Here is a 69,232-nt window from a genome sequence, read left to right as displayed (position 1 = left end):
GTAACATCAACTTGAGACATTTCACTTTTATACCTCTACTCTGCCAGTGATGAGCTAAATTTCGGATATTTTAATAAATTAAATCATCATATTTGGGTATTGGCTTCAAGGTAATCAAGAAAAATGTATGATCATTCTAAGGTACCCTTATATTAATAGATCCTTTGACTTTATAATAGTGGTTGTTTGTTAAGTGTGCATTGTTTGCACATCGAACAGAATTAATTAAACTTTGAATACAATGCACGTCAAATTTGAGTACCAAATATTAAACACATCTTAAAGAGCGCTTAAATGTATGGAATACGAAAGCAAAAGTAATGAATGCAATTTTTTTTACTTTCTTATTCTATACCATACTACCTAATTAATTTACCTGTACAACGCAATAACACTGCAATGAGTACAGGGTGTGACAAGGATTTAATTCTCTGTAACTACTACAAATTTCGCCTACACAAAAAATGTCATGTATTCGATTATTCACATTGTTTGAGATGAACAAAGCCCACATTAGAAATGGTAATATATTACCTGCAAATACAATGCAATAAGATCCTATAACAGACCAAAATCGACAAAGTGATGAATTTTTAGTGTACATAGGTACCTGAGGTACACTTCTTTTATAATTTGTTAGTTGAACTTGAACTTGTATCGGATCTGTGCAAAATTTTGTATAAAAGAGCATGGTTCCAAACCCTCACGAGTTTGCGCAATGGTATTTAATGAATGACAAACTCAAATACATTTAATAAGGAATAAGGCATGCAACTTTTCAAAAAGGGCTCTCCAGGTTTCCAAGCCTGAAGCTGCATGCTTCTTTCAATAGTATAAGAACCCTATATAGATTCTTCCTTAAAAGGAATCAAACCTTCTTTTTCTTAGAGCCTTTAATTCAAAGTGCAAACAAAGAGTCAAGGAGACTAGAAGGTCGGCGCCCTCAATTCAAAGATGGCACTAATGCATAACATGTAACTATTCATATAGATTTTAACGTACAGAGCTCTGCAGTAAATGTTGAACCATGGTTGAACTATCCGCAAAACAGCGAATCAAAGATTTTGATTTTATAATCGCATTTAAAAAAAAGGGCCGATGTCAAATATTGTAGGTATTAACCAACAGAATGATTGTGCGTAATTCGTAAACCATGTTTTGAAGTTTGCCATAATTTTGGAAATAACTAGTACAATTGATAAAGCTTGTCTTAAGATAACGGCGCTTCTATAAAACATACAGCATGGGGTTTGGCAATTTACAACCAGCTAACAAAATTGTATGATTGTACATAGATATATCTTTTTCATCCCTTAGAATAAGAAATGTTTTGATGACATCATGAAGTATTTCACCAATTGAAAGCACAGTTAGGCAACTTAAGAAAATATTATCATGACCGTTTCACTTCCGGTTCTATCGCATGTCGATAGCAACTTCTTATTTTAATATGAGGTTAAAAAACACACAGGAAGTGCAGTCGAGCTAATAGGTTTTTATTTTTCTGTATAGGCTATCGATTTCGGTACGTTAAGCAATACTTCTTATTTTAAATAGAACACCCTGTATTTTATTGCAGTTTCGAAATCTACATGAAAATCTACGCAGTTTGGTACCAATTTCCCTACACCAAGCATCAAAGGTTTCAAGATATTCAAAATTTTTGGTGCTTGATAGCTATTCTTTTGAGCTGTATTTATGAATCCGTTGACTTGAATTTCAAAAAGTATTCCAAAATCGACGGTAAGTACTCACTTGATGCTGCGTGACGATGATTTAAATTTTGATCGCCCTTCTACAGGGTGTTTCAAAACTAATAGTCAACTTTGTAACTTCAAATCTTAAAAAGTTGATTTTTTCAAACGAAACAAGCTTCATTTTTTTGCAGTTTCAAATGTTAAAAAATTCTACATCGATGTAAAATTATATTCCCTATAACCATCTGTTATGCTTCCCGTTTTATTATAGATTTTCTAAAATTGTGACCGTTAGGCGTTATGCATAATTTTCTTAGGAGGCCTTGAAATAAATGCGTTAGTAGATGTTATTTTACCAGCATTTGAGAATTTACATGAAGAAAACAACTGGTTTCAACATCACGGAGCGCCGGCTCATTCTATCCATGATGGTGATATGTCTTTGACGAACACTGCATGAGTTTATTCTTTTAACAACATATGAAAATGACCGAATGCGGTTTTTTACTGACATGCTTGAATAAAAAATTATCATATATAATACCATGAGTAGTCGAAGTATTGTCGAATATTTTTGAGGCGCTGTCACGAATGCTAGTTACGCTTATTAATACCACGAGCGCCTGCGCGAAGATCAGGCAAAACTCCAAAGGGCTTTTTCCAAAAAAACGAGAAAACTTCGGGAAAGTCGGAGCGAAGTGGGCGATAAAAAAGTTCCAAACATTTAAATCTCCGGAACCAAATGGACCTCTCTTGGAGCCTTTGGAAGGAGAGAATTCAATGGGCATTTAGGTATATCAAAACCTGGACACTAGTGTCACGAGTCACGACCAGGCAACATTGTTTAAGCTTGACTTCAATGCTTCTAAAAGTAATCGAAAGGCATATTAGATATATTGCCGAGATGCATCTAAGCATGAATACCCCGCCAAGCGAAAAAATATAACTCATGCTCAACTGCAACAAATTTAACCAATGTGCACATTCCCACATTTCAATTTGCTTCAGTAAATGAAAGGATCCAAGAGGTTGTTAAATTTCGACGTAAGCATATTATAATATCTAGCATAAAACCGTGGACTTTAGATAATTTTACAATTTTAGAATAAATCACATTGACGTATGTATTTAGTCCAGAGATATAACAACCCCAAATTTCCAAAATGTGAGTGGTCTCTTTTGTATAAAAATTACTTATTCAATTAAGTACTTACACTTTTAAATTAAAACTTTAAACAGTTGTTACCAGCCACCAGGGCATTCGCGGTGTTGGAATCACATCTTTATTTTTTAATTTAAAAATTTACATACCTGTACGTTTCGTGTCGCGCCACGATATTTGCAATTTATTACACTTCAAGCATATTAAACGTACCCAAAAAATGCAAATACCAAATTCCATACGCGTTTGCATATGATCTGCTTTATTAATAACGTGAAAGTGATTTTGAAGCGAATTTGTGTCGAAACATTTAATAAATCTTTTTAACTTTACTCCTTTTCCATGTACCAGACGATTGATTTTATATAAATGTATTTGTGGGGATTGATTGATTGCACTACACCAACAGATTTAAGTCGATTGTCACTGATTTCATTATCTAGTTCATTATTGAGTGGTTTAAACTTTACTTCGATACTTTGTTGCATAAGTAATCGTTGTCTCTCGCAAACGGAATGTACAATTTTGCTCAAAGGATATTTGATGAAAAAACGAAGCGATTCAAGCGGAATCTAATTCTGTCAAAGTTTCTATGCTTTTACAATCCCCTACGAAATGAAGCATACCGTTACGTATGCAATAAAACTGATTTCAAATTCTTTAGTGACTATCTAATATGTGTATATCTAAGGTTTCAAAGTTGTATGGAATGTTTAGCGCATTTTTTAAGAATTAAAAAAAATGTACTATTGATGTTCAAATTTTGTTGTCTTAAGGGGGTGTCCCCACGGATTATTATTACAACAACCAATTGGGCTCAAAATGAGGGGTGAGAGGTGGATTGGTTTTATCCTTTATGGTACTCCAATAAATGGTCTCATAAACGGAATTAATTTCTAGCAACCATAGTTCTTCTCCTGGACCTCTTAGCATGATCGGTTATAATTCCATATCTCTCCAGAGCGTATTGTCGTATAGATTAATCGCAAAGAAAGATGAAATATATCCATTGGTGATGTCAAAATATCTCGAAAACAGTTTTTCGAAGGAGAATACTCACAAATGCAAAATGAATCGTCTGGACGAGACATATTTTTTGGTGGAGGTGGAGTCGAAGCGAATATCTTGAAAACGAAGCGTCGGAAGAGGCTCCTCATAAAGGACAAGTGGAACGGCTGGACGAGACACATATACTGGTAATGTTAAAAGTTTAAGTGCAAATATCTGCAGAACTGTGTCGGGGGAGGGTACTCTTCAAGGATAGAAAGCTGATCTAAACGAGAAACGTCTCCAGGCGATGTGAAAACTGAATTGTGAATATCTCGAAAATGTTGGAGGAAAGTACCTACAAATGGAAAAACAATATTTAGGATTATTACGCATTATATGGCATAGATTTTGAGTGTATTCCAACGATCTTTAAACGTTTGTGTCCCCCCTCTATATTCATCATATAGCAAGAAGGTAAACATCGATGCTACTACCTTATACTCCAACTATTTGCTAAGCTATTTAGGTTTAAAAAATGCGCTTTATCTGCACAATATTTGTGCACAATTATACTTGTTTAGGTTCAGTACATACGAAGTGATTGAACTTGCTGCATTCACATTTTGCGGAATTTCATAGGTCGCTGCGTTGACACAGTAAGACTTTTGTACGCTTTGTTGAGTACAAATAAATAGTTGTGATCTCAATAATAATAATTCGGAGTACTTTTTTATAGTTTTTTTCAAAATTAAGTTTTTGAAAGACCAATAACACATTTAACACGAAAATTATAATTTTTACAAAAAAAAGTAGATAGCATAAATTTTTCATATTCTTTATTAAAGAATATGAAAAGTTGTTTCCATGGATGAATAGGAAGTTACTTACGAATAAACTCTTAAATGCATCGATAATGCTGGCATATATGAAGGAAATGTCAAAGGTATTTAAATCTTCTATATTTTGGTGCATTCATTCAAAACTATAAAGCAGTGCTGCGATTAAAAAGTGGAACAGATTTGGAAGCATACCCTAAATTACGCGCGTTTGTGAAAGCTTCAACCAAAGGATAGGTACAAAAGCCAAATGTTCTGCATTTACAGAAAGCGACCTAAGAGGATTTTTTATTTCATCCAGATGACAGTTTCAAAAGTCATACTTGAAGTATCGTTACTTAGCAACTTTAAAGCACGTGTGTTTTAAAGGCCCTTTTTCGCACGCATTTGAGTGTTTAAAACGGAGATTGTGATTCAGGTATAATAAAAAATTCATTTATACCTTTGAGCGAATAAAGTCTCGGGCACAACTATGTTTTCTTAGTTAAACGGAGGTAACTGATCGATAACTTACTCCGTGGATAGTGTCAAATAAATGTAACCGCCCCTAAGTGGCATGTAAACTGCAAGTCCAAAAAGGCGTTAGAATATCTTGACTGACGCGTTTAACTACTCAAAGGTAGCAATTGTCTGACACTTCGTAGCATCACTTCCAGCAGGTGGTTGATTTTGTGCTAAATTCTTGTGGCCTGAAAGCAACATACAATTCATGCGTGAGTTGTTGTAGCATCTGAGAAGGTTTCGCTAAATTTCCCAATCTTCTGATTCAGAAAGTCTCATTAAGAGACGGATATTGATCCTTCCAAGTTGAACTATTATATGTATTTCTGAATTAGGACTAGCACTGTCTTGCCGTAAAAGTGTATGTCCCAGTTCTGAAGGAACGGAAGAATAAAGGTTTCTGCAATATGACCATCATTAACCAACCATGGTTCGACGATTGACCTAGTACTGAAAAATCGATCGCAGATGGTCGGGGTTCTAGGTACTCCATGCCGGATAACAGCACATGACAGTAGATTTGTTCTTGTGAAAACGGTTTGCATTTACAATTTAACGGAACAAAAGGCGACAATTAGCATTAGCAATTTTATTATAGCGACAATTGTCGCGTTACCCGAGTAATTAAAATGCTCATCACACACACTAAAACTCGCAAGAAATACACTTGACAATGGTTTTAGTCAAAACATAAACAATACTGATAACGTGTATGAGTTTTGACCGCATGTTTAATAATAACATGACGTGAACCAGCGAACTACGTCGTTAATTTTACTGGTGTTAACCAGAATGAGCATCTTTTCCAAATAAACCAGAGGTCCAAAATGTATCTTTTGTGAGCTACATACTCAAAAGTGCCAAACTTCCTCTTCAATCCTTTTTGAAGGACTACAACAGACACATGGTAGGTTTTATAGTACAAGCTTCTGCTTTTGTAAAAATACGTCAAAATTCTTCAACAGCATTTGGTATCTGGTGGGTAACATGAAAAGGAGTATTCAACATATAGGTTTTTGAAAACAGTAGGTATTAGGGGAGTGGTGCGTGGGAAAATTCTGGGGACTGTGGGAAAATATTTCGGCAGTTGGCTCGGGTCAAATTTTGGAAATTAGTCCGAGGTGCTAAGTGAAATTTTTTTTAATGGCCCGGTGTTTCCGGTCATGTCTCGGCAATTGCCCCGGGGTGCCCGAGCATATTTTGGGCAGTTGGCCAGGGTCGCAGGATTTAGGCAGTTTGCCTGGAGTCCATATTTCGGCAGTGGGTCCAGGATGCATTGGTATAGTTGACCCGGAGTATCTCGGAGGTTGGCCCGGGGGTTTTGGGAGGTTGGTCCTAGGGGGCACTTGTTATCTTGGACCCATGTAGGATGCTTGACCCGTCACCTTTGTTGATGGACAGATGTTTGATGCTGGACTCAACATATTGGATACTGCACTCGACATCGGTCATCGGTGATTGTTGGATTTTTTTATTGGTGTTGGGATTTGAACCCGCGACACCTGAAAGAAGAAGGCTAGCGCGTAACTACTAACCGAGGCTTGAGGTCAAAGTCAAAGTCAAGTCAAAACCAGAACGGTGTAGTTTGAGCTTTAATCATTTTGCAACTGTGCGGATTACATTAATTATTTGTAGGAATTTTATTTGTTCTAAAAAACAGACTTCCCGTTATATTATGGAATGTGCAAAAACCACAGTTTTTAAAATATGAATAAATAATGAAAGCATACAAAGGTTAAATTACGCGACATGTTACAGTGTAATTGAAAAAAAGGTGAACCCATCTAAGACTTCTGTTTCATTTGCTCATCTGCTCCACAGCCCTCTTCCAGGTTCACAGTTGCATCTTCTTACACAAAAACGTCATTGCACAAGACACATCCATTCAACATATCACTTCACGTGCTCACTCAACACGACTAGGAGAAGATTTTGTCTGTATTATACCATTGTTTAAAAGTATTTAAACAATGATTATTATACCTTTATTATCCCGGCTCTTAGAAAGTTGAACAAGGTATCGGTCAAAGTCCATTTTCCGCTGTTCAAAGTCCAAGGGTTATCGATCAGCAATCATCGAATTGACTTCGACCTCTAACATAAAATTGTTAAATCGTCCTTAGCTCAAATGGCTACGCCTTAGGGCCGGTATTATAAAGCCCGCTTGAACGGAGATTGACGTTCAATCGTAGTTTGAGTGCGATTGCGCGTATTAAAAACAAAAAGTATGGCGCTAGAGTAGACGTGCACGCTTTTAGCTGATCGCTCAAATTTTTCGTTTTAAGTATTACTACGCAGTGTTTTCATAAATTTTAATACTGTTACCAATCATATAATATAAGTGGATATAAAATTTGCAGTTTGTGTCTAAAAACGTAGTGTGCCAGTGATTTAAACTTAATTAATTGGTGAAAGGCTAATCCTAAGTGCATTGCTTATCCTAATGCCACAAACGCGCGCGCGCCAGCAGAGCCAAGACAGGCCTGATTATAATTACGTGGATAATGTAGAACCCAAAAACAGTGATATAATAAAATTATTAATTGAACTTAAAGAATCACACAAATGTAGCGAGGAGTCATTAATTACATCCTTAAATCTATGTCACTCAAAACTTGATGACAACGCAAAGGAACTCGCGAAAATCAATACAAGGATCGATTCTCATGACGACCTTATACAATCGCTCCAACAAGAAAATCACCAATTCCGCAAATCATTATCTGTGCAAAAATTAAAAACCGATGAATTGGAACAATATACTAGGCGTAATAACATAGAGGTGCACGGAATACCGCAAATCCAAGGTGAAGATGTTTATCAACTGATACAGAAAGTCGCAGTCGCATTAGGTGTAATAGTATATTACGCACCGAGTGCGAAAGTAGGTTATTTTTCGAAGAATTTTAATCACCCGAGGCGCGCAGCGCCGAGGGTGATTATATTCTAAGAAAAATAACCTTTCGTCGAGGTTCGTATACGATTTTATTCACGATCATCATTATAATCATTCCATTATCAAAAATAAAATAATTCACTAAATTTATACGTAGTATATTCATCTTATGCGCCATCTGCAATATTATTGCCCTACATAAAATGTTGTCGGTAATACAGATTTGGAAATTTACCTAATTAATATTCATATTAATTTAACATGCATGTTAAAAAATGGCCCATACTAAAGAATTTCAATGTACATCCCCTCAAATAAGGGAAATTGAGTGTAGTAAAAAATTTACTCCCCGAATGAATTTTTGAAGAGAATGAACAATGGTGGGCAGGAAAGGGTATAGGTAAAACTTCATGTTTTACTTGCTTATTTTAATAAGGTAAAGGTAAAGAAATCATCCACATTATGAACGACCAAATAATGTTGTGATCCACATTCAAACCTAATGCCTAATGACCATCTCAGTTTTATTATTCTAAAATGTACCTACAGCGATCTTTTATGATTACAGATTTAGACTGGGTTACAATATTAGTACATATTATAATCTGTGTAGATGTCAATAACGAAAGATTTATTCTCCAGATCCAATCAGGTAATAACTAAACACCTGTTCCAATACGATAGCCCTAAAAAATAGCATTATCTATTTCTAAAATGTGACAAATTACCTACATTTAATTACCGGACATTGTTTTTGGCATCTCATCGCTACAATATTAGCAAGTGCTGGTGGAGTTCTTCAACTTAAAACAGTTCGGTGGCTGTAGATCGGCTGCAGTAGCAGAAGGTTTCGTCGCCCATATTCAGTGGCTCATTCGCTTTACGGGCATGCGAAAATAACAAAGTATGGCAGTATCCTCTTCAGGTAGTGCTACGACGTCTCCGATATGCAACATTATGATGCCATAAATTGCCATCCCTTGCTCTTCTCATGGGTCGCAAGCGCAACCCATGTTTCCATGTCTTATGGACAAGAATTGAACTTTTCCACCCAGAAATTTAAACATTAATGGGCTCTCTAAAGTAACAATCAATTTCATTAAACTCAAGTTCGAGTTTTATACACTTACCGATCCTTCAATAATTAACGGTTTCTTTTTGCTTTTGTTTTTACTTAACCATTAAGCACCGCACTCGTTTAGTTTTAGGTTACGTGAAACAAACCATCATCTCCGTAATCTGGCTAAAGTTAATCACAACTCCTACTTGTGTTTACTTCGGTCCGCATTTACTTATTTCACATTTTCGCGTTTGGTCGTTCATTTGCAATTTACAAAAAAAAAGCACAGAGCTTAAAATAATCCATATTACTCATTATAAGAATAAGAATTGTTTTTAAAATGCGGTTTTGAACAATTTGCATCTAAATCAGCTGTCATCTGTGTCAGACAGTTACGATGAGAGCGCCATCCATTAGGATATTAGCAACTAAATCGAGGTAGGTAATGAAATATTACTAACCTCGAATCGAACATTACTAACCTCGAGAATCTACTTTCCTCCCTCCTGGAAAAATAAGTGTTGTAAAACACAACTTCCTTATCCTTCAAAACGACAATTATGAGACTGATTACAATATGATCGTGAATAAATGTAGATAAAGGTGGAATTGACACATGTCATAGGATATCTAAATCGTCATCGTCGAGTGTAATTATTTGCAAATTTGTCAATCGATACACAAAAGAGGAGATGTTGGCAAAGCGTAAAATTAAGCGTAATCTATCCACCACCGACATTGGGTTTTCGAGAGGCAGTACTATATATATTAATGAAAATCTGACTGTATATCGAAGGCAACTACTCTACAAAGCTCGTGAGCTCAAGAAAACAACCAAGTTCAAATTCCTGTGGACACGAAATGGATGTATTTACGCCCGAAAAGATGAAGAATCCCCTATCAAGGAGATAAGGTCCGATGCCGACATCTTATTTATTCAGTCAGGTGCACTATAGGACGATCTTTGTCACATTTAGTGCAATCATTTCGTACGCATAATGCAGTTTCATTTATTTAGAACTCATAAGTTTATTCGAACCTTCATTTTTTGTGTTGTTGCCTCATATTTTGTTGATGCTTATATGTGTAGAATTATATACAATTATTTCAGTGTGTCTGATTCACTGTTTCTAATTTTTCTTTGAATGGGATGTGTACTATTGTTGTTGGTCATTTAAACGTTCGTTCACTTTTTCCTAAGTTTTCAGATTTCAAAAACCTGATGCTGTCCTCGGGATTTGATGTGCTTGGAATTACAGAAACCTGGCTAACACCTAGAATATTAGACGACCTTATAGCGATTAACGATATAACCCCCTGTTGCAAATGTTTCATAGAAAACAATCCGTTCCAATAAAAATTCTATTGTGTCTTATTGGTTTATATTGGCAGAATTGGAAACGGTCTGGAGAACGATCTTAGTTTTGTTGGCTACTATAGCGTAAATCCAATAGCATTGGCCGTTATTGTAAATGGGTGATTCGAATTGTAAAAAAAAACTATTGTGGTTACACAATAGAAACGTTTGAATTTCTATTGGGACTTTCCAACAAGATGCACAATCGTTTTTGTATCTGTTGGCTTCTAACGTGTTTTTCCAATATTATTGTATTTGAGAGGGAATAAACAAGTTTTCCATTGTGAAAATTAATTGTTGGGAATTCCCAATGTAAATGTTACGATTTATATTGTGAATTTTCAATAGAAACAAGCACCGTTTTGGTATTAGTTGTCTCCTAATGGTGTGTTATTGCTTCTATTACCTTACCTGTTGGATTTGAGTGGTTATGATTTGATGGAGAAATAGCAGCGTTTTTTGTAGTTTTCAATTGGGGAATTTGTGTAGGTATCTACCGCGCATTCGCATTTCGCATACGCAAGACGAGACGTAACCATAACCACGAATTCTTTGCGTGTATTTTTATTTCCAAGTTTCTATTTTAACGATTTCGGTTTACGAAGACAAATACCTAAACTGTAGGTAAGTGATATAATTTTTGTGTTATTTTTAATTACAATGGTCGTATTTGTTGTGTTGATTATGTACAACCTATACCTACAACTTTATAGGTTAGGTATGGCATTTCTTATTATTCCTATTATTTATTTATGAAACAATAATGTATATAATGCCAGTAGGTCATTTTATGTGGCAAAAGATTTTCGAGTAAATACAAGTCTAGTATTTTCTAGGGGGAATGTGACAAACAATTAATAAAACAATATCGATATTGTATCTTGAGCATTCCTCCGATTCCTGCTTAAGAGTTATACGACCCCATTAATGAAACATAATTGTACAGAATAGGGCTCATAGTACTATTTTTTCTGTTTCTGTTTTTCAGTGACGCTTCGAGTTTAAACAATATTAGAAGATGTATGCATATGTCATCTTCGAAGAAGACAATGTGCCACTTGTCGTGTCTATTATTAATTAATGACATAAAATTTAAAAATTCAACTTACGAAAACTATAATTCGGCAAAAACGTACAAAGTAAAATATACCGATGGTCATTTTTATAAGGCTTTTATCATCGCAGTAGCGGGTAAGTTCCATAAAAGCTTGATTGGTTTTGTTGTTAGTATGAAGGTATTTGTTTAGAAACAATGGAAGAGGTCAAAATGAAAGCCGAGGAGAAGCGTATTCGTTTGCCTGCTGCCAAACTGAGGGAGTTAAATGTTGCAAACGATGAGATTAGTTCATCGGACAATGAAAATATTCCTCTTAATACAGTGCGAGCAATAGTATTATTACACAATATAGAAAATAAATATTGAACATTACAAGAAAGCATCAAACAGTCTCTGGAAATATGAACGTAGTCTCAAATTACTAATGTTGTTACACCATGCTTTACTACATTCACATTGCCAAAGAGTCGTTTATGTTTTTTTTTAAATTATATAATATACGATATAATACAATGCGATCAAATATGAGTTGCAGTCGCGTCGCCTTTGGAATTTTTGTTTACATGGGAAATCATACTTAACTTGAACTACCAAAGGCGACTTCAATGTCATTCCTTTTTTGATCACCTGTTACTTTATTCAGATGGAACGAAATTCCACAAAAAAACAAAAGAAGAGTCAGGAGAGAGCATACCAATTAGAAAATTATCACAAAATAATGAAGTCTGTGTCAAATCAAGAAATGCCCATGGATCTGCCAAATACTATGGAAAGTAAAAATTGGAAAGAAAAATATGAAGAATTAAAAAAAGAAAACAAAGCATTAACGGAAGAAGTCCAAAAGTTAAAGGAGCTAAATATTAACTTACAAGAAGAGGTGATAGCAAAATTTAAAAGTATAGGTAAGAATGTGAAACATCTTCACCAAGATAAAGTAATCTGTCATTATATAGACTTCATGCAAAATCCGATTCCACCAATGGTAACTATGGACAGCCAAGAAACTTCCAAACCGATCCCCGATGATGTTCCAGTGGCCGGACTATATGATGGCCAAGTAAAAGTGTTTCTCATATACTTATGACAATTTTATAAAAACTAATTGTTAAAGATTCACATTGGACGAGGAGAATGGTTACCTGTAGCCATTTTTAATATGTGTATGGCAAAAAAAAAAGATTCTATCTTTATCAAAGAGATTGCGTGTTCCTTATTTTCGCCAGACGTATTATCTAAATCATCAGTGACTGGTCAACCTGGTAATAAGACCTCAAATCCTGCCAAGCCTGCATTAGACCCCACCAAACTTCTTGCAATTGAAGGTAATTGGTTAATATGTAGATTAATCATTTGAATACATGTTTAGGAATGTCACTCCGTAGATATACTCCAATTCAGAATGTTTCAAAGAGGCGATACCCCTGATCTAAAAATTATCAGAAACTGTGTCCATAAACACGTTCGTGATAAAATTCAGGACCTCATTAGACCACCAAGGGCGTCAAAATCCAAAAAATTAAATAGTCAGAGCAACCCTCAGCATAGATTGTCACCTGAGGAACCTCAAGTAGTAGAAGAGCATGTGCAGGATGCAAATATGGGTATGTTAAATATGATTTTTTTATCTTTAGTACTAATACACCTTTTTATCATTTCTAGAAATTGTTGTGCCTAATACCTTTATCACTGAAAATGCTGTAGTCCTAGTAGATGAGTTAGGAGTTGAAATTGGCCATATATAGTAACGATCAAATTTATTGAATTTCTACTACATTTGGGAATTCACAAATAACTTTTGTTTTACCAGTATCAATAAAAATACATTTAGATTCGTAGTCAGACATAGATATTAGTAGTAATTCATAGGTACTCTCTTTAACATAAAACATATGATTTAGTGTAACTTGCCCACAAATGTATGGTTGTGTGTGTAATTTTTTAACTAGCATAAATGCTTTTTCCTTGTAAAGGATAAATTCTAAAATCTCAACAAAATCTTGGCATTTTGTTTTTATAACAGCGTTACATTTTTTCGATACATTCATGTAATCATTGCTATGAAGCATAGTGTTATTATACACACATCTCTTGTAAATAAAACCATTTTCAGGTACATCAGTTTTCAGGCTATGAAGATCTTCGAAATTGTTAGTTCTTAAAAATTTTAATTTCGTTATCATTTCACTGGCATTTATAAGAGACGCTTTTCCTAACAAAATGCTTTCACCTGCAACAGTCTTTCTTTTGTAATGCCTTTTGTGGCCCACAATTAGATTATTACAGAATATAACAGAATTTTCATTAATAACGTTATTACTTTGAATACGAGGCACAAATGTATTAAAATTATATAATTTCTTAGCAATTTGCTTTCCAATTCCTTTAGGTCCTTTGATTTGCTTTTTAATATGAAAAATTCCTGACTCAAAAGGGAAAGTGCTGTTACACCAAAGTGGGCCTGTTTTTTTTACACAAACAGGTAAGTGCAACATTGTATGCATGTTAAAAGTCATTGCTTCGGGACCGTAATATTCGTTCGCTTGTTTTACAAATAAGAATAGGAGCTCTTGTGCTATATCTATTTCTGAAGGCAGTATCTTGGTTTTTAATAGAATGAAAACTGCCTGTACTAATAAGGAGAAGTGTTCAAGGTATTTCTGTTTTAAAATGTTGTTTAAACATGGCAGTGAATAATAAAGAAGCCAGTTCTTCCATTCGGAAGCTTTCCACTTACAGCGTTCTGCTATTATAGATCTGGGCGCCCTATGTATCTCATTTGGCGGCCTTATGTTGCACAGATGTTTGTTGATTGCTTGAATATCGTTAGGTCTACCAATATAATATGTGTGTTTGTTTGAGTTGCTAAATGAAATCCAGAGATCCCACAGTTGTTTCACTACACCTGAAAGGAAAAAAGATAATAGATATTTAATTTTCTGCAGTTCTTCAATTTACCTAATAAAACGCCATGCATATAATCTAGCGGAAATGACCACACAATGTCAAAGTACGGTGTTAATAAGATAGATGCTGGCCCCTTTACTCCATTAATATTAGTAACTTCATAGTTCTGAGCGTGTAACTCTCTCAAGTCTCTCATATGCAGATCGTGTGTTCTTAAAGTAGATGGAGTTTCTTCATGCACATACTTTACACGCTTGATTACACTTGTACCTGAATGGTAGCACCAACTACATCCATAATACCCATTAAATTTCAAACGATTTTGAATTACAGGTCTTGCTACTGAATCCACTGAGCAAAAGAGTGGTAGTAATTTATAAGTCTTTTCTTCTTCGTCAAACCGAACTTTTACACCAATTTCGTAAAGTTTCTTTGCCGTTACATTAAACTCATCTATAATCAAGTTCATTAAATGTACATCTGGTTCACATTTGCCAACCCAAACACCTATAAACACCAACTTATGAAACCGATCTTTTGAACAAATCTCATTAATGAAAAGTTGAACAGGCCACATTGACTTTTTGGAGGACGTAAAAATAGCAGCCCCATCTGTACTAAAGTTGTATGTCAAATCAAACTTTACTTTATTTTTTAAGTTTTTATAAACTTCACCATCATAATAGTCACATATTAAATTATTTTCTGAAGGTTTTGGATCTAATAAGACAGATTCTTTTAACAAATATTCAATCCTGGGTGTCGGATCTATCATTATGTAAACATTTTCACTATTTATGGTTAAATGATGTTCTTCCCGGCAATTTTCATTAGGACAAATGGATATATGATTTTTAAATTTTTTTTTTGTAACACTTTCCTCCAATTTTGTTTTACATTTTGTACAATAAAATGTATATTGAACAGCGCTGTCATCAGGATCGAACATTTTAGACATATAATACTTAGAGGTGTCAAATAAGTCATCATCAAGACTATTTGAACATATCTTAAGCATTTCAAATATATCTTGTTGTGCTTCATTTGTAAATCCGTGTTGTAAACTTAAGGCATATACCATACACATGACATCTTTTTGGGTAAGTTTTGCTTCTTTAAAAATATATTCTTCATTATTATTCCATAACTGTTCAAATGAATCTTCATTTGGAATATTCGTGTGGACATCGACATCTGAATTTTTCTCACTTGGGATTATATGATCATCTATAGTATTTTTTAGGTCATGTGGTTGGTTTATTTCCAAATTATCGTCATTTGCTTCATTTATATCATCACTCTGAGAGTTTTCTAAATTTTGAGCTGAGATACTTGCGGTGTCTACGCTTACCGATATGCCTAGAATAATAACTTTGTTGTGTAATGTTACTTATCGCATGTTATGTACAGCAAGATTCACAAGAAGTGGGCGTAGGTGATAAAAATAATATTTACTAACTTATACCTAGTAAACTTTGGCCCAATATACTCAATAGATACTGAGATATTGAAATTATTAGAATGTTATCTGAAACGGAAAGTTCTGTTTGTTGCAGAAATTTGCGAACAATGCTGTACAATTGACAATATTCACAAATTTAATGTGGAGTTTGAACACTTACTATCGGCTATTAATACTAAAGAGCAATAGAGCATATTATAATACCATTAGTCAACACATTTTTTGAATAGAAGTCTAAAGAAAAGCTAATATTTACTATGTATACCATGTTGCAAAGTTGAGAGTGAGAAAGTAATAAGTCTTCAAGGGCTAATGATCAATATTTAGGTACAATCAATATTTATCATCTTACCAACTTGTTTCCAATGTCGTATTGTTCTTTCACTAACTAAGGGATTCACATTTGGTACAAGGTACTGCTTATTAACTCTTTTGCGTTTGCGAAATTCTGACATTTTCTGAAGTTCTCCTAGCCGCAAAAGGAACTTTAAAACAATGAATCACATTTCTATTTATAGAATATTTTCCCTAAACTTTCTATAGGTTTTTATAGAATATGGTTGGGAAGTGGTTGAATTCTATAGGATATAAATAAGTTTCTATTGTGTATTTATCCGTAACGAATGAATCCTATTGGTATCCAGTGGACTTTCCTAATCAAATCTTAATAAGTTTCTATTGGGACAAATTTCATTGGAAATGGTTGGGAAATGAATAATTTGTATGGGAATGCTGATTGGAGCGTATTATATTGTAATGTGTAATGATTGGGTCCTATTGGCACATAACGGAATTCCCAAGTCATATTTTTATAAGTTTTGATGGGGTAATTCTCAATGGCAATATACACATATTGGTGCCAATAGGACCCAATAAAAAAATTTATTGGTTCCTATAAGGCATTTACAACAGGTGCAACCCTTAACAACGACGATTTAATAAACCATGAAGTTGTAACAACAGTCAAGTTTGAGAATAATGGGGCTGTAACTCGCGTTAAGAGTGATTGCAAAGTTAAAAGTGAACTGCAGCAGGAAGACGAGTTCACCTCATATTTCATTAATCAGCCTCTTCTGTTGTACGATGAATGTATGGAAGACAAAAGTAACGTCCTTAACGTACGAGTAAGTGAGTTTCCTGCAGACCATGATACTGATTTCCATTGTTTCCAATGTGACTATGTGTCAAGTATCAAAAGCAATCTCAGAAAGCACATCTTAAGGCACAGAACTCTGAGAAACTTAAAATGTGACCATTGCGATTATGTAACGAATGATAAGGATAATTTGAGACAGCATGTCAGGAGACACAATGATAAAAAGGAGTACAGATGTTCCCTTTGCAGTTATGCCACAAATGCCAAACACTCGTACAATCGACATCTCTTAAAACATAACGCTCTGAAAGACATTAAATGTGACCAGTGCGATTATTGCACACATACAAAGGACAACTTAAAGCAACACTTACTAATTCACTACAACGAGAAGAAATTTAAATGCGACCAGTGCACTTTCGAAACTCACATTAAAAAGTACCTGAAACGACACGCCCTCAATCACAAACCAACCACAGACTTTAATTGCTCCTACTGCCCCTACGCCACAAACGTCAAAAGAAATCTCATAAAGCACATCTTAAGGCACATAACGCCGAGAAATTTAAAATGTGACCATTGCAATTATGTAACGAACGATAAGGACAACTTGAGACACCACGTTAGGACGCACAACGATAAAAAAGATTACACGTGTTCCATATGCGGTTACGCCACAAATGCCAAAAACTCCTACACTCGACATCTCTTAAAACACAGCGCTCTGAAAAACATCAAATGTGACCAGTGCGCCTATGCTACACATTCCATGGCAAACTTAAACCAACACCTACGAACGCACCAAAACGAGAAGAAATTTAAATGTGACCACTGCGCTTTCGAAACTCACGTTGAAATGTACCTGAAACGACACGCTCTCAATCACAAATCGACCACGGACTTTAAATGCTCGTACTGTCCATATGCCACAAACGTAAAAAAAAACTTCAACAAGCACTTCTCGAACCACAGAAAGGAGAGCTCTGTGACTGCACGACGAGCTTCTGCAAAAACCTGAAGGCACACTTGCTGAAACACACCGCATTGAAGTGCTTCAATTGCTAAAGGACGTTTATAACAACATTTTTTAAGTCACCGAATAAACCAATAAATTAAGTGCTTCATTTGTGTTATTTCAATTTTGATATGCATATTAAACCAATAATAAAGGCAATAAAAAAATTACGAATCGTAACTCATTTATCGCACATAGATTCTAAACTGAAGAGCTTTGATTGGCGTAATACCGCTCCTGCAAGATAGGTAACCCGCCCCTGGTGTCGGGATTTCGAGCCTACAGTTGATTGTCGAAGACAATCACGGAATTAGGTGTCGTAACTCAATTTTGACTACATTTCTTACCACCCCCGTGACTGCTTCATTCACGGAGAAAATTGTTAGTAACAAACAACAAGTCAGTACATACATCAAACGAATCGGTAATTTCCACATATTAAAATAAAATGATCAAAACTTACATGAATGTTACTTCAGGGACAAGACCAAGTAATCAACATCAATAAACATAAATTAAGCAAGCATTACACCAAAAACGTAAACAATTACAAACAATAGCATAACGGTATCACATATGTGATTATCCATTGCGGTTAAACCAAGTAAATTTCAAAAAACAAAGATTCAAACACAACAAAAAATAAAATGTGGCATACAAAACACAAATACGATATAAAGAAATGCAAATATTACAACCTGCATTTAAAAAAACACAAAATAACAACAACCATTTATGGAGCGACGCATTCACGATCGCCATTCAAGACAAGTGCCACACGTAACCCCCGTTCGTGTTTTCTAGATGGGGCGGGCCTCAGAGTAAGAAATAAAGATAGAGTACGCGTACGCTATAACAACGTGAACGTTTGTTTTGAACCAACATCTCACCGTTGAGAGGACGAAAATAAACATTAGTCAGTGGCGTAGGGTTTATTTATCAATTTATCTTTATGGGCAACAAAGTTTATGTTTTGTTTACATGTGCAAACGTAATAACGTATCACTAAATATTTATGATCAAAAGCTGTATGTGTTTGAAAGGTCCCTATTGATCTATGATACCACTACGGTAACTATATACTATAAATCGTATAATTTTCGTTAACGTAAGATTTAACGGTTCCGTTCTTACGTTCTTACGGCTACGGAACTATAAATCCGGCTTAAGACAAGGTATGCCTATAACTAAACGCAGATGACGTTTTTATCTCAATGACGTCACAAGAATCACCGCCAAGTTTGAAAATGACATACACTTCATACTTGAATTAGAAGTGCCATTACAATTACTCGATTAATTTGGTTGAGTAATCATACTGAATGCATTTAGATATAAATATAAGGCAACAGAGAAGCTAAACGTACCACTTAATATACTTATTTCAGAAATTGAATTAGCCTTTTAAGTTTTTTTAATTACCGCTAGAGGTCTCGTCCTTTTGAAAACGCTAATGTAATTTTTACTTACATGTTTTATTGTAACCTAATTAATACTTTGTAAGTTTAATGTGAGAAACTTGACGCAGTTGACATGGATTGAACAAAACTTATCACATCCGTAATGGGGATACACTTTTATTAACTGGTAGGACTATACAAACCTCATTACTTTATTGAACGGTAGAGCCAAGTTATCCAAATGACGTCACGTATAGGCATACCAGTCTTAATTGTACCATGGAAGGGAGGATGGGGCTGTCACAAGACACGTGGTCTTGGTTACGCCACTGAGTGCCTTATAGTGAATGTCGGTCAGCCTGAAGTGATACTCGCGTTTTCAATTTTAATTTTTTTTTTGGGGCTTTTACACTTTCTCCTTTACACCTAACTTAAAGGAGCAACACGGGAGATTGCCCTAAACGTAAATGTGGAATAGTGAAAATGTCAACTGTCACAATCAGTGGATTTGTTGAAGTTGAGCCAAAACGAGAGGAAGAAGAAGAAAGTGCAACCGTTAACGGCGACGTTTTAATAAAGCACGAGGTTGCGACTGAGGATAATGGGAGTGCGAGTGGCATCAAGAGTGAGCTCAAAGTTAAAAGGGAAACACAGCAGCAGGAAGGCGAAGTCGCCTCGTATTTTATTAAGCCTCTTTTGTTGTATGATGAATGTATGGAAGACAAAAGTAATGTTCTTAACGTAGGGGTAAATGAGTCTCTGCACACTGATTTCCGGTGTTTTCAATGTGATTATACATCAAGTATGAAAAAAAATCTCAGGAAGCACATCTTAAGGCACATAACGCCGAGAAATTTAAAATGTGACCATTGCAATTATTTAACGAACGACAAGGACAATTTGAGACAGCACGTCAGGACGCACAACGCTAAAAAAGAATACACATGTTCCATTTGTAGTTACGCCACAAATGCCAAGCACTCCTACAGTCGACACCTCTTAAAACACAACGCTCTGAAAGACTTAAAATGTGACCGGTGCGCTTACGCCACGCATTCAAAGGGCAACTTAAAGCAACACCTACTAACTCACCGAAATGAGAAGAGATTTAAATGTGACCAGTGCACTTTCGAAACTCACGTCGAAATGTACCTGAAACGACACGCCCTCAATCACAAACTAACCACTGACTTTAAGTGCTCGTACTGTCCCTACGCCACAAATGTAAAAAAAAACTTCAAGAAGCACTTCTCGAAGCACACAAGAGAAAACTTAAAATGTGAACACTGCGACTACACTACGAGCGTTCGCGAGAATCTGAAGCAACACCTGCTGACTCACAGGGCGCTGAAGGACTTCGAGTGCGTGCACTGCGAGTTTCGAACGAACACCTTGAAGTACTTAAAGCAGCATCTCGCGACGCACAAGAACTCGAAGGAGTTTAAGTGTTTCGGTTGCGAGTACAAGACTAGTGTAAAGGGACGTTTAAAGCGGCATCTTTTAAGTCACCGAATTTCCGCTGTGAATGGGGTAGTTCCCATAAATTAAGTGCTTGAAATTTATAGCTATCTATTTTATTTAAATTTTGATATGTATATTAAAATAAATTTTACATATTAGAGCAAAAAATATGCATGTGATATATAGTCCTGCCGCTATAATCAGTGATACATTATATTGCAATTTTAAAGCAATGTCCCTGTCCCTGGTAGGGCTCTAATCCTACATTTTTCTCAGCTGTGCTATTTTAACTCCTTTCATTACAAAAGAAAGACCACCCCCAATCCCTATCCCCTATGGGGTGTATGAACTTTTTTTGTAGATACTGTAACAGAAAAAAAACTGTACGAGTTTGTTTATTTGAGCAGTTAAATATTGTAAGGTAAATTTAATTACGTGGTTTATTTATTTACAATTAATTAACAATGTTTTCCCGAGACATTTTGGTGTAGTCAATTTTTGGTAAAAATGGAAGGTAATACACTGCCTTTTTTTGAGCCCCCGAAAAAAAAATTGTCTCAGATCGACCCGGAAAAAAATTTTCTTATAGAATGTGGCCTGTAGAATCCATAATTTCAAACAGTTCCAAGATTGGGCTACTAGTTCAAAAGTTACAGCCCTTTGAATTTTTTTTCGAAATTGGTTTCTAGTCTATAACTTTTGATTGAGAAGTCTGATCGAAAAAGTACGAATTGTTTTGGATTCTACGCACCAAAATTAATAAGAAAAAGTGTTTTCCCGAGAAATTTTGGTGTAGTCGATTTTTGGTAAAAAAGGAAGGCCTTTTTTTGAGCCCCGAAAAAAAATTGTCTCAGATCGACCCGGAAAAAAAATTTCTTATAGAATGTGGCCTGTAGAATCCATAATTTCAAACAGTTCCAAGATTGGGCTACTAGTTCAAAAGTTACAGCCCTTTGAATTTTCTTTCGAAATTGGTTTCTAGTCTATAACTTTTGATTGAGAAGTCTGATCGAAAAAGTACGAATTGTTTTGGATTCTACGCACCAAAATTAATAAGAAAAAGTGTTTTCCCGAGAAATTTTGGTGCAGTCGATTTTTGGTAAAAAAGGAAGGTTATACACTGCCTTTTTTTGAGCCCCGAAAAAAAAATTGTCTCAGATCGACCCGGAAAAAAAATTTTCTTATAGAATGTGGCCTGTAGAATCCATAATTTCAAACAGTTCGAAGATTGGGCTACTAGTTCAAAAGTTACAGCCCTTTGAATTTTTTTTCGAAATTGGTTTCAAGTCTATAACTTTTGATTAAGAAGTCTGATCGAAAAAGTACGAACGTCAGGGTTTTAAGTGTTAGATTATTAACGGAGATAAAGGGCTAACGTTCCGTAAAGTAAGGTTTATTATTATTACTGAGCTAGCCTTGGTATTAATTATTTCATTGGAAAATATTAATTATTACACCATAATCGGTATCAGTGCAGTAGAAATTAAATTTCAGGCCCAGGCCTGTTATTTCAATAAATAAATTTTAGGAGCGCAGGGTGTTCAAGTGAAACATATAAAACCTGTGAATGTTTCCAGGCTATGGGCGTTTGTAAATATCAGTTGCTTACATAACTTTTAAAGTACTTAAAATACTGTCTTACTTAAAACTCAATAAATGTCATTATTATTATTAAACACAATATGTAAAAATGAAAATGGAAGTTTTATATCAAATCATCGTCTTACTCTCCGCCTACTACGAGTATTTCGTGGGTTCAATCAAAACAGTATAGGCATCGATCATTTTAAAAATGTAAAATTTAATTTCAATAATCAACAACTTATCTCGTCTACCTACACAACCATATACACGTATAATTAAAAATTAAAAGCCTTCTCAGTGTTTTACACTCTCATTTTGCTTAAAAATGCTGCACTCGGCCACAAAATCGCTGCAAATAAACAGATAAGACGGTTCTAACAAGACAACCCTAAAACAACATACCTAATCTCACCATTCTTATATGTGCTGTCACCGTCATAGTAACCGCCCGAACTCCAATAGACATCTTTCACACTTACAGATCCCTGCGATACCGCATCACGATCGGCCGCCGCCTCAGACACCTTATCTATAAGTTTAGACCAACCCTTATCGTACCCCGCATTTAAAACGAGTATCGGACAATCGACATTCCGAATGTAGCTGCTCGTATTGAAACTTAGCCCGTTCTCGATCAGAGGCTCGGTCACGAACGCGTCGTACCACGGCATCCACGAAAAAATCCTTCCCAACGGCCAGTACCAGTAGCCGATCCAGTCGGAGAGCGACGTGAACGGATTTTCCAAAATTAAACCGGTGGGAACGACGCCTTCGTTTCGCAACCGCGCGACGGCGTGCGTCGCGATTGCGGCGCCGAGTTGATCGCCCCAAACGTAGACGTCTCCCTTGGTCCTGTTAAGCACCCACCTGTAGATGTGGACGGCGTCGTCGACAAGTCCGTCTTCGACTAAATCGAACGTCGACGAATCTCCGTAGCCTGTCACAAAAGTCTAATATGAAACAAATAGGAGTAGTGACAACACTGGCGATATGTCATATACAGAGTGTCTCCTTTTCTGGCTCTGAAAAGAGTCTAGTGGGTAATTCGATTAGATGTCAAAAAAATTTGAGTCAGTAACCGCCATCTTTGAATTTTGTTTTGACATCTTTTAGTTTCATTTGTTAACTTTAAAGATGCCTATTTAATTTAGTGGGGATTACTCGTGCAATCTCACTCGATTTCGGACACCCTGTATACTTAATAAAAGTTGCGCCAATGTGTCAAATAATAAAACAATCGTCATACTTCTGTAGTCGAAAGCAATAACATGAAACTGCATCGCGTAGACGCTGTAGAAATTTTTGTACTTGAACCGATCGCCATTTTGATTGTGAAAGTGGATGAGGGTCGGTTTAGTGCGATAATAATAATCGGCGTATGTTACATTCCACAGTCCGATTCGCAAGTTCTTCTTCACAGTCACATACTGATTGGTAAAATTACGTCCGCTGCTTTTGCCCGAGACATCGTAGTCACTGTGAGGACCAGTGTCTACGAGAAAAATGTGTAAATGACAAGATTGATAGATGTAGAGGGACCATACAGATTTTAGTATGCACACTGAATTCCAGTTTTAATTCTACACCCTTTGAGAGGTTAACCAAAAGGGGTGGAAGACGATACAGTACCTACAGGGTGGCCAACTAAGAATGCGAGGTACTGTATCTGAAAATCTATCCATCGTAGGGGATTGCGGTAAAAAAAGTGAATACTAAAACGGCCACGAGAAAAACCTGTAAAATATTTTCAAGTTTCTGAAATGGCCGCTAGGGGGCGTAACTGCAATCTGGAATCTAAAAAAGTGATGTTTCTGTGAATTCCGCTATATTAACCTAACAAAAAAATGTCCGGTCTTTGAAGTTGACGATAATCTGAACAATTTTTGTTTGACAATTTTTCCTGTATCTCTAAAAATGAAATGGCGGGGGGTATTTAAAGGTTTCCGTAAAGAACACCCTGTATCTTCGAAACGGCTGAGCCGATTTAAACAAACTTGGGTTAGTTCAAAATAGTATTTTACATTATTAGCCAGGTAAGTGAGTTTTTACTGGCGATAGGAGAAGTTGACTGGCGAGCCGTCAGGCGAGCCTGTCATCTCCTAGAGCCAGTAAAACTATTACCTGGCGTATAATGTACAATATTTTATTTGTTACTCATTTGTAAACGTAAATAATTAGTTCTTAAATTGATCTTGAAGAAATGTCTAAAATATCATGTGATCCATGTAACAGAGACTTCGCATTAATTCTGGCCAATGAAATTACTAAATTACTAACTTGTAAAATTTTTACAGGTCTGCTGTCAGTTTTACAAGTCAGTAGCGTTTAAACATGACGTTTACCCGTTTGCGTTTTGTCTTGTTAATCAACGTTTACAAGTGAGTAACAAATAAAAGCTATTAGCTACAAATATTATACTACTTGAAGTTTTGTTAGTTTCACATATCACCGCTTGAGGGCTTTTTTCCACATTCCGACAGAAATGGTTAATTTTCTCAAAAAAATTAAATGCATTGGTTCGATTTTTTTTCATGAAAAAGTAGCTAAATGATGCCTAAACAACCTCGTGAAAACAGCATCTCAATATCATGCGTGATGGCCAGCATTTCGAGCATTTATGGCGGCATTAAAAGCTTCCTTTTTTAAATCGATCCACCTTAGGGCCACAAATTATACAATAAAAATAATTCCGGAAAAATTGGCTTAAAAAAAAAAATTTTGAAGGTATAAAATTTTCTTTGGCCTAAATTTTATGGTTAGGAACAAGATATCGAGATGCGGTTTTCGCGAGCTTGTTTAGGCATCATTTAGCTACTTTTTCATGAAAAAAAAAACAAACCGACGCATTTCATTTTTTTGAGAAAATTAACCATTTCTGTCGGAATGTCGAAAAAAGCCCTCAAGCGGCGATATGTGTAACTAACAAAACTTCAAATACCTATTATTTGTAGCCGAAGAATAACTCTTTTCAATTAAACCAAGTTTGTTTAAATCGGCTCAGCCGTTTCGGAGATACGGGGTGTTCTTTACGGAAACCTTTGGAAACCCCCACCCCTTCATTTTTAGAGATTCTGAAAAAATTGTCAAACAAAAATTGTTCAGATTATCGTCAATTTCAAAGACCGGACACTTTTTTGTTAGGTTAATATAGCGGAATTCACAGAAACGTCACTTTTTTAGATTTCAGATTGCAGTTACGCCCCCTAGCGGCCATTTCAGAAACTTAAAAATATTTTCCAGGTTTTTCTCGTGGCCGTTTTACTAATAACTTTTTTTACAGCGAACCTCTACAATGGACAGGTTCCCAGTTACAGTACCTCGCATTCTTATTTGGCCACCCTGTACATGCTAAAAAACTTCTCCGTGAAATGGCAGCCTCCCTCAATATTTTAAATATTTTTAAAATTAAAAAAAATCAACCCTTTTTGGAATCAACCAAACCTAAAGTGTCTAAAAGACCCTTAAACAGTTCTAGAAAGCACAGGAGAGGACCCTAAATTCTCATTAAGAGGCTTCAAAGTGCTAATGCAAAAAAAAATACATGGCCCCTCTAATGCCTTCATAATAATCAACCTGGATTGAAAATCAAGCTGCGTTGGAATCCAATGGAGTTTTTAAACGGCAATGGTAATAAAACAAACAGCGTGATGAACGTTATCGTCAGCAAAATTAATCTGAAAGCAATCCGGTTTTAAAATCCCCGGTGTGGGTGGGATGTTAAACGAACATGAAAATTGACGTAATCCAACAACACTTGCGGCATCTCCTGCACGTTCCCTTACTGCACATCCAGTAGCGCAGTCGGCGAAGTGACGACAGTATTTTCGCGATGGACAACGTGCACTTGAGCTTGCGGTACTCCACATCGTTCTCGTAGCCGAGTATGGGCTCCTCGGCGCAACGATCTTTGTCCGCGTCGGCTACGGTGGGATAATTAGGGAAAGGGGGAGATTTAATTCGTTTACCTGGGAACACTACGCTGCACTCGAAGAGGCAACACGACATTTTTCTTGTGCCACCGACGTATTTCGCAATATTGTGCAAAACAGATAAAAAAATGGTCTACGGGTGAAAGGCATTTGAACTACTGACGCAACCAATAGATCATATGAACTATTAGGAATTAGGCTGCGTTCGGTATTCGCGATTCGAAACACTAGAGGCGCTGATGTAATTTACAAATGGCGCTTTTTGAATTTTCAAAATATTTTTATGCGAATCGTTTGTTGGTGTTTGTTAGTTACATTTTCACGTTTGTTGGTTGATCGTTATTTAATTACTCAAAATTCAAAAATTTGGGCGTATAGTCCCTCACTTTTGGAATTTTCAGACAGTTTCATGTTTGTTACGCAATTTAGGTTACGCATATACTACTCAAATTTTGTATCACTTCTTAAATATGGAATAATCATTTGGGGAGGCTCCTCACAAATGCAGCGACTATTTAAAATACAAAAAACGGCCATTAGAGTAACCTTTAAGTTAAATAATAGACAAAGCTGCAGAAACATCTTCAAGCACAACAGGCCCTTAACGATATACGGATATTATACATATATATGAATGTATAATCTTTTTAGTTAAAGATTCTCAATACTTTATGACTATTTCCCTAAACCAGTGGTTCCCAACCTTTTACTAACAACAAACCCTACCTTTAGATTTTTTTTCTGGCGTACCCCCAAAACTTATGCCTGTTCAATTTAACAATTGGTGCAAGCCTCGACACCAATCACCATAACGAACCAAATAGCGAAAAAAGTAGAACAATAGCTCTTAAAATAAAGAACTAGTACCGTCTCAACGAATGAGCTTTTATTTTTTATTTTTGTGGAAATGCGCCAAAAATGAACACCCATTAAACAATAGAACCTGTACAAATCTTACACTATCGGGAGCACTCCACCTTCTAATCATTCGGGAATAACGCCGATTTGCTGTTGTATAGTCGCCTCTTACGACACGCAGTGCACTCTGCGGTAGGGGTATTCTGTGCCGCCCCTACACGGCCGAAGTGCTTTCGAACTACACCTTTAACGACTTCAAAGAAACCTATACGTTCTAAATGTCAAGCGGAATAGGAATTTCAGGAAAATCCTAAATGAAAAGCTAAATGTTACTCAAATTTATAACGCGAAATAACTACTCATTAATTCGGCGTCGATATTAGAACGCAATTCGATTTTCTTATATAGCAAACGAAAAGTATCTAGTAAAACAATGGAAATTCTCGAAGGTGGCGTATCACATTTCATAGAAACAATTATGCCGCATTCGTTCGTATAATATTTACCGATGCATAATCTTTTATCGACTTGATGGCGCCTTGATGTCTCTGTGGATTTCTAGAATATTCGCTTTGCTTGTATGACAGAATTATCAGTATGAAGGTTTTGTTTAAGACAGGATTTGTAATGTGTCGCAAAATCGCAATGAGCACATTTAAAATCTTCAGAATCGGTATGTTTTAAAATGTATTGTTTAAAGCAGTATTTGTTATATGTCTTGTAATCACAATTAGCACATTTAAGATCATTAGAATAAGTATGTACCTAAGTCACATTCAAACTCATTAAAAATTTGAGTTTTAATATCCCAACCACAATGGCATTGGGCGCATGCCTGTTGAGGGCCCAAAACAAGAGAGGGATAATAAAAAAAAAATAAAATAAATAAAAAAATGAGTTTGTTGTTTGTCCTTTGGAAGACAAGAGAAAATTAATATTTTGTGATTTCCGTTCCGTTAATTAATTAATAATTATTAGAAAATGTTAGTTTCACAATGCAAATTTAAAATTAGAATAGAAACGGACACGGTCGCCGCAGTACGATCGATAAACATACCTCTCGCTTGAGTGAGCATAATTATCAGTAGCTAATTAGATGTGCTGCGGCAAGCTTCGCCTGATTAGGTTGTGTTTGGTGTCAAATGAAACACGCATAATTTTTAAGATCGGTCTAATTAATGGCTGGGAAAACCACCGGGCCTTCCACAAATTTCCAAATTCATAAGAGCAAGTCTTTTAAAAACCTTTGAGTATCTTTAAAGTACAAAGAAGAACCTTTAAAATGTATTTATGGGTTTAACAGAGCGTCAAAGGGTCGACCAGTTCGGAAGCTTTCAGAAACCTTAAGATCCTCCTCTTTCTGTAATAGTGGAGCCTTTATGACCTTTTGTGTCTGTCAAAGTGCTTTATTTGATTCTTAGTGTGCTTACATGTTTAATCAATTCTGTACGTCCAGGATTACATAAATAACTCCTCGAAATAATTTAATTTAGCCGAATTATCTCTAATCAATACTTATAAGTTACCACATTCACAAACATTTAGCTAACACACACTGCTTAATTAATATTGTAAAAAACGGTTTGTGTGCCTTAAAAGGTGTTGTCTAAGACAGAGTTTTTTATGTGCCTCATAATCGCAATGCGCACATTTCAAACCTTCAGAAACTTTGTGTTTTAAAAAGTGTTGTTTAAAGTAGCGTTCGTTATTTGTCTCGTAATTACAATTGGCACATTTAAAATCTTTAGACACTTTATGTATTAAGAGGTGTTGTTTAAAGTGGCATTTATTACTTGTCGCGTAACTACAATTAGGACATTTGAAATCTTTAGCGTCTGTATGTCTCAAAAGGTGCCGTTTAAAGTGGTACTTGTTACTTGTCTCGTAATTACATTGAGCACATTTAAAATCTTTAGAATCGGTATGTGTTAAAAGATGTCGTTTAAAGTTGTTTTTCTGATTTGTCTGGTAATCACAATTGGAACAGTTAAAATTTTTAGAGTCTGTGTGATTTAAAAGGTGTTGTTTAAGGTTAGTTTTGTAATTTGTCTCGTAATCACAGTTAGCACATTTAAAATTTTTAGAATCGGTATGATTTAAAAGGTGTTGTTTAAAATTGGATTTGTTGTTTGTTTCGTAATCACAATTAGCACATTTAAAATTTTTAGAACCGATATGTTTTAAAAGGTGTTGTTTAAAGTAGTATTTGTTGCTTGTCTCATAATTACATTTAGCACATTTAAAGTCTTTAGAATTGGTATGTTTTAAGAGGTGTTGTTTAAAGTGGTATTTGTTATTTGTCTCGAAATCACAATTATCACATTTAAAATCTTTAGAATCGGCATGTTTTAAAAGGTGTTGTTTAAAGTAGTATTTGTTATATGTCTGGTAGTCACAATTAGCACATTTAAAATCTTTAGAACCGGTATGTCGTAAACTGTGTTGTTTAAAGTATCGTTTGCTATTTGTCTCATAATTGCAATGACCACATTTAAAATCTTTAGAATCAGTATGTTTTAAAAGGTGTCGTTTAAAGACTTTTTTGTTATTTGTCTTGTAATCATAATTAGCACACTGTAGCAGTTGCTCATCATCACAATTACTACTTGTTGTGTTTTGACCAAAGTCACATTTAAAATCGTTGGAAATTTCAGTTTTAATATTCCATTCACAATCAGTTTGATGTTGTACTTCTTCATTATCAAGTGATTTCGAGCACTGTGCAGTGATGGTAAATTCATCCTTTATTGTAACCAAATCATCTTCTTGTTTTGGTTCGATTTTAAAGAGTGTCTCGAAATCATTTCCGTCCATATCTAGCATCAATCACGTTATCAAGGAAGGTGTTACATTTATTACATAAAAGAGATAAAACAATACTGGAAATAATTTTTCCAATAAAGATAAACCACAGTCTAGGCACCCAAAGCTCTGGCTGTGGCTCAAGTAACTAAACATGTCAACTGTCAAGTTCCACTGGAGTCCTATTCCAGTGGTGTATCGATGCGTTCTATTTTATACTATATCTCCAAACTGGTTTCTCTCCAATCTTTCATCGGTAATAGTTTATTATCCGGGGGGTAACACCGATTTCAACCAAATTTCACAGGGGTCAAGAGGGGGGTCCCACGATACTAAAAAACCATACCAAACCCACCGCAATTGTTTATAACAAATAATAGCTAATAACAAATTTTATACAATGTTCCGTTACAAAAATTAAGGTGGCGCTGTGTGTAAATAAATCAATAATCTGATTATTCATGTGCGCAGGTGCAATTCCTACCCAGCGGCCACCGCGTTATACTTATAGACGCCATTTCTGTTTGCACCTGCTGAAGAAAACAGACGCTTTACTTTCGCTTCGTTTATCGTTCGTATTCTGCTATTTTAAAGCAATCATGGCGTGTCAGAGCTGCTATAATACACATCTTTTTCAGATTTATGTCACCTCGAACGGGATCATCTGGTGCTTCCCACCCGAGAAGACACCCGACTTCCGTTTTAGATTCGAGCGTCAGGTGAAAGTATCGAAAACTAGGAAGACTCAAAAGTGTTCGTTCTCTATTACAGCCGAGGGATCCCATCTGGATGTCCCGACCGTGTGTTGGTTCGTTGCGTGCTGGCTCATGGTTCACCATCCGAAGAAGAGGTTTTATCATGGAAGAGCTGCAAGTTTCGTCCAGGACATTCATCGACTGGAGCAGTTTCTGTCGAGAGGTATGTATGGATTATTTAACACGTCGTTCTGTTCTTTTAGGTGGAGAAGGAGTCACCGCTAAGATCGGCAAGAGGAAGTACAACCGTAGGAGAAGAATCGAAGGCCAGTGGATCTTCGGAGGGTATGAGCGAGGCTCGGGTAAGGTTTTTATCATTCCAGTTCCGGATCGAACGACGGATACCTTGCTTGACCTTATACGCGAGCACATACGACCTCGTACGTAGCAGACTGCTGCGATGCTTATTTTTACCTTTATCATGTATTTTTATTTAATAAAATAAGTGTGGTTATATGTATATTTATTACACACTTTACCTAGCCAAATTAGCGGTGTACGGAATAGGTTAAAGAAGTATTCTCAAGAACATTCTCTAGGTTAAAGGTTTTTTTAAAAACCCCTCTTAAAATTTGCATTGAGCAAGTACAAATTCACCTTTAAAATCCACGCTTTATGTGTGTTAAACAGGTGTGCTTAAGAAGTTGCCTACTTGCTTAGGTTAAAAGTTTTATTAAGAAATCACCTATATCGCCATTAATTACAATTAGTCAAACAAAAGAAGCGATATTAAGCTAATATAGTATATTAAAGTACAAGTGTCATTTGATGAAGATTGTCGCACGAGGTAGTTTGCCGCATAAGCCGCGTAGCGGCGAATGCGGCAAAAGCCGAGTGCGACAAGTAGACAAATGACACGTGTGCTTTATACTATTTTTTCTATTTCGACTTTTATTTTAAATAATAAATTATACAAATTATAAATATTGCCTTTAGGCGTTGTTAGGTAATTTTAAACTATCATTCAGTGTATGTTGGTAATAGACACAATTCATTTATTTTCACGTTGGCTAACCCGATTCCTGTATTTTCAAACTTCAAACTTTTAATTAGGTATTTGGTCATAATTCCATTTTGCGGCAGTTACGATGAATACGGATGACAAACACGTCTCTTGTACCCCATCGGAGATCCAAGAGATTGCCAATGAAGCGACGTTAAATTTACTGCCTGTAAAATCGAAAGTAAAGTACGAGGAGTACAAAATTTTTGAAAACTGGCTCACCGAGAAGGGGAGTTCAAAAAGTAAGCAAGAATGTACTGCTGGCATATTTTACTACGCTAAGTAAAAATAAAAAAAAGTTCTACCCTTTGGAGTATATATTCAAAATTAATCGGAATTAATACAATCGGTCAAGTTCCTCGTACGTTATTTACACTTTACAGGTTATGTTTAGTTTTGATTTGACGGATACCGTTGACAGCAAAAAAGCAAGGGGTACCAATCCAACAAAATAAAAAAAATAATGCGTTTCTATTTCTTTCGGCATCATTTCTATCTAGAAACGCACGCAAACTGGGCCAATCAAGTACGGTTTCGGTATTGTTTCCACATCGAAATAGAAAAAAGATATTTCACTTTGATCTGTGCCTAGGTCGGGAAGAGGATTTCGATAATTAAACATCTTGCATTAAAATTTTTGAAAAATGAACGCATCGCGCCACCTATTGCGCAATAGGTAAAGTTTTTTCCTGCTACCATGACATTTCCAATCTTTTTATATTTTTTTTTGAAAAAATGGGTCATTTGCGGAAAAAGATTCTATCATTTTCTTCAAAAACAGCCCATTTCCTACACTTTCTGAACATTTTTTTCGAAAATTACGCTACCCCCCGGATATGAAACCGTTACCCCTCCAACAGTAGTCCTCATGAGGTATCGAACACAAGGTTTCGGATTGGGCTTAATTGTCCTTCAATAAGTCCATTCCGCTAGTTTTTTTAATTTCGCTAACGTTATCGTTCGTATTTATCGTAATAGTCTCTAATTCGTGAGTTATCCCCCCAAATATGAGGCCTCCAAAACCTAGCCAACATTCATGCGTGTCATTTAGATTTTAGACGTACTTAAATTCCGTTACCGTAGGCGCACTACACTAATACTCTCAAAGTGCTACAAATACAGGGGGTGAATTATGTATATCATATCTCGGTAAATATCGAATGTATACAACATTTTTCTATATGAAAATTGTTGCATTTTATTGCCTATAATAAGGCAGCATTCAATTGTTTTTAAGACAGAAAACAAATGACTAACGAAAAACAATTGAATTTTTTTTAAATAGCAGTGCACCTTTTCATTAGGATCATTTGATAGAGATTTGTTTTCTCTTTCCTATGATTAGTATCCTTATTCAAGAAAATTTGAATTTATATAAACGCAACAGTATTTTATTTAGCGTCGCCCGCGAATGTCTCCCTAAAAAACCCTCAGACTCTTAATGCCAACTTTTTTATTCCCAAAATCCGCCTACAAAATGGAGGATAAATATTCCAACGACCAGTGCAGGTGAGAATATAAACGGTAAGTATTCAAGGTAAAGTAGATTATCACAAACAGAACCACACACTAAAGAGAAGAAAATAATTAGAGGACCCCCTTCTCGCATTGCTAGGACGCACGAGCTGCAGTCCGAGCGAGATGAAGGAACGTTACTAAGAGGGCTGCGAATCTAGCGACTGACGCTAACTTTCTGCGAAGTCCGTCGCGTAAAAATCACCTGTTTCCGTGGCATTGCGCAGTACAGTCGACGTATCACGATTGTAGTATACAAACGAACGAACAAAATAGGTAAAAATGAAACACTTGCTAACCCTCGCCCCTATTACGAGTGTTTCGTGGGTTCAAAGTAGGAATCGTTCTTTTTCAAAAAGTAAAATTTTAATTTCAATAATCAACAATTTATAATTTATATTATCTATCTACACAACCGTATACTCGTCTAATTTCTCAGTGTTTTACATTCTCATTCTGCTTAAAAATGCTGCACTCGGCCACAAAATCGCTGCAAATAAACAAATGAGACGGTTCTAACAACACAACCCTCAACACCATACCTGATCTCCTGATCATATCTTCTGTAGGGGTCATAGTAATGACCATCCGAACTCCAATAGACGCGTTTCACACTTACAGATCCCTGCGATACCGCATCACGATCGGCCGCCGCCTCAGACACCTTATCTATAAGTTTAGACCAACCCTTTTCGTACCCCGCATTTAAAACGAGTATCGGACAATCGACATTCCGAATGTAGCTGCTCGTATTGAAACTTAGCCCGTTCTCGATCAGAGGCTCGGTCACGAACGCGTCGTACCACGGCATCCACGAAAAGATCCTTCCCAACGGCCAGTACCAGTAGCCGATCCGGTCGGAGAGCGACGTGTACGGATTTTCCAAAATTAAGCCGGTGGGAACGACGCCTTCGTTTCGCAATCGCGCGACGGCGTGCGTCGCGATCGCGGCGCCGAGTTGATCGCCCCAAACGTAGACGTCTCCCTTGGTACTGTTAAGCACCCAACTGTAGACGTGGACGGCGTCATCGACAAGTCCGTCTTCGACTAAATCGAATGACGACGAATCTCCGTAGCCTGTGACAAAAGTCTAATATGAAACAAATGGCTACAGTCACTAAATATAGAAAGTACTGCAATCCATTGGGCTCGTGTGTTTGAGAGAGAATGCATGATTCTTGCCCAAAAATGGCGGAAGTTACCAGATTCTCGTAACTTTAATGTTAGGAATTGTTCCACCTGTTTGGAGATATCTGTATATATTTTTATAAAAAATGACAGCTGTTCAGATTTTGTCAATGTTGGCAGCAAATTTGCCCAAAAATGGATGATGCGGTACTTTCTATATCTATTGACTTTCCACTTTTTCTAGAAGTATTGGTTGGAACCCAAAATGCTATGAAACAGGCCAACAATGTTCTGAAGAGTGTAATTTGATTAAAGATGTCAAAAAAATTGATAATTCGTGTCAGTAACCGCCATCTTTGATTTTTTGTTAATTTTTATAATGAAAGATGGATGGATTGGAATTACCCATGCAATCGTACTCGATCTAGGACACCCTGTATACTAAAAAAAATTGCTTACTTCTGTAGTCGAAAGCAATAACATTAAACGGTCCCGCGTAGACGCTGTAGAAATTTTCGTATTTCCGCCGATCGCCGTTTTGATTGTGAAAGTGGATTAGGGTCGGTTTACTCCGATGATAATAATCAGAGTATGATACGTTCCATAGTCCGATTTGCAAGTTCCTCTTCACGGTCACATACTGATTGGTAAAATTAAGTCCTCTGCTTTTGCCCGAGACATTGTAGTCACTGTGAGGGCCGGTATCTACATGAAAAATTTGTAAATGACAAGGTCGATGGTAGCTACGAAGATGTAGAAGGACCATACAGATTTTAATATGCACCCTTTAAGAGGTAAACCAAAATTGTACTACTTTTTTGTAAAACAATTGTTAATCAAGTTGACTTTTCACCACTGCACTTCGACCGATTCAAGGCTGAATGGGAGGGTTATTGCTAAAGGGGTATAAGCCGATACAGTACATGCTAAAGAACTTCTCCGTGAAATGGCAGCCTCAATTTTTTAAAACTAAATAAAATAAAAAAGAATTATTGTATTTATTTCTTTTCCAACAAATTTTTATTTATGGCATATATATATATATATATATATATATATATATATATTTGTAAACCATAAATAAAAAATTTGTTGTGAAAGACAAATAATTACAATAATTTGAATAATTAATCCCAAACAACGATGGACCTACCAATACAATATAATAACAATTTTTTTAAATGCTTTCTGGAACGAAGCACACCTTGAAAGTGTCTAAAAGACCCTTAAAGTCCTAGAAAGCACAGGAGAGAACCCTAAATTCTCATTAAGAGACCTCAAAGAGTGCTAATAGAAAAAAAAACATGGCCCCCTCTGACGCCTTCATAATACTCAACCTGGATTGAAAATCAAGCTGCGTTGGAATTCGATCGAGTTTTTAAAAGGCAATGGTAATAAAACGAACAGCGTGATGAACGTTATCGTCAGCAAAATTAATCTGAAAGCAATCCGGTTTTAAAATCCCCCGGAGGGTGGGGTGTCAAACGAACATGAAAATTGACGTAATCCAACAACACTTGCGGCATCTCCGGCGCGTTCCCTTACTGCACAACCAGTAGCGAAGTCGGCGAAGTGACGACAGTATTTTCGCAATGGACAACGTGCACTTGAGCTTGCGGTACTCCACCTCGTTCTCGTAGCCGAGTATGGGCTCCTCGGCGCAACGATCTTTGTCCGCGTCGGCTACGGTAGGATAATTAGGGAAAGGTGGAGATTTAATTGGTTTACCTGGGAACACTACGCTGCACTCGAAGAGGCAACACGACATGTTTCTTGTGGTACTGGTATATTTCCCAATATTGAGCAAAACCAATTAAAAATGTCGAACACTCAAAAACAAAACCCGGGTAGGTCTACTTGTGAAAGGCATTTGATCTACTGGTTATGCTTTGTAGTTGCAGACGATCATATGAACTATTCGGACTTTGGTTGCGTTCGGTTATTACAGTTGTATTTTTAGGATAGTTCTCCAGATAAAAAGATCTTCTGGAAGCTCATATGAAACTATGGATAGGTCAGATAAAATGTGACGTTTTAAACACTACAATCTCTGAGCCAATGGAGATTAACAAAATACCATCAATAGTAATTACAATGTGCTGCCACCAGAGGTCTTACTGCGTGCGTGCGTAGTGAGTGCACTGTATTTAAAGGTTGATGCATTAACAAAAACGGTGTCTCTATTAACACTAATGGTTTGGCCCGAATATTTTTAACTCTCTACAGATGGCATCAAATATTCTCCAAAAATTAGTACTTTTAAAACAAAGCTTAACAAACCCATGAAAGATAATTGTTTTTACGATGTAACCGTATTTTATCAGTTTGCGTGTTCAGTATGGACACTTAAAAATAAATATTACCAGTGCAAGTTTCTGTAATATGTTGAAGTGTGCTTTACAGCATTTTCTTCATTGAGAGTGCAGAATATCAATGCAATAAATTTATTTAATTATTCATATTCCCTCCCACGAAACCACTACAAAGCAAGTACAGAATTAATATTTAATTTAACGAGTGCGTTAAAAGATGTTGTTTAAGGGAGGATTTGTAATGCGTCTCAAAATCGCAATGAGCACATTTAAAATCTTTGGAGACCTTATGTTTCAAAAGGTGTCTTTTAAGACAGTAGTTGAGATGTGTCTCATAATCACAATGAGTACATTTAAAATCTTTAGAAACTTTATGTTTTAAAAGATGTCGTTTAAAGTTCGTTTTGTATTTTGTCTGGTAATTACACTTAGCGCATTTAAAATCGTTAGAATCGGTATGTAGTAAAAGGTGTTGTTTAAGGTGGTACCTGTTGCTCGTCTCGTAACTGCATCTACTACATTTAAAATCTTTAGAATCGGTATGTCTTAAAATGTGACGTTTAAAAGCTTTTTTGTAGTTTGTCTCAAAATTACACTTGGCACACTTAAAATCTTTAGAATCGGAGTGTTTTAAAACGTGTTGTTTAAAGTGGTTTTTGTTATTTGTCTCGTAATTACATTTAGCACATTTAAAATTATTAAAATCGGTATGTTTTAAAAGGTGTCTTTTAAAGTAGGATTTACTACTTGTCTTATAATCACAATTAGCACATTTAAAATCAATAGAATCAATATGTGATAAAAGGTGTCGTTTTAAGTTGTATTTCAAATGCGTCTTGTAATCACAGTTGGCACATAGTAGCACATTACGTTGCAGCAATTGTTTATTCTTTGTTCCATAATCCCCTGTAACATTATGCTCTAAAAGATGTTGTTAAACTTGCAGCTTACTATTTGTTGTGTGTTGACCAAAGTCACACTCAATTTGAGTTTTAATATTCCATCCACAATCAGTTTGTACTTCCTCATTATTGAGCAATTTGGAGCACTGTGCAGTAATGGTAATTTCTTCCTTTACTGTAACCAATGCTGCATTGCTTACCAAAATGTTACTTTGAAGATCAGAATCGATTTCTTCTTCTTGTTTTGGTTCGATTTTAACAAGTGTTACATCACTTACGTCCATATCTAGCATCAATAACGTTATCAAGAAATGTGCTACAATTACATTTTTATTCTTTAAATCTTTCTTCAAATTGTTTACTCATCACAAGTCCATTTAAATTTATAGCTCTCGGTGGGCGTAGATAAAACTCTGGCTCCAGTGGCGTACCGATGTATTTTATTTTTGGTTACGGGACGCTATTAAGCTCCCCAGCTAGGGCCATCAAATTAATAAAAATGGCTAGAGTGCACCTTAGTTGAGCGTTTTCATAAAAAAAAATTTGCGGGAGAAGCGCGAAATTTTCCACAATCTTAATACAAAGTTCACATAATTTCGTAGAAATATGATGTTGTGTTACTCCATATTTCATCGCAACAAAAACATGTACAATCGTGGATATCGTAATGGCGAATTGAATTACATGAGCCAGGTTATCGTTCCGTTTCAAACATAAATAATCGTTCGAAGTTTCGGCTGTCTATGAAAGATGTCCCTTCCCCTTTCGAGTGATAAGGCGGTCGATGCGAAAGAATCGGTCTATGGAAAATTTTTTATTCCCTATGGCATTCAAATTTAGACTGTATGCTCTTCAAAAAGTGGTTTAACTAGCACGTGTGACATTGAAGTGTATAAGTCGAGCTAAACCTAAAGCTGTATTGTATATTATACTACTTTTATTCCATTAACTGTTAATATACACGTTAAACCCAGTAAGGACGAAGAACCTAACCTTTTAAAAAAATTAGTTGTTTTAGCCATGTCTTGTGTAATTTGTTGCAGTGTGCGGAATATCTTTGAAATACATTTATTTATTTACTTATTTACATATTCATATTCTACAAATAATGAAGTTAGGACACATAGACCTCTCCCTCTCTCCCTACACTACAGAATTACATATTAACTTTGTTTGTGTGCGTTGGAAGGTGTTTTATAAGACAGAACTTGTAATGTGTCTCATAATCGCAATGAGCACATTTAAAGTCTTTGGTAACTTTATGTTTCAAAAGATGTTGTTTAAGACCGTATTTGATATGTGTCTCATAATTGCAAAGAGTACATTTAAAATATTTAGAACCTTTATGTTTTAAAAGGTGTTTTTTTAAGTAGTATTTGTCATTTGTCTCAAAATCACAATGAGCACATTTAAAATCTTTAGAATCCAAATGTCTTAAAAGATGTGATTTAAAATTATTTTTGGAATTAGTCTCGTAATTACATTTAGCACATTTAAAGTCTTTAGAATTGGAATGCTTTAAAAGGTGTTGTTTGAAATAGTATTTGTTGTTTGTTTCAAAATCACAATAAGCACATTTAAAATCTTTAGAATCCAAATGTCTTAAAAGGTGTGATTTAAAATTTCTTTTGTAATTCGTCTCGTAATTACACTTAGCACATTTAAAATCTTTGGAATCGATATGTTTTAAAAGGTGTACTTTAAAATCCTTTTTGTAATTCGTCTCGTAATTACATTGAAAACATTTAAAATTTTTAGAATCGATGTGTTTTAAAAGGTGTCGTTTAAAGTACTTTTTGTTATTTGTCTCATAATCACAATTAGCACATTTTAGCACATTACTAGAAAGATTGTGTGTTAAAATGTGCACTTCAAGACATTGTTTATTATTTGTTCCATAATCACAATGAGCACATTTAAAGTCTTTAACGGCGATATGTTTTAAAGCATGTCGTTTAAAGCTGTTTTTGTTATTTGTCTTGTAATCACAATTAGCACATTTAAGATCTTTAGAATCTACATGTTTTGAAAGGTGTTGTTTAAAGCAGTATTTGTTACTTGTCACGTAATCGCAATTAGTACATTTAAAATCTTTAGAAGTGATGTGTTTTAACAGGTGTTGTTTAAAGCAGAATTTATTATTTGTCTCATAATCACAATTAGCACATTTCAAATCTTTAGAATCGATATGTTTTAAAAGGTGCTGTTTAAAGCAGTATTTGTTATTTGTCGCGTAATAACAATGAGCACATTTGAAATCTTTAGAAGTGGTGTGATTTGAAAGGTGTTCTTTAAAGTTCTTTTTGATATTTGTCCCAAAATCACAAATAGCACATTTAAAATGTTTAGAATCGATGTGATTTAAAACGTGTTGTTTAAAGTAGTATTTGTCATTTGTCTCATAATCACAATGAACACATTTAAAATCTTTAGAGTCCTTATGTGTCAAAAGGTGTCGGTTAAAGTGGCTTTTTTTATTTGTCTCGTAATCACAAATAGCACATTTAAAACCTTTAGAATCGATATGCTTTAAAAGGTGTTGTTTAAAGTTCGTTTTGTGATTTGTCTCGTAATCACAATTAGCACATTTAAAATCTTTGGAATCAGTATGATTTAAAAGGTGTCGTTTAAAGTACTTGTTGCAACTTGTCTCGTAATCACAATGAGCACATTTAAAATCTTTAGTATCTCTATGTTTTAACAGGTGTTGTTTAAAGCTGTATTTGTTATTTGTCTCATAATCACAATGAACACATTTAAAATCTTTAGAATCGGCATGTATTAAAAGGTGACGTTTAAAGTGATATTTGTTATTGGTCTTGTATTCACAACTGGCACATTTAAAATCTTTAGAATCGATATGCTTTAACAGGTGTTGTTTAAAGTTCTTCTTGTAATTGGTCTCATAATGACACTCGGCACATTTAAAATCTGTAGAAACTTTATGCTTTAAAAGGTGTCGTTTAAAGTTGGGTTTACTATTTGTCTTATAATCACAATTAGCACATTGTAGCACATTAGGTTTGTTCTCTTGAAGCAACTGTTTATTCTTTGTACGATAATCACAATAACCTGTAACGTGTTGCTTTAAAAAATGTTGTTTAATTTGCACCTTACTATTGGTTGTGTGTAGACCGAAGTCATATTCCAAATCCCTGGAAATTTGTTGTGGTACTTCTCCAGTATCAAGTGATGTGGAGCACTGTACGTAACTGGTAATTTCATACTTTATTTTAACCAATGCTTCGTTGCTCACTAAAATTTTTCCTTGAAGATCCAAATGGATTTCTTCTTCTTGTTTTGGTTCAATTTTAATGAGTGATATGACATCATTTCCGTCCATATCTAGTATGCGTTACAATTACGTTTTTGTTCTCATCAAAAAGTTATTATTATTATTATAAAAAAATTAAGTTTACAATTTTCTTACCAGTCACAACTTATCAATAGGCAGCCTTTCTCTTCTCTAAATGCAAACGAAAACAAAGCTGTCGTTGTGGCTCAAGTAAAGAGGTAGGTCATATCCCGACTCGGTTAATTAGCGTTTCATTCCAGTGGCGTATCAATGGGTTTTATTTTTTATTGTATCCCCAAAATTACAATTAAATCTTTTGTCTTTAGTGAAGAATAAGATTGGAGTTAGTGAATGGGCGCATGTATTTCAATAAATGCTATTTTGTGTTTTTCTAAAATTCATAATTAACGGCCATCAGGCCATCGCCTAAAAATTCAGAAGTGGTAATACCGAAGCGGTTTCCGACAAAGGTGAACCGAAGTGTTTCAACTGCAACAATTATTTCGGGCATTTGTCCAGGAGACTGCCACAGCCGAAAGAGTGACAACGAACTATCGAAGAAATCAGAACCTGTTGCACGTGTGCACTTTAAAACATCGTTTATACATACATTGATTTTATTACAGTTTCCACAAATAATCAAAGTTCTATTTTTAACTCTAGAATATCTCAACAGCTGAAAGTTAAAAAAATCCGAAGAGTCTCCGAGCAAGAAATTTTTTGCGTTTGCTTTGAACCAATGTAAGAGCACAAACTCAGTAGTGTAGGTTTTTTCTATTCATGTTTTGTTTATATAAATATTAAATATATAAATGCCCAAGGCATCTCTATTTTTATGTCTTGCTCGGAAACAATCGATACCTACACTCAAATATTCTAACATTTAGCCAATATTTTAAATGTTGCTAAATGTCATTAAGCCACCACTACAAAATTAATATTTAACTCAAGGAGAAATTTGTTCCTTGTTTTGTGTGGTTTAAAAGGTGACGTTTAAGACAGAATTTGTTATGTGTCTCATAATCGCAATGGGCGCATTTAAAATCTTTAGAAGCTTTATGTTTTAAAAGGTGTCCTTTAAAGCACCGTTTATTATTTGTTTCATAATCACAATGGGCACATTTAAAATCTTTAGAAGCTTTGTGTTTTAAAATGTGTCCCTTAAAGCATTGTTTAAAATTTGTTTCGTACTCACAATGAGCACATTTAAAATCTTTGGAAACTTTATGTTTTAAAAGGTGTACTTTAAAACATTGTTTATTATTTGTTTCATAATCACATTGAGCACATTTCAAATCTTTAAAATCGGCATGTTTTAAAACGTGTTTTTTAAAACAGTATTTGTTACTTGTCTCGTAATCACAATGAGCACATTTAAAATCTTTACAATCAGTATGTTTTAAAAGGTGTTGTCTAAAGTAGAATTTATTATGTGTCTCATAGTCACAATCAGTACACTTAAAATCGTTAGAATCGGTATGTTTTAAAACGTGTCGTTTTAAGTGGTATTTGATATGTGTCTTGAAATCACAATTAGCACATTTAAAATCTTTAAAATCAGTATGTGTTAAAAGGTGTCGGTTAAAGCAGTATTTGTTGTTCGTCTCGTAATCACAATGAGCACATTTAAAATCTTTAGAATCGGTATGTCTTAAAAGGTGTTGTTTAAAGTGGTATTTGTTACTTGTCTCGTAATCGCAATGAACACATTTAAAATCTTTAGAAACTTTATGTTTTAAAAGGTGTCCGTTAAAACATTGTTTATTATTTGTTTCATAATCACAATGGGCACATTTAAAATCTTTGGTAACTTTATGTTTTAAAAGGTGCCGTTTAAAGTGGGATTTGTTACTGGTCTTGTAATCACAACTAGCACATTGTAGCACATTACGTTTGTGTATTAAAATGCGCCGTTTATTCTTTTTTCGATAATCACAATGATCACAAAAGCCTCCTGAATCGTTATGCTGTAAAAGATGTTCACATTCAAAACCGTTGGAAATTTCTGTTTTAATATTCCATCCATAATCAGTTTGTTGTTGTACTTCATTATCAAGAGATTTGGAGCACTGTGCAGTAATGGCAATTTCGTCCTTTATGTTAACCAATGATTCATTGCTTACTAAAATTCTTTTTTGAAGATCTGAATGGATTTCTTCTTCTTGTTTTGGTTCGATTTTAATGAGGGATAACACGTCACTTCCGTCCATGTCTAACGTTATTAAGAAATGTGTTACAAATAACGTTTTTGTTAACAGTCAACGTATTTATAGCTCCTCGTAAAGACGTGGACAAAGCTCTGGCTGTAGCTCAAATACCGACATACGTCAAGTTGGGGTTGATGGAATTCGCGATTGAGATAATAGTCATCAGTTCTGGTCACTGGTGGCAGCACATTTAATTAATAAAGGTGTGTGAAGGCCGCCATTTTGTTTATTTACAATGGCGAAAAGTAATTAATATCGTAGTGCAAAAATTTCATTTGCAATAAATGTCATCCTTCATCTCATTTTATCGACACTTGTTATCTACATTGGATAAAATTTGCTGCTCGGTGTCGTTTCATCTTTCGCTTGAATGTTGGTCATGCTTACATACTCTGCCTATGTGACCTCTCTTGTCGCACTTAAAACAATTACTGCTTTTCAATTAACAATCTTTGGCGTAGTGACCAGGATCTCCGCAGCGATAGCAAATTGTCATTTTATATAATTTACACGTGTTGTTTTGCATATTCGCCGCCATTTTGTCCTGTGATGTGTACTGCTTGAATACCGATTTCAGAGTTCGATTTCAATCAACCTCGCGGTAGATGATCGTAATACTTTTTACATTCGTCGCCAATTGTACTATTTGATAGTATGTTGACCAAGTTCATTAATTGGTACCTAGTACTTTCTATAACATTTATTACCTTCCAATCTTCTACATGAATAAAAGTTGTACTGTATCCTCTATATACTACTAACCTAAACACTACAGATCCCTCTTTCTACAAATTAATTCAAAAGACTCCAATAGGACCACACTGCACTTACCGTTTTGTGTGCGTTAAAAGATGTCGTTTAAGAGAGAATTTGTTATATGTCTCATAATCACAATGAGCACATTTAAAATCTTTCATAACTTTGTGTTAACAGGGTGCTGTTTAAAGGTGGGTTTGTAATTTGTTTCATAATCACAATTGGCACATTTAAACTCTTTAGAATCGTTGTATTTTAAAAGGTGTCGTTTAAAGTAGTATTTGTTATTTGTCTCGTAATCACAATTAGCACATTTTAAGACATTACCAGAAAGTTTGTGTGTTAAAAGGTGTCGTTTAAAGTTGCTTTTCCGATTTGTCTCGTAATCACAGTGAGCACATTTAAAATCTTTAGAATCGGTATGTATCAAAAGGTGTCGTTTAAAGGAGTATTTGTTACTTGTCTCGTAATCACAACTACCACATTTAAAATCTTTAGAATCGCTATGTTTTAAAAGGTGCCGTTCAAAGTTCTTTTTGTAATTTGTCTCGTAATTACATTTGGCACATTTAAAATCTTTAGTTTCTGTATGAATTAAAAGGTGTCGTTTAAAGTTCTTTTTATAGTTTGTCTCATAATCACAACTAGCACATTTAAAATCTTTAGAATCGGTATGAATTAACAGATGGCGTTGAAAGTATTTGTTGTAATTTGTCTCGTAGTTGCATTTAGCACATTTGAAATCTTTAGGATCGGTATGTTTTAAAAGGTGTCGATTAAAGTGGCCTTTGTTATTTGTCTCGTAATCACAATTGGCACATTTAAAATCTTTAGAATTGGTATGTTTTAAAAGATGTTGCTGAAAGCAGTATTTGTTATTTGTCTCGTAATCACAATTAGCACATTTAAATTCTTTAGAATCGGTATGTTTTAAAATGTGTCGTTTAAAGTTGAATTTGTTATTTGTGATGTAATCACAACTAGGACATTGTTGCACATTACGTTTATGTGTTAATATGTGCCGTTGAAGCAGTTGTTTATGCTTTGTCCCATAATCACAATGAGCACAGTTAAAGTCTTCTGAAAGAGTGTGCTTTGTTCCGAAATCGTTGGAAACTTGAGTTTTAATATTCCATCCACAATCAGTTTGTTGTTGTACTTCTTCACTATCAAGAGATTTGGAGCATTGTGCAGTAATGGTAATTTCCTCCTTTATTGTAACCAATGCTTCGTTACTTACTAAAATGTTCCCTTGAAGATTGAAATCAATTTCTTCTTCTTCTTGTCTTGTTTCCATTTTAATGAGTGGTAATAAAATATTGCCGTCCATATCTAGCATCAATGATTTTATCAAGAGTTTTAAAATTTGTTTATCAAAAGTAAAGTTTAGTATTAAACAATACACGTTTCTTACTTGTAGATACAAGTCCCTTTAGTCTCGGCACTGAACGGCTCGCATATCTTAATCAGTCAGGTAAGACGGACACAAGGTTCTACTTGTTTTTACTCTACCTCTCGTAGGGATTGCGAACTTTGGAGCTATGCGTGGATAATCTTCAGCACGATTTTTTGTATGAACACATTCAGCCGGTTCGGGCGGATTTAATGCAGGCACTTTGGCGTACGTTAAGAAATAACGATCAGGTGGCCCAAGTGGCTTTCAAGTAAGTAACCAACCAAAATTCATTCGCAATCTCATCATAAAAATTGTGTTACTCATCAGCTACTGACGTAGCTAAAGCTCTGGCTGTAGTTCAAGTACCGATATTAGTCAAGTTTCAGACCCCAATCCAGTGGCGGATCGAATTATGATCAAAACTAGTGAACAAAAAGATCTGCGTTTTTGGAAATTGTATCAGCTTTAATTAGTTTAAAGTGTTGGTACATTTTTAGAAGCGATAGTGTACTCTCTCCACGGAGAGGTTTTCCCTACTCCCACAAGATGAAAGACGGGCAACGAAGTGCAGGCAGTAGGTCCAGGTGAGAAACGACTGCGCAACTCCAAAAATCTAAACCCCCGCCATTTTGGTCAGAACATAACCTGTCTCATTGTAATAGTGTATAGAGCTATATTGAGGGAGCTCAGGCATTATATAATACAGGGATATAATATTTGCATACAGAGTAGTTTCGAGACCCATCACATAACAGTATTCAAATATTCACGAAATATAGTCATATTGGGCATATACAAAATAAGGTTGACCTTTGCCTTAAATAGCCTTCAAAGGATGCTAACATGATAATATCTTGTTAGCATAATTTGTACTCGAGCATAAAAGAGACAGATACAAAAAATTGCGAGTAGTCGCCTTACGAATTTTATATGTGTACCGCATCATTATGAAAGGGAACAGGAGAAAACAAGCGCGTGTTAAGATAAGGGCGAGTGTTTAACCAGATAAGAGTCGAAACGTGACAGTGTTGCCACGATCTCTCAAACCTTAAAAGTTTCGTTTCGTTTTCCGAAACCCCGAACACGTGAGAAAATGCGAGACTTGTATTGGTTAAGAGGGCACGCTTTCCACAAGTGTTGCGTTGAGGAAAACGGTGTTCGTTTTCAATGAGACTCGGCGAGATATTTAAGTAAAAACGTGGCGAGGGACGGGCATTCTGAATTAATTCTTCGAAATTCAACAGAGCACAGAGCGTGTGTGTTTTGGTTTGTGTTCCGTGCGTCTCGTATTACTGTAAATATATAATGTAAACATTGCTAGGCGTTGCGCGCACGCTACCTGCTAAAATTAACCTGATTACAAACCACTCCCACTTACACCCGCCATTTGTAAATTACACCAGCGCCTCTAGTGTCTGAATTGCGAATTACCAATTCCCTTGTTTGAATAGTACCTTACACCATTAATTAATACCTTCTACTTTGATATAACATTTATTAATTGCAAATATTCCACAAGACTATACTATAAGTTCTACATCTCGTAACTTAACCTCTATATTTTCTCCAGTTTCTAGGGCTCCAATACCACCACACCACACACTACAGAATTAATATTTAACTTACGGAGACATTTGTTCAGGGTACAAACGTTTAGTGTGCGTTAAACGGTGTCGTGTAAGGCAGAATTTGTTATGGGTCTCATAATCGCAATGAGTACATTTCAAATCTTTGGAAGCTGTATGTGTTAAAAGGTGTCTTTTAAAGTTGTTTTTCTGATGTGTTTTGTAATCACAATGAGCACATTTAAAAACTTTGGGCTCTGTATGTATCAAAAGGTGTTGTTTGAAGTAGTTATTTGTTACTTGTTTCATAATTACAATGAGCACATTTAAACTCTTTAGAATTATGATTTAAAAGGTGTCGGTTAATGTTGCTTTTCTTATGTGTTTTGTAATCACAATGAGCACATTTAAAAACTTTGGACTCGGTATGTTTTAAAAGGTGCTGTTTAAAGTAGTAGTTGTCATTTGTCTCATAATCACAATTAGCACATTTAAAAAGTTTAGAATCAGTATGGTTTAAAAGGTGACGTTTAAAGTTCTTTTTGTAATTTGTTTCGTAATTACATTTAGCACATTTAAAATCTTTACGATTTATATGTTGTAGTAGGTGTTGTTTAAAGCGGTATTTGACATTTGTCTCGTAATTACATTTAGCACATTTAAAATCTTTAGAATCGCTATGTTTTTAAAGGTGTCGGTTAAGATATTGTTTATGATTTGTTATATAATCACAATGAGCACATTTAAAACCTTTAGAATCAGTATGATTTAAAAGGTGTCGTTTAAAGTGGTATTTGTTATTTGTCTCATAATCACAATGGGCACATTGAAAATCATTGGAAATATCGAGCGATTTGGAGGTGTGTGCAGTAATGATAATTTCGTCCTTTACTGTAACTAATGATTCATTGCTCACTAAAATGCTATCTTGAAGATTGGAACGAATTTCTTCTTCTTGTTTTGGTTCGATTTTAATTATTGGTACATCATTTCTGTCCATTTCTAGCATTTTGACTCGTGTTTGTTTATCAAAACTAAAACAATAATTTCTACCAGTCACAGTCTATTGGTCTACCACCAATACTGACGTAGATAAAGCACTGGCTGTAGCTCAAGTATCGGTAATCCCTTTCCAGTGGCGGGCCAAAGAGTTATATTTTATACTGCATCTCCAAATTCTGGCTTCTTTTAAACTATTCATTTTGGATGTCTTTATAGGCATCATCGTTGAGTTATATCCTGGGCATCGATTCCCGAAGTTAGTCGTTGTGCTAGTGATGTGCATGTGATGTGACCGGCTGCCATGACGTCATGATCGTATACAAACTTTATGCGCTAACCAATTACAGACAAGAATTGAACTGTCATTTGTCAGTTTTGTATTTTGTTTTGATTTTGCATTATGGATACTGCTATTAATAACCAGAAAATCCTGGAACAATTCCATGTTTTATTTCACAGAAAATATGTGAATTTATAGGTTAGGGCACTGAATAACCTCTATAGCAAAACAGCTGCAAGATCCGTCCTGTAGCTGCAACTGCGCATGACTTTCACGCAACGAGTGGTCTTGACCAGTCGTTGCGTTCGATCAACTTTTCGCTCGATGTGGTAGGTTCGAGAATGCAGTGACATTCACGTTCACATCAAGGTCAGTCGATGTGAACAAAGCACATCTTCGGGAATCGACGCCCTGGTTCGGCACAATCCGAGGAAGTAACTTTTGAATTTGAAGAATTTAAATCTGACGTCGATTAAATACATTTAAGAAGCACAAATAGATTTTACAGCGAATCCACTCCTTTCCCATTAGTGAAAAGTAACAATCCGAAGTCTCTTACATAAAAGACATGAAATAAACATTGTTAATTAGCCGGACCTCCGTCAGTCCAGAAGGTATCTGAAGGTCTTGGATACGGTAACGTTAAGTATCTGATACTTAGGAAAAAAAAAAGATGCATTGACAAAAAGCCATTTAACCTATACTGAATCTCTCACCGATGCGGAGATAACAACAGTGCTCCTCTAGAAATCCCAGGGGGACTACTTAATGGCAAATTTCAACCTTTTACGTCCAGTTGTGGCTGTGCGGTGTCTGTCTTATTACTCAGTCAGTAACTGAAGGGTTTTATTGAAGATCTTTATTACAGTTTTCACAAGAGCGAATGTTTATTTTTAATTCTAAAAACTTAAACTTAATTATCTTGGAGCAAGAGATAACAATGGAGAACATATGTTACTTTTATGCTATGTTAGATCCCATATTATACAGGTAACGCACCTCTTCTCCATTTCAAAGGTATCTTGAAACAATCAAATACGTTGTTAGTTGGAAACCTTTGAAGGTAAAACAAAGGTACACCATTACTGACGTGATAACTATTAATTAAATGTTAATTACCAGCTGAAATGGTTTGGATTTCTGTACTTAAATAACTAGAATTAATTAGCTTGACTGGGAATTTGGTCCCTAACGCATTGTGCGTGCCTTAAAAGGTGTTGTTTAAGGCAGAATTTATTATGTGTCTCATAATTGCAATGAGCACATTTAAAATCTTTAGAAACTTTATGTTTCGAAACGTGTTGTTTAAAGTAGCGTTTGTTATTTGTCTCATAATCACAATTGGCACATTTCAAATCTTTGAAATCGGTGTGTTTTAAAAGGTGTCGATTAAAATAGTACTTGTTACTAGTCTGGTAGTCACAATTAGCACATTTAAAGTCTTTCGACACTTTATGTTTTAAAAGGTGTTGTTCAAAGTAGCGTTTATTACTAGTCTCGTAATCACAACTAACACATTTATATCCTTTAGAAACTGAATGTTTTAAAACGTGTCGTTTTAAGTACAATTTGTTACTTGTCTTGTAATCACAATTAGAACATTTAAAACATTTAGAAGTGGTATGTTTTAAAAGGTGCCGCTTAAAGTTGTTTTTCTTATATGTCTCGTAATTACATTTAGCACATTTGAAATCTATAGAATCGGTATGTTTTAAAAGGTGCCGTTTATAGTGGTTTTTGTTATATGTCTCGTAATTACACATACCACATTTTAAATCTTTAGAATCGGTATGTTTTAAAAGGTGTTGTTTAAAGTAAGTTTTGTTATGTGTCTCAAAATTGCATTTAACACATTTAAAATCTTTAGAATTGGAATGTATGAAGAGGTGTTGTTTAAAGTAGCATTTGATACTTGTCTCGAAATCACAATGATTACATTTAAATACTTTAGGATCGGTATGTTTTAAAAGGTGTTGTGTAAGGCTAGGTTTGTAATTTGTCTTGAAATCACAAATATCACATTTAAAAACTTTAGAGGCGGTATGTCTTAAAAGGTGTTGTTTAAAAATGGGTTTGTAATTTGTGTCGAAATCACAAATAGCACATTTAAAAACTTTAGAATTGATATGTTTTAAAAGGTGTTGTTTCAAGTGGTATTTGTTATTTGTTCCGTAATCACAATTGCCACATTTAAAATCTTTAGAAGCTTTATGTTTTAAAAGGTGTTGTTTGAAATAGTGTTTGTAATTTGTCTCGAAATCACAAGTTGCACATTTAAAAACTTTAGAATGGGTGTGTTTTAAAAGGTGTTGTTTCAAGTGGTATTTGTTATTTGTTTTGTAATCACAATTACCACATTTAAAATCTTTAGAATCGGTATGTTTTAAAAGGTGTCGTTTAAAGCTGGGTTTGTAATTTGTCTCGAAATAGCAAATAGCACATTTAAAATCCTTAAAATCGGTATGTTTTAAAAGGTGTTTTGTCAAGCAGTATTTGTTATTTGTTTCATAATCGCAATTAGCACATTTAAAAGCTTTAGAATCGGTATGTATTAAAAGGTGTCGTTTAATGCTGGGTTTGTAATTTGTCTCGAAATCACAAATAGCACATTTAAAATCTTTAGAATCGGTATGTTTTAAAACATGTTGTTTAAAGCAGTATGTGTTATTCGTTTCGTAATCACAATTGCCACATTTAAAATCTTTAGAAGCTTTATGTTTTAAAAGGTGTTGTTTGAAATAGTATTTGTAATTTGTCTCGAAATCACAAGTTGCACATTTAAAAACTTTAGAATGGGTATGTTTTAAAAGGTGTTGTTTAAAGCAATATTTGATATTTGTCTGGTAATCACAACTAGAACAATGTAGCACATTACGCTTATGACGTTGAAGTTGTTGTTCCTTCTTTGTTACACAGTTCTGAAACATTATGCTTTAAAAGATGTTGTTTAAATAGTACCTTACTATTCGTTGTGTATTGACCGAAGTGGCATTCGTGTATATTTCAGTTTTAATATTCCAACCACAATCGCCTTCATTATCGAGCGATTTGGAGCACTCTGCAGTAATGGTCATTTCGTCCTTTATTGCAACCAATGCTTCGTTGTTCACTAAAATGTTTCCTACAAGATCCGAATGAATTTCTTCTTCTTGTTTTGGTTCGATTTTAATAAGTGATACATCATTTCCGTTCATATCTAGTACCAGTAACGTACTTTTATATTAAACAAGCTACAACTACAACTTGAACAACTTTCTTACCAGCCAGTCTATTTATAGCTCGTGGTACAGTAAAGCTCTGGGCTGTAGCTCAACTACCCGTATAGGCGAAGTTATTAGTGTCGATCTCCAGTGGCGTATCTATGGGTTTGATTTTATACTGTTTCCAGCAAATTCTGGTTTCTCCTCAATTGCAAGTTCGAGTTTCCCGAGTGCGCCTGGGCGTCGATTCCCGAAGATGTGCTTTGTTCACATCGACTGACCTTGATGTGAACGTGAATGTCACTGCATTCTCGAACCTATCACATCGAGCGAAAAGTTGATCGAACGCAACGACTGGTCAAGACCACTCGTTGCGTGAAAGTCATGCGCAGTTGCAGCTACAGGATGGATCTTGCAGCTGTTTTGCTATAGAGGTGCCCTAACCTATAAATTCACATATTTTCTGTGAAATAAAACATGGAATTGTTCGAGGATTTTCTGGTTATTAATAGCAGTATCCATAATGCAAAAACAAAACAAAATACAAAACTGACAAATGACAGTTCAATTCTTGTCTGTGATTGGTTAGCGCATAAAGTTTGTCCACGATTCGGGAATGCAGCTAAACTTGAACTTATCCCTATCGTATACGATCATGACGTCAAGGCAGCCGGTCACATCACATGCACATCACGGAGCATATCGACTAACTTCGGGAATCGATGCCCTGAATATCGCACGACTAGTGTTTTGATGAGATAGAGAATTGTTCTTTGAAAAACTGTAATTCATTTTAAGACTTTCTTTGTGTCGACCATCTGCGCGTGGGGTAAACGTAAAAAACGGACTTGGTTGAATGTCGTTTTGTACACAGAAGTGCGCGCGCCGAAAAGAATTAAAAAGAAAAAAAATCTCTGCATGACCCTCGGCGGTAAAACAAAAAACTATTGTAATAAACAATGTATGACAGCGAAAATAAAGAACTAAGCTAATAAGAAATCCACTACAGAAATTATCTTACATCTTAAACTAGTGGATTGCAATATGGCGTGAGTATACTACATTTAAATTACGAGCGAAAAGAATTTAAATACGAATCGAATCAATTGGTGAGAAAATACCGTTACGTATTCTCAAAGTTCGTAAATTTGGATGATGTACAAAAAATGCCTATTAACTAAGTTAATTAAACGCAAATTAAAACACAAATGTAAAACACGCAACACTGGATTAATATTAGAGAGTGTATGGGCGTAGTCTAAGTAGTAGGAGCCCCCAAATCAGGCTCAGTTTCCACATAATGGCATTGGTGCATCGTAACTCCCCCGAACTCTGACCACATATGCACAGACTGAACTGAAGTATATATTAAAAAATAGGCGGCCGCCCGTAAGTATGACGGTCCTCGGTTGCGGATGCTACGCGACTAAAGTTGACTGGTAGAGTTTTATTGATTTGAGTTTATTACACGAAAATGTTTATTTTTAATTCTAATTTCTCCTAACAGTTAAAGTAGAAAATTTAAAAACAAATCTTGGCGCAAGAGATAAAAATGGATAACATATGATGAACAATCAAATATGTTGTAAACTAGAAAAAGTTACAAATATGAAGAATCTCGTTTTTGTTACATTAAAATAATTAAGCGGTTTAATTAACCAGCTGAAATAGTTTGGATTTCAGCAGTTCATGTTACTTCAAAATCTAAAAATCAGGGACCTCACAAATTACAATATGAACGGGAAATTTGTTACTTGTACAAACGATTTGTATGCGTTAAAAGGTGTCGTTTAAGACAGCATTTGTCATGTGTCTCATATTCGCAATGAGCACATTTAAAATCTTTAGTAACTTTATGTTTTAAAAGGTGTAGTTTAAAGTAGCGTTTGTTATTTGTGTCGTACCCACAATTCGCACATTTAAAAGCTTTAAAGTCGGTATGTTTTAGAAGGTGTTCTTTAAAGTTGTGTTTGTAAAATGTCTTGAAATCACAAACAGTACATTTAAAATCATTAGAATCGGTATGTTTTAAAAGATGTCGTTTTAAGTAGTGTTTGTTACTCGTCTTGTAATCACAATTAGTACATTTAAATACATTGGAAGCTGTATGAATTAGAAGGTGTCGTTGAAAGTTGTTTTTGAAATGTGTCTCGTAATTACATTTAGCACATCGAAAATCTTTATAATCGGTATGTTTTAAAAGGTGCTGTTTAAAGTTGTGTTTGATATGTGTCTCGTAATTACATTTAGCACATTTAAAATCTTTAGAATCAGTATGTTTTAAACGGTGTTGTTTGAGGTAGTATTTGTTAGTTGTATTGTAATCACAATGAGCACATTTGAAATCTTCAGAATTAGTATGTTTTAAGAGGTGCCGTTTAAAGTGGTATTTGTTATTTGTCTTGAAATCACAATGAGCACATTTGAAATCTTCAGAATCCATATGTTTTAAAAGGTGTTGTTTAAATCCGAGTTTGTAATTGGTCTCGAAATCACAAATAGGACATTTAAAAGCTTTAGAATCGATATGTTTTAAAAGGTGCTGATCAAAGCTGTGTTTGTAATTTGTCTCAAAATCACAAATAGCACATTTTAAAACGGCATGTTTTAAAAGGTGTTGTTCAAAGCTGGGTTTGTAATTTGTCTTGAAATCACAAGTAGCACATTTAAAAACGTTATAATGGGTATTTGAAAGGTGTCGTTTCAAGTGGTATTTGTTATTTGTTACATAATCACAATTAGCACATCGAAAATCTTTAGAATCGGTATGTTTTAAAAGGTGTCGTGTCAAGCTGCGTTTGTAATTTGTCCCGAAATCACAAATAGCACATTTGAAGTCTTTAGAATCGGTATGTGTTAAAAGGTGTTTTTTAAAGCAGTCTTTGTTATTTGTTGCGTAATTACAATTAGCACATTTAAAATGTTTAAAATTGGCATGTATTAAAAGATGTCGTTTAATGCTGGGTTTGTGATTTGTACCGAAATTACAAATAGCACATTTAAAATCTTTAGAATTGGAATGTTTTAAAAGGTGTTGCTTAAAGCAGTATTTGACATTTGTCTTGTAATCACAATTAGTACATTGTAGCACATTACGTTTGCGTGTTAAGATACGCCGTTGTTTCTTCTTTGTTGCACAGTTCTGAAACATTATGCTTTAAAAGTTGTTGTTCAACTTGGACCCTTACTCTTTGTTGTGTGTTGGCCGAAGTTACATTCAAATTACAAATTTGACTTTTAATATTCCAACCACAATCAGTGTGTTGTTCTACTTCTTCATTATCGAGCGATTTGGAGCACTGTGCAGTGATAGTAATTTCGTCCTTTACTGCAACCAATGCTTCGTTGCTTACTAAAATGTTATCTTGAAGATCAGAATGGATTTCTTGTTCTTGTTCGATTTTAATGAATGGTACATCATTTTCGTCCATATCTAGCCTCAATAGCTTTATCAACAAACGTGTTACAATTAAATATGTTTTAGTTTATCAAAAATAAACTTTTGTATCAAGCGCTACAAATTTCTTACCATTCACAACCAATACTTCTAATTCTAGATGCAGAATACTGTTCTGTGAAGAAAGCACCGGCAAGATATGGGCCAAAGTCCAGTTTCATTAGCGTGCCACTCCAGTGGCGTATCGATGGGCTTTATTTTATACTGTATTCCCGAATTAAGTTCGCCTTCAGCGAGTACATTGATATTTAGTATTGTCAAATTTCAAGTTTTGTGCCAATTTTGTGCTGTACGTAACAAAAGGTAATTGAAATTATTCGCTTTATTGTAAATCGTATTGCTTTCAGCTGCTCGTAGTAATGGAATGAATGGAAACGGTTTACGAGAGCCCCATAGTGAGAATGAAAAAAAAACCTCACCCTGAATATTGATTTTATTAGGTTCCACAACTCACAAATAAGCAAATTTTATACAGCCCATTATGTATGGAATATGTAGATATCTCGATAAACATTGAATGTATACAACATTTTTACTTCACATAAAAACACTTTTATTGCCATCAAAATGCTTACATTTCCAAGCATTTATATTTATAAGTCAAGCATGTTTGTCCATAAAAATCCTAAATACTTTACCCAATTGAATGCTAATCATGACTATAAGACAAGAAACTCTGATATCCTCACTATTCCCGTTCACCGTACGACCAAATTCGAAAAAGGACCATTGTACAATTGCATAAAAATATATAATTCCCTTCCATCTACTATTAAAAATTTGAAAAGCGACATGGCATTTAAAACGGCACTAAAAAGTTTTTTAGTGCACAATTGTTTCTATAAAACAAGCGATTTGTATACACTGTGATTTATATTGACCAACTGTGATACGACATATTTTTAATGTGTTTTTTAATGTGTTTTTTAACGTGTTTTTTAATGTGTTTTTGTTAATATTAGTGACTATGTCTATGTCAATGTATATTGATCACAGGCAATAAATATATTATTATGGTCGGTGTTTCTTGTGAGAACTCAGGTCTAGCCTGGTTAACTAATCGCACGGATTAAAATCAAGTAACGATTAGTGTCTGTGTCTGTGTCTGGTGAAGTTATGTAGGGTCCTTAAAAAAAAAAAATAAAAATAAAAAAAATAAAAAAAATCACACACGTACATTGGACATCTAGGGATAATGTAATTCGTACTTACCAACATACCTATTGATGGGCACAATAGCCAACGCTATCAGGAAAGAGGAAAACAAAACAAAACAAAAAAAAATCATTATAATAATTCCTGTAATTTTATTAAATGGAGTTTATTGTGTAAGTGTTTCTTTGGCTTTGCGTTTGGGTTGAATACGAGTGGGTTGTGATAACGTGGTGTGCTTCTGTGAAGAAGGAGTTTTGTGTTTTTTAATTGTATTTATGGTGTTTCTTTGTTCCTGAGGTCGTATTTGTGAGGTTGCTTGGGTTTTTGGTGGAGATATTGCAGTATTTTGTGAGCCTGTGGTGCTGTTAAGGTTTTTGCGTTTCGGTTGTATACGAGTGGGTTGTTTCTGAGAAGAAGGAGTATTGTGTTTTTTAACTGTGCTAGGGCGTGTAACTTTATTGGATGGACCTGTCTTTGTAGTACATGTTGCGTTACTTGTGTTTATGGTGTTTCTTTGTTCTTGAGGTTGTATTTGTGAGGTTGCTTGGGTTATTGATGGAGATATTACAGTATTTTGTGAGCTAGTAGTGCTGTATAGGTTTTTGCGTTTGGGTTGAATACGAGTGGGTTGTGATAACGTGGTGTGCTTCGGTGAAGAAGGAGTTATGTGTTTTTTAATTGTGCTAGGGCGTGTAATTTTATTGGGTGGACCTGTCTTTGTAGTGCATGTTGCGTTACTTGTATTTATGATGTTTCTTTGTTCTTGAGGTTGTATTTGTGAAGTTGCTTGGGTTTTTGGTGGAGATATTTTAGTATGTTGTGAGCCTGTAGTTCTGTTAAGGTTTTTGCGTTGCGGTTGAATACGAGTGGGTTGTGAAAATGTGGTGTGTTTCTGTGAAGAAGGAGTTTTGTGTTTTTTAACTGTGCTAGGGCGTGTAACTTTATTGGATGGACCTGTCTTTGTAGTACATGTTGCGTTACTTGTATTTATGGTGTTTCTTTGTTCTTGAGGTTGTATTTGAGAGGTTGCTTGGGTTTTTGCTGGAGATATTTTAGTATGTTGTGAGCCTGTAGTTCTGTTAAGGTTTTCGCGTTTCGGTTGAATACGAGTGGGTTGTGATAATGTGGTGTGCTTCTGTGAAGAAGGAGTTTTGTGTTTTTTAAATGTGCTAGGGCGTGTAACTTTATTGGATGGACCTGTCTTTGTAGTGTATGTTGCGTTACTTGTATTTATGGTGTTTCTTTGTTCTTGAAGTTGTATTTCTGTTGTTGCATGGGTTATTGGTGGAGACATTACAGTATTTTGTGAGCCTGTAGTGCTGTTAAGGTTGTTGCGTTTGGGTTGATTACGAGTGGGTTGTGTTTGTGATACCGTGGTGTGTTTCTGAGAAGAAAGAGTATTGTGTTTTTTAGCTGTGCTAGGCCGTGTGGGTGAGGGCGTCTTTGTAGTGCGTGTTGCGTTACTTGTATTTATTGCGTTTGTTTGTTCAGGAAGTTGTGTTTGTGTGGTTGGTTGAGTTAAGAGTGGAGATATTACAGTATGTTGTGTGTCATGTTGTGAGTCTAAAGTGCTGTTTAGGCTTTTGCGTTTGGGTTGAATACTAATGGGTGGTGATAATGTGGTTTGCTTCAGAGGTGAATCTCTGATTGTAGTATATGTTGTATCATTTGTTGTACCTACTTGTTTGTTCGGTAAGTTGTATTTGTGTGTTTGTTTGGGTTAGAGGTGGAGATATTACAGTATGTTGTGTACCGTGTTGTGAGCGAGTACTGTTGTTTACATGTATACGCTGTGGATCATTTCTGTATGTAGTATCTTGTGTTATGTTTAGAAATTTACGAACAATATGGCATGTGTTGATAATGACTGCTTTTTGTAAATGTTTGTATGTGTTTTTGTCTAAACCCAATAGTTGTAAATTGTGGTGTATTGTCTTTGGTATAACTCCAGTAGCACTAAGAATAATGGGAACTATAACAGTAGATTTCATTCTCCATTGCGTCTTAAGCTCGATAGCTATATCGGTGAATTTGCGGTGTTTTTCTGCATGTGTTTTAGTTAAGTTGTTAGTGTTGGGGATGGCAATGTCTATAATACAAATGGATTTTTGTGTTTTATCTATAAGTGTAATGTCTGGTCTATTATTGTGGATAGTTTTGTCTGTGAGTAGTGTCCTGTCCCAATATAATTTGTGTGTGTTGTTTTCGATTATTATTATTATTATTATTATTATTATTATATATGAAAGTTGTTTAACATTTTATTTCCCATAATAAGGCAGATTTCAGTTGTTTTTATTTCAGAAAACAAATGAGTGACGAAAAACAATTGAGTGACGAAAAACAATTGAATTTTTTTTAATGGCAGTGCACCTTTCCATTAGGCTTATTTGATCGAGATTTTTTTTCACTTCTCGACGATGTAACATGTTAGTACTCTAATACAAGAAAATTTTTCAAAAAAGCTTATAATCACATCAATAACATTAATCTAGATGTCCTACATCAGAATAAACAAATGAATGTGTACGTTTGTTACCATTTTATTGCTAATTTAATTTTGTCTTCAAGGTTTAATATGAAACGTAGTACGTACACGTTCATTTGTTTTATTTCAGATGTAGGATATCTAAATTAATGTTACTGATGTGATTATAATTTTTTTTAAATACATTTCTTGTGTTAGGGTACTAACATGTTAAGGCCGTATTAGACGATGCAATTTTTATTGCAATCCTTGCAGCAACTATTGCTGCTATTATTGCAGCAATTATTGCAAAAAGATCCAATGATTACACTATGCAATTTATTTGGCAATTTTTTTATACCCAATTCTAATCATGTATTGGTGCCAATTAAAGTGGAATTGGCATCACTGGGAAATACTTGAAAGCAACTTCACGTCTGTTGTAGACCAGGAAACGTGTGTTTTGTGACGTTTCCTTTGTTGAAGGCCGTGCAATTTATTATTTATATTTGCACGCACTTATTCACACTCATGGCCGTTTCCACCGACAAATTTAAGTGGAGCTTAGTTTAAGCGTAGCTTAAAATCCATGGCAACGATTATTGAGACAATGGTTGCCATGGATTTTAAGCTACGCTTAAGCTAAGCCCGGCTTAAATATGTCGGTGTAAACGGCCATCAGGTTCGTTAAATTCATTGAGTAGGTTTAGGTTTCCCTTTGTGAAATCGTTATTGACAAGCCACTGCCTGGTCCAAAAATGTCGTCGTCTTCTTTGTTTCTTTTTTTTTAAAAGAGCAACAGCAGACGCAATAACTAAAGATGCGGCAGCAAATGTAACACCAAGTCATGTTCACCGGGAGAAGACGCTATCCATAACCAGATGCTTCGCCACTGTAGTTCTGAAATGAAAAATACCATCTTAAGATCCTTCAACAACTGCTGGAATGATTCTACCTACCCCTCAGAATGGAAGCAAGCCATCGTAATTCCTATACCGAAACCAGGAAAAGATCCGTTGCAGGCACAAAGTTATCGCCCAATTAGTTTGACATCTTGCTTGGGAAAACTGCTAGAAAAAATGGTTAATGTGCGGCTACAAACATTTCTCGAAAGCAATAACGCATACGTGCCTTACCAAACTGGTTTTCGGAAAGGACGGTCAACGGTAGACCATCTGGTCAAACTGACAGACAGAATTCTGAGGGCATTTGACAGTGGTGAACATCTGGTTGCGGTCTTCTTCGATATAAAAGGTGCTTATGACATGACTTGGAGATATGGAATAATGCAAAATATGTATAAATACAATCTTCGAGGGAATTTACCTAAATTTATAAAATCCTTTTTAGAGGATAGGAAGTTCTGTGTAAGAATCGGCGATATCAACTCCAAAGAGTATGTTTTAGAAAATGGTGTGCCGCAGGGGTCAACACTCAGTTGTTCCCTGTTCGGCATCGCCATAAATGAAATAGCCAAATGTGTTGAGGAGTCAATTGATAAATGCTTATACGTAGACGATTTAATGGTTTGTTGTTCTGGTAAGACGGTTGGCACAATAACTCGAAACCTACAAACGGCAATTAACATCATTTGTCATAACGCCATTGCTGTCGGGTACGTGCTGTCGGAGGAGAAGACAAAGGTTGTTCACTTTTGTCGACTCCGTAAGCCCCACTATGACCCCGTTTTGTTTATGAACAATCGTATAATCAGTGTTGTCCAAGAAGTCAAGTTCCTCGGACTTACCTTTGATAGGGGATTACGATGGTCAAAGCATTTGGAGAATGTTGCGGCTACATGTAGAAAATCGCTGAACATTATGAGAGTTCTAGCTCATCATAGGTGGGGAGCTCACCCTAAGACCCTCCTAGATATTTATAAGGCCCTCATCCTATCAAGGATGGATTATGGATGTGCAGCGTACTCTACATGTGGCAGTAATACTTTGCTTGAGAAACTTGACAAGATTCAGAACCTGGCCATTCGCTACTCTTTGGGAGCATATCCAACAAGTCCGGTAACATCGCTCCACGCCGAGGCAAATATTCCCCCTCTAGCTCTACGCCGGAAACAGATTGTCGCAAACTATTATATAAAAGTAAGGATAGATGATAAACATCCAAATTTTATATCACTTACTGATGCAACTACAATTGCTCGGCTAAATAGATGTAGATCGTTAGGTGTTAGAGCTAGAGAGGTATTAAACTATATCCAACTGGATAACGTTGACTTTACGAATATGTCATCTATTGCACGACGTGAACTTGTGAAGACGAAAATTTATGAGCGGTGGAGTGAACAGTGGTCGGAGACTGATACGGCTTTGAAGAGGATCAAACAGAGTCTGGATCCGCTATTTTATATCGACGTTGGGCGTTTGAACTTGATCAGGCTGTACAGACTCCGGCTGGGGCATACTGCCCTCACTCATGGATATTTGTTGGCGGGCGAAGAACGGCCACTATGCGAACAATGTGGTGTTATTTTAACACCACATTATATTATTTCTGTCTGTCCGCAGTACACAGATGTACGTGTGCTCTTTAATATCGACCCTGCATGGGAAAATAACTTTAAAAACAAAGAGCAATGTAAAAATTCTCTTGCCTTCATCCAAAGAATTGGTATAGCAAATGATCTGTGATATTTTTAAATTGTTGGTTTTGTATGTTAATAAATGTAACTAGATCCGTTTCTGTCCCATTGGACTTATATAGTCATCTTTTTCTGTGTAAAAGTATGTATAAAGGCGAATGGCCCTAGAAGCCGAAGCCTCAGGTGGGGTTTTAGTGGGTGAGAGTCCCACACTACTCCGGACTTTTCCATCCATTTCCCCACCTGACAAAAAAAAAAAAAAAATAATAATAATATTTAATTGTGAGAAGGTGTGAATTACACTTACACTCATAAAAAAAAATGGGAAATTACATTAAACATTAATAATAATAGTATATAACAAACAATATAACAAACAAACTAAAAACAGGCAGGTAAAAACAGTAAAATCGCAATAAAAACGCTAACTAATTACATAATCTACAACTAGCCACAAACTCGTTAAAAGAATAAAATGCGCTACATAGAAGAAAATTTTTTATGCGTCTCTTAAATATGGGGTAGTCTAAAACCCTTATATCTAAGGGAAGGCAGTTATATAAATATTTGGATTGGTACTGTTCTCCTTCTTGTGATTTTGACAGTCTGCATAGATCAGTACGGATATTGTTTTTCTGTGATGAGTATCTACATTTTTGTTGGTCTAAAACATTCATACACTGCGGAGTTTTGCAGTGAAATCGAAGAAGTGTTAGTATGTTAGTCGTTTTGTAAACATAATAAATAAGATGACAATAGCAATGTTGGATTCTGGCAATAATGTTAATCTAAATAGTACATATACGAAACTTTAAAACAAGCAAAAACTTATATGAAATGTGTTTTCTCAATTTTTCTCATACGATGTATTTCTCAACGACGACTGACGATTCCCATGGGAATCCACTCTGGTAGTATATTTCCGAGAACTTTGTTTACAACCGAAGAGCTCGATTGGAGGAAGTAGTAGTATCCAGAGTGCATGTCAAATTGTAGAATATTGACGTACACAAGCGGTATTTTTCGAGCAAATCCAAACCTTCTCAATTTGTGTATCGCCGTTTGGATTATTTTATGCGAATTCTCCGCGACAGTTTTCCATTTGTGCAATTTGGGATAACCGTCCACTACTGCAATTATAGCTGTAAACGTACCTAATTTGCGGCTCATTAGTGAAATTTTGTAAGACATGACAACCATTCATTTGTCCAAATTTATTGAGGGAAGTACGCTTTACTTGCAATGGAAATTGTGGAATTGTTTGTTGGGAGCTATTACTTCTGTAATTAAAGGTAGCATATTGGTTTTAGTTTTGAAGCTACTAATAAGAGACACGCATAAAGTGATTTGCTTAGAGGCACATTTAAATAGATCTACGCAGTTTGTTGTGCTATCTAAATGAGATAACCAGACGCCCTCTCGCCTGTTTACTCAAAATTTGTAATCGCGTGTTTGTCATGCATAAATGCGTCTATATTTAACATGTAATAACGTTTATTTAAAGAAAAGTCTTAAATCTACATTTACAAATCAAGCAGATGTAATGACCGTACTACCATTGACATTTTTACTGAACTCCATCAGTAGCTTGGTGTGAAACGCTCCTAATTGAGCAATGAATTTGAAAAGATCGGCCACCGGCGAGCTAACCGTTTGTTTAACCGCCATCGCCGTAACACACAGGTCGTAACTACGCGGTGTATCTTGCCATGCTCCGTTACTGTAGTCGACACGATAATTGAGGGTAATGTTCGAAACACACGGAACGTAGTAATCCATGTAAGTTTGATTCCCTGCCAAGTTGCAGGGTGGACGACCTTCGCAATCGATTCTGGTGTAGACGCACGTGGTCCTTACCGTGATGTTGTTGCTGTTGGTCATGTTGCATGGGCTGGTGAAACTTAGCGGCGTGGTACACATGACGGTGCCATTTTTCAGGCACAGTCCGTTTGTGTTGGGGGCGCAGAAGGTGTCGGCGGTTTTCTGATCACACTGCACCACATTGTCGCCGACAATTTCGAACTTTTTCGGCACCTGGTCAGGGTTTTGGTAGTAATGGTGGATGGTGTAAATGACTGGAGGGGCATTTGGGCGCTCTTCTCTGTAGTAGTAATCGTCGTTTCTGTACGAACCTCGGTTGTCATTGTTGTTGCTGCTAGTATCATAAGTGTGGTGATGGTGGTAGCTGTGACTAGGAGACGACATTCGTCCTATTAGATATCCACCAAGAAAAGAGGTGGTGCTTCCGAGACCGCTGGAGTGGTAAACCGGGGCAGAGTACACGGGGGTATAGACTGGTACGTGGTGAACGAATGTGGTCGTGGCAATTGGCGGTCGGTATTGCGGTTGAATAGGTGGTTGATAATATACGTGGCCACTGTTGTGTACAATCGTTTGTGGTTGATATGGACGCTGAACTACCGGAGGTGAGGGATAATGAGGATGGTACCCCGACGGGGGTTGGACTGGGTACGGTTTGGCATTGCTACCCGGCGCATTTAGTGGTGGTGGGTGAGAGGGCAATCTACTGTGCACATTTTCAAACCCAATGTCATGGGGTTTACCTGAGGGAACTGATCCAGGGTGATTTGGCATCGGCGGGCCGACTGGTGCCGAGGGCAGGTGACTTCCGGTGCCATGAGTGTTTGTTTGGTGATGGATGTTTTCAAATCCAATGCCAGGTTTGTAAGATGGCGGGGCTCCAGAATGCGTTTGATGGGCACCGGTACCTGGGCTGTACGGAGGTGGGGCTCCTGAGTGCGAATTCGTTTGGTGATGCACATTATCAAATCCAATTCCCGGTTTAGGAGCCGGTGGGCCTACTGGCGCCGAGGGATGGTGCGTACCCAAAGGATTTGAATTGGTTTGGTGGTGAATATTTTCAAATCCGATACCTGGTCGGTTGCCAGTGTTTGAGTGACTCGGCGAGGGATGTGAAGGAGTATATGAGGGGTAATGACTCGGCGAGGGATGTGAAGGAGTATATGAGGGGTAATGACTTGGAGAGGGATGTGACGGGTAATGCGAAATGCTGTGACTTGGGGAGGGATGTGAAGGTGTATGTGAATAACTGGGAGAAGGATGGGAAGAATACGAGGGTGAATGTGAAGGTCGCGAACTGTAGCTGGGTCGACTACCACTTGATCTGCTTCCACCACTTGATCTGCTACCACCACTGCTTCGACCACCACTTCTTCCACATTCTGTTTGAATCACTAATACTGTCAATAGAAACGTAAAACATAATTTTAAACACCTCATATTTTTAATCGCGTATGCGACATAAACAAACGTTTCCGTTACACTAAATATCGTGGGACGCCGCTCTCTTTTATACATTTAATGTTAAGTGCTCGATTGAAGAAGTTAAAGGTCGCAGCTGTAGTGATACTGGGAATTTCTACGTCACTAGTGTTTACAGTGCCGATTTTCACAAAAATTACTGACGCATCTTCCTATTCCTACTAAAACGAAATGTATCTTTGAGAATAAAGTGTGCCTGTGCTCCTGTAAAAGCAATCGATTATTGTCAATTACGTACGAGTGTGACTCATCTCAAACAGAAAAATCGAAAATTGGAACTGTATTGCGTATTAGTTGATTGACCTGCAAATCTTCTTTGATATTCCGTTTTTTGCAGTCCGTTAGTTGACCCTGATGACTCTTTTTTTATATATCAATTTTTAAGAGACGAATTAGATTAAGTAATCAACCTTGAAAATTGTACAACATGTTTAAATAGTTTTGTTACGTTTTGACATCCGGGATTCATACACTGACAAAAGGAGAGTTTTTCGATGCCGCTTTCACGTTTTTCATGTTGATTTTATCAGATACACGAGCATGCGAGTTTGATGAAATAAGTTTCTCGCTTTCTGTGCCATTAGAGAAAAGGAAAGCTTTTTAAGATTACTTTGCATTTAAGGGAGAATTGACAAAGAAGCCTTGGACTTTTTGAAAGTTATTCGATTAAAATCCGAGAAAACCGGCATCCATCTGAATAGCTACCAATTTTGTGAAAGGCTTAAGTGTATAATTAGTTTCAAATCACATCTGCGGTAAAACTGCACAAATTTTACATACCTTAAAGGTACAAGAATTAGCTCACAGAACACAGACTGCTTGCTATAAATTCTACAAACCTCTGCACGGCACCTTTTAAAAATTTAAACCTTTCTAATGTCTCGCTTGTTTTGCTACGGTATATCGAACCTATAGCAAACTTCCCTTCGCTTGCCAGTAGCGTATGTGAAAATTTTGCAATTTTATTATAACTACAGGGAGGCCCCCCATAAAGTTATATAAACTCAATTTTGAAAATAGCCCCGAATCTTGAGGTGCTATCCGGAACTTCAATGGAACTCAAAAATTCGAACCAGAAATAAGGTTCATTCTTGTGTTCATTAGAGAAAGTTTTAAAACTCTTGGGGGGCGTATATAGAAAAGCGTCCTCATTGGGCCTCCCGCACACTGGCGAAATCGGAAAGCATTAATCAATTCAAAATGTGCGAGAAAAACCTACTTGACTCAACAACTCGAAGCGACATATTAAAGATGCATATCTTACGAGATTCTCTATTTCGACCACCGTTCATATTTATTTTTCTTCTGCTTTTGCAAGAAGCCGTTAAATGGACGGTGTATTATCTTTTTCAAACGAAGATAATTTATTTACAAAGACGGTGATTTTTATAACCAAACGTCAAGTGACATTTCTATGGCAATCATGGGGTTACGAATACAGTATTCGGGTATAACGTCAATATGATTTCATTTTATTTCCCTTATTTTTAAATCATATTGCAGATATAACGAAAAAATGAAAAAAAGGTTTTCACCGGTTAGAGTAGGGATCTTGGGTCTACGATGGTAAGGGTGATCAGATATGTCCCAAAGTTTTCCATGAATTGACATTGTAAATATAATGAATAATCTTTAGTTTTTTTCCTTGTTCATGTGCTAATTTAAGGTATGTTTTCTAAAACGAATTGTTATTATTTTTATCTTTAGTTTCTAACTTTGATTTAATTTAATTTACTCTGTGTGCACTTACCAGTTAATTAATGTCTACATGTTCTGTAATTGGAAGGTAATTTCTGTAAGACATTAAATGATTATTATTATTAAAAAATAAGTTATGACATATATATTTTTATGAATAAGAAACTGAAAAATTTTAAAATATGCGATATTTGCGATCTTTGGTTAAAATTTCAAAATAATATCTCTACAAATAAGAAAGTTAGTTGAATTTCGCAAATTAATCGTCAAGATTTTTCTTTGCTCGGGCGCAAGTGCTATAAGCTACCAAAAGCAAAAAGAACGAACTAAATATCCTGAAAAATGTAATACAGCCCGAGATACAGCCCGTTATAAAAGCTGAAAGTTTCTCAGTGCATGGTTCTAACACAGGTAAGTACGATGGGATAGTACCTATGTACTTTGGGCCATCGTGGCTTTGGTAGGTAGCAGGTACCAAAGATGTATAAAATATAAACTTACTTACGGTAAATTATAAAGCGTAATTTTTGTATATCTTCCTTCGGAAGAATATAAGAAATCACGTCTTCTATTGTCAACACTTTACATCGTGGCAACCCCTTGCCAGACACCTTTCAAGTTCAAGTAACTGTACTTCATAAAAACTGAATTTTATTTGTGTTACTAGGTTAACTGTCTTGCAACTGAGCAAACATGTTTTTTATAAAATAGGAAATTGCAACCAGAAAACTGTATCATAAAAATTTATACAAAATTTTAAAAATGATGACTCCGACTAGCTCTTAAGAGTGGTTTAAGGATGCATCTCCTTTTGTTACATTGAACTTTCTGTCGCATATTTTTGTTGTTGTTTCATTGACAGATTTAATTATAGATAAATAACAATAAAAATTGATAATTAGCCTTTTTATTTACAATTTTTTCTTCGACGTAGAAGACCTGGATTTCATTAGGCTTAAAAACCCGAAGACTTGAAATATCTTCTAAACAACGACTCTTTGGACTGAATAAGCAGTGGAATACACACTCAATTCAATTGGTTTGTTTATTGAAACTTAGTTTAAATTTTAGGAAATCCTTTTAGGTAAACTTTCTTTAGCGGCACGAATAATGAACTTTAATATTATCTAGGATTTTACTAACAGTTTTCTTTGTTGTAATTTCGGGTTACACATCAAACTCCCTTTTTCTTTATTGCACGGCGCCAATACGTGGTGAAGATGATGAACGCGTTTATTTTACAAGGACGGACTGTGTTCTTTTCGAACTGAACTCGACACGATTACGAGTTTCTTTCTAACTCCCACACTGAGATGCGTACCTAAATATCCCTTTGGCGTAACTTTATACCACTTAATCCCTTGTGAAAATGTGAACTGGCACCTTCTTGTTAACTACTTGTCACGACTTATGCACGCAATTTACTTTGATTCCCGCGAATTCATATTCACTTTTTTTAATAAATACTCCGAAATTGAAACTTGGACTTAATAATCACGCAATTTTTCTTTTTTCCGTCATTTTAAATCGCAATATAGCAATATGGCGCCATTAAGAATTATTAATGACGTAAAAAATTAATTTTTTTTTTCTTCATTTAAAATCCCAATATAACCAATAGATGCCGCCAAAGCGAGAACTACGGCTCTAGAAAACTCTAAACCGTCGGCTTCAGGCTAGAGGAAAAAAACAGACGGTCAAAAGTATCAATTACCTTTGCCCGCGAAGGTGTCTGATGTAGTAAAACACTCTCCGAAATTCCCACGGGAACGGGAACCGAAAAAAGAGGATTTTCTGTTTTACAGTCGAAAAGAGACTTGACATTTAGATAGTAGGTTTCTTTGAAAGCGTGTAGGTGTACTGAAGTTCCCAATGGAACGGGTAAAAAAGGGGAACGAGATGCGAGAAAAAACGGGATTTTCCAAACGGGAATGCTAGTAATTAATAATATAAGGGTTTAATATTGGTATAAAATATATGTACAGAATCGTAAGATCAAATAACAAACATGAAAGATAATCACATTTGGCACTTGTATGCGCAATAAAATAGCGGAAAAATACCCGTGTCTTGTATAGTCGTAATAATCTCCAAGAGGGAGCCCCATATAATATGTCTATGTGTGACGTGTCTCAGTGGTAGAGCGTTGAGCTACATAGCCGGGTGGTCGAGTGTTCGAACCTGGGCCGAGGTAAAAATTTTTCATCTGTGGCAGAGATGGGAATTTCCACGTTACTCCGAATTAGGTTTTCCTGCTTTCGTAAAGTAAATACCGGAGTAGTATAGAACAGCTTAAGAAATAAATAAATAATTAAATAAATAAATGTATAAAGAAATAAATAAATAAATAAAATACATAAAAAATCTCCCGGAGCATGACACAATCCGAGAAAAAAAATCGTAATTGAATTTTAAGGTCGAGTTGTTAAAATATAGAGATGCTGAAAAAAAAACCACTTATCTATAACTACGCATGGACGTAGAAAATATCTTCAAATACCCTAAATTGTATTAACGCTCTGTATAATAATCTTTAACCTCTAACTGGCCAATAAAACGAACCCTAAAGTAAAAACAGACATTGATAAAGCTAAAGGGAAAATTCCCTAAACATTATATCGATTACAATTACACCACAACTTGCATTTGCTACAAACGTAATTGAAGCTACATTATTACCGAAATTGTTACGTACCTAAATGAAACAGAATTACGGGTGTGCTACCAATAACAAATAAACAAAGCTACTCCTAAGTATGACCGTAACTGGATTTATAACTCATAACATTGCGCAAACTTAGACGAAAGGCCCTGCAAACTCAAGTTTGTAATAACAAGCACATATTAAAATCCATAACGCGCGTCTAGTTGTGAGCTTTCGTCCTTATGCAATTAAATAATAAATATTCCCGCCAAGATATATCCAGTGGCGTAACTTGCGTATAATAATAATAATAATAAATGCCTTTAATAACAAAGAAATAAACAATATAATGGATTACATAAAACTGGGGCGAGATTCAGTTGAAAGGTGCATTACCTCCCTCCTGCTCTTCCATCTAAACCCCAAAAGTAGATATATTTATTTAAACTAAATAATATTGAAGGCAACCAAACACAAGAAGAATCTTGACAGATGCGTGCAGGCGTGGCATTGCATTTAGTGCTCT

At 35.6% G+C, this 69,232-nt stretch overlaps 10 protein-coding genes and 1 long non-coding RNA gene across 17 annotated transcripts; 3 read left to right on the top strand and 8 right to left on the bottom strand.

Moving 5' to 3' along the window:
- Nucleotides 1–11,581: 11,581 nt before the first annotated feature.
- Nucleotides 11,582–13,921, top strand: LOC116180748. Its single transcript, XM_031500870.1, has 7 exons — nt 11,582–11,690; nt 11,747–11,877; nt 12,200–12,458; nt 12,510–12,613; nt 12,668–12,878; nt 12,939–13,157; nt 13,216–13,921. Exons 2-7 carry the CDS (start codon nt 11,752–11,754, stop codon nt 13,296–13,298), a joined length of 1,002 nt encoding a protein of 333 aa, XP_031356730.1. The 5' UTR covers nt 11,582–11,690; nt 11,747–11,751; the 3' UTR covers nt 13,299–13,921.
- A 1,624-nt stretch (nt 13,922–15,545) lies between these two features.
- LOC116180740 (zinc finger protein 729-like) lies at nt 15,546–21,041 on the top strand. The gene is made up of 3 exons (XM_031500858.1): nt 15,546–15,560; nt 16,789–18,032; nt 19,871–21,041. The coding sequence occupies exons 1-3, from the start codon at nt 15,546–15,548 to the stop codon at nt 20,979–20,981; spliced, it is 2,370 nt and encodes a 789-aa protein (XP_031356718.1). The 3' UTR covers nt 20,982–21,041.
- Nucleotides 21,042–22,675: 1,634 nt separating this feature from the next.
- LOC116180438 (lysophosphatidylserine lipase ABHD12-like) lies at nt 22,676–26,585 on the bottom strand. Its single transcript, XM_031500413.1, has 6 exons — nt 26,444–26,585; nt 26,206–26,398; nt 26,052–26,152; nt 23,725–23,970; nt 22,881–23,415; nt 22,676–22,827 (listed from the first exon to the last, which is right to left on the bottom strand). The coding sequence occupies exons 1-6, from the start codon at nt 26,481–26,483 to the stop codon at nt 22,773–22,775; spliced, it is 1,170 nt and encodes a 389-aa protein (XP_031356273.1). The 5' UTR covers nt 26,484–26,585; the 3' UTR covers nt 22,676–22,772.
- Nucleotides 26,586–28,645: 2,060 nt separating this feature from the next.
- Nucleotides 28,646–30,197, bottom strand: LOC116180436 (gastrula zinc finger protein XlCGF46.1-like). Its single transcript, XM_031500412.1, has one exon. The coding sequence runs from the start codon at nt 30,086–30,088 to the stop codon at nt 28,829–28,831; it is 1,260 nt and encodes a 419-aa protein (XP_031356272.1). The 5' UTR covers nt 30,089–30,197; the 3' UTR covers nt 28,646–28,828.
- A 364-nt stretch (nt 30,198–30,561) lies between these two features.
- On the top strand, nt 30,562–31,276 carry LOC116180437. The gene is made up of 2 exons (XR_004147123.1): nt 30,562–30,638; nt 30,706–31,276. It is a non-coding gene; the product is annotated as an uncharacterized LOC116180437 (long non-coding RNA).
- A 2,428-nt stretch (nt 31,277–33,704) lies between these two features.
- On the bottom strand, nt 33,705–36,357 carry LOC116180433 (lysophosphatidylserine lipase ABHD12-like). Its single transcript, XM_031500409.1, has 6 exons — nt 36,197–36,357; nt 35,959–36,151; nt 35,806–35,906; nt 34,928–35,173; nt 33,883–34,417; nt 33,705–33,830 (listed from the first exon to the last, which is right to left on the bottom strand). Exons 1-6 carry the CDS (start codon nt 36,234–36,236, stop codon nt 33,776–33,778), a joined length of 1,170 nt encoding a protein of 389 aa, XP_031356269.1. The 5' UTR covers nt 36,237–36,357; the 3' UTR covers nt 33,705–33,775.
- Nucleotides 36,358–36,939: 582 nt separating this feature from the next.
- LOC116180434 (zinc finger Y-chromosomal protein 2-like) lies at nt 36,940–38,313 on the bottom strand. Of its 2 annotated transcripts, none has more exons than XM_031500410.1 (3): nt 38,045–38,313; nt 37,732–37,998; nt 36,940–37,686 (listed from the first exon to the last, which is right to left on the bottom strand). In XM_031500410.1, exons 1-3 carry the CDS (start codon nt 38,046–38,048, stop codon nt 36,974–36,976), a joined length of 984 nt encoding a protein of 327 aa, XP_031356270.1. In that variant the 5' UTR covers nt 38,049–38,313; the 3' UTR covers nt 36,940–36,973. The 2 variants fall into 2 exon arrangements, with proteins under 2 accessions (XP_031356270.1, XP_031356271.1); XM_031500411.1 differs by having other exon boundaries at nt 38,052–38,312.
- Nucleotides 38,314–38,724: 411 nt separating this feature from the next.
- LOC116179961 (oocyte zinc finger protein XlCOF6-like) lies at nt 38,725–42,132 on the bottom strand. Of its 3 annotated transcripts, none has more exons than XM_031499782.1 (3): nt 41,113–42,132; nt 40,800–41,056; nt 38,725–40,754 (listed from the first exon to the last, which is right to left on the bottom strand). In XM_031499782.1, the coding sequence occupies exons 2-3, from the start codon at nt 41,023–41,025 to the stop codon at nt 38,839–38,841; spliced, it is 2,142 nt and encodes a 713-aa protein (XP_031355642.1). In that variant the 5' UTR covers nt 41,026–41,056; nt 41,113–42,132; the 3' UTR covers nt 38,725–38,838. The 3 variants fall into 3 exon arrangements, with proteins under 3 accessions (XP_031355642.1, XP_031355641.1, XP_031355643.1); XM_031499781.1 differs by having other exon boundaries at nt 40,800–41,027; XM_031499783.1 differs by lacking the exon at nt 41,113–42,132 and having other exon boundaries at nt 40,800–41,102.
- A 6,883-nt stretch (nt 42,133–49,015) lies between these two features.
- On the bottom strand, nt 49,016–51,590 carry LOC116180742 (gastrula zinc finger protein XlCGF57.1-like). 2 transcript variants are annotated; one of them, XM_031500863.1, is made up of 3 exons: nt 51,444–51,590; nt 51,147–51,379; nt 49,016–51,101 (listed from the first exon to the last, which is right to left on the bottom strand). In XM_031500863.1, the coding sequence occupies exons 2-3, from the start codon at nt 51,375–51,377 to the stop codon at nt 49,344–49,346; spliced, it is 1,989 nt and encodes a 662-aa protein (XP_031356723.1). In that variant the 5' UTR covers nt 51,378–51,379; nt 51,444–51,590; the 3' UTR covers nt 49,016–49,343. The 2 variants fall into 2 exon arrangements, with proteins under 2 accessions (XP_031356723.1, XP_031356722.1); XM_031500862.1 differs by having other exon boundaries at nt 51,147–51,590.
- Nucleotides 51,591–52,815: 1,225 nt separating this feature from the next.
- LOC116180743 (gastrula zinc finger protein XlCGF57.1-like) lies at nt 52,816–55,096 on the bottom strand. 3 transcript variants are annotated; one of them, XM_031500866.1, is made up of 3 exons: nt 54,913–55,096; nt 54,572–54,816; nt 52,816–54,525 (listed from the first exon to the last, which is right to left on the bottom strand). In XM_031500866.1, the coding sequence occupies exons 2-3, from the start codon at nt 54,812–54,814 to the stop codon at nt 53,134–53,136; spliced, it is 1,635 nt and encodes a 544-aa protein (XP_031356726.1). In that variant the 5' UTR covers nt 54,815–54,816; nt 54,913–55,096; the 3' UTR covers nt 52,816–53,133. The 3 variants fall into 3 exon arrangements, with proteins under 3 accessions (XP_031356726.1, XP_031356724.1, XP_031356725.1); XM_031500864.1 differs by having other exon boundaries at nt 54,572–54,829; nt 54,913–54,958; XM_031500865.1 differs by having other exon boundaries at nt 54,572–54,956.
- Nucleotides 55,097–62,136: 7,040 nt separating this feature from the next.
- LOC116180488 (DNA-directed RNA polymerase II subunit RPB1-like) lies at nt 62,137–64,397 on the bottom strand. Its single transcript, XM_031500491.1, has one exon. The coding sequence runs from the start codon at nt 64,320–64,322 to the stop codon at nt 62,592–62,594; it is 1,731 nt and encodes a 576-aa protein (XP_031356351.1). The 5' UTR covers nt 64,323–64,397; the 3' UTR covers nt 62,137–62,591.
- Between the last annotated feature and the right edge of the window lie 4,835 nt (nt 64,398–69,232).

Source organism: Photinus pyralis, unplaced genomic scaffold, assembly GCF_008802855.1.
Source record: "Photinus pyralis isolate 1611_PpyrPB1 unplaced genomic scaffold, Ppyr1.3 Ppyr1.4_LG9, whole genome shotgun sequence".
Taxonomy (NCBI): Eukaryota; Metazoa; Arthropoda; class Insecta; order Coleoptera; family Lampyridae; genus Photinus; species Photinus pyralis.
Note: the sequence above shows the minus strand (reverse complement) of the source record. Positions and strands in the feature narration are given on the sequence as shown.

Bases quoted from the DNA above. Each gene is read 5' to 3' on its own strand.
- LOC116180748 (XM_031500870.1), top strand. From the start codon at position 11,752: ATGGAAGAGGTCAAAATGAAAGCCGAGGAGAAGCGTATTCGTTTGCCT. The intron at 11,878-12,199 runs GTGCGAGCAATA...TACTTTATTCAG, and splicing joins AAAATATTCCTCTTAATACA to ATGGAACGAAATTCCACAAA. The intron at 12,879-12,938 runs GTAATTGGTTAA...GTCACTCCGTAG, and splicing joins CAAACTTCTTGCAATTGAAG to ATATACTCCAATTCAGAATG.
- LOC116180740 (XM_031500858.1), top strand. The intron at 18,033-19,870 runs CTGAAGGCACAC...CCTAACTTAAAG, and splicing joins CGACGAGCTTCTGCAAAAAC to GAGCAACACGGGAGATTGCC.
- LOC116180438 (XM_031500413.1), bottom strand. From the start codon at position 26,483: ATGTCGTGTTGCCTCTTCGAGTGCAGCGTAGTGTTCCCAG. The intron at 26,399-26,443 runs GTAAACGAATTA...ATCCCACCGTAG, and splicing joins GTGCAGCGTAGTGTTCCCAG to CCGACGCGGACAAAGATCGT. The intron at 26,153-26,205 runs GTTCGTTTAACA...GATTGCTTTCAG, and splicing joins TGGATTACGTCAATTTTCAT to ATTAATTTTGCTGACGATAA.
- LOC116180436 (XM_031500412.1), bottom strand. From the start codon at position 30,088: ATGCTAGATATGGACGGAAATGATTTCGAGACACTCTTTAAAATCGAA.
- LOC116180433 (XM_031500409.1), bottom strand. From the start codon at position 36,236: ATGTCGTGTTGCCTCTTCGAGTGCAGCGTAGTGTTCCCAG. The intron at 35,174-35,805 runs GTTGAGTATTAT...TTTTTCATGTAG, and splicing joins CAGCTTGATTTTCAATCCAG to ATACCGGCCCTCACAGTGAC. The intron at 34,418-34,927 runs GTAAGCAATTTT...CTTTTGTCACAG, and splicing joins TATTGCTTTCGACTACAGAA to GCTACGGAGATTCGTCGTCA.
- LOC116180434 (XM_031500410.1), bottom strand. The intron at 37,687-37,731 runs GTAAGCTGCAAG...ATAATGTTACAG, and splicing joins TGGTCAACACACAACAAATA to GGGATTATGGAACAAAGAAT.
- LOC116179961 (XM_031499782.1), bottom strand. From the start codon at position 41,025: ATGGACGGAAATGATGTCATATCACTCATTAAAATTGAACCAAAACAA. The intron at 40,755-40,799 runs GTAAGGTGCAAA...AACACGTTACAG, and splicing joins CGGTCTACACACAACCAATA to GTTATTGTGATTATCGTACA.
- LOC116180742 (XM_031500862.1), bottom strand. From the start codon at position 51,377: ATGAACGGAAATGATGTATCACTTATTAAAATCGAACCAAAACAAGAA. The intron at 51,102-51,146 runs GTAAGGTACTAT...ATAATGTTTCAG, and splicing joins CGGTCAATACACAACGAATA to AACTGTGTAACAAAGAAGGA.
- LOC116180743 (XM_031500864.1), bottom strand. The intron at 54,526-54,571 runs GTAAGGGTCCAA...ATAATGTTTCAG, and splicing joins CGGCCAACACACAACAAAGA to AACTGTGCAACAAAGAAGAA.
- LOC116180488 (XM_031500491.1), bottom strand. From the start codon at position 64,322: ATGAGGTGTTTAAAATTATGTTTTACGTTTCTATTGACAGTATTAGTG.